This window comes from Tasmannia lanceolata, unplaced genomic scaffold (assembly GCF_043159265.1).
Source record: "Tasmannia lanceolata isolate RefF3 unplaced genomic scaffold, GAP_Taslan_0.1 ptg000018l, whole genome shotgun sequence".
In the NCBI taxonomy this organism is placed as follows: Eukaryota; Viridiplantae; Streptophyta; class Magnoliopsida; order Canellales; family Winteraceae; genus Tasmannia; species Tasmannia lanceolata.
In genome coordinates this window covers 6,553,312-6,625,400 of record NW_027518695.1, presented here as the reverse complement: position 1 = coordinate 6,625,400, position 72,089 = coordinate 6,553,312, and the positions used below count along the sequence as shown (strand labels likewise).

General features: G+C 42.2%; 1 protein-coding gene and 2 long non-coding RNA genes across 3 annotated transcripts; all 3 read left to right on the top strand.

Moving 5' to 3' along the window:
• The first annotated feature begins 21,626 nt into the window (after nt 1-21,626).
• LOC143851160 (WAT1-related protein At5g07050-like) lies at nt 21,627-25,742 on the top strand. The gene is made up of 6 exons (XM_077360501.1): nt 21,627-21,927; nt 22,018-22,080; nt 22,501-22,834; nt 23,596-23,757; nt 25,150-25,301; nt 25,454-25,742. The coding sequence occupies exons 1-6, from the start codon at nt 21,725-21,727 to the stop codon at nt 25,569-25,571; spliced, it is 1,032 nt and encodes a 343-aa protein (XP_077216616.1). The 5' UTR covers nt 21,627-21,724; the 3' UTR covers nt 25,572-25,742.
• Nucleotides 25,743-51,074: 25,332 nt separating this feature from the next.
• LOC143849801 (uncharacterized) lies at nt 51,075-51,532 on the top strand. The gene is made up of 3 exons (XR_013235877.1): nt 51,075-51,105; nt 51,189-51,326; nt 51,404-51,532. It is a non-coding gene; the product is annotated as an uncharacterized LOC143849801 (long non-coding RNA).
• A 14,004-nt stretch (nt 51,533-65,536) lies between these two features.
• On the top strand, nt 65,537-70,164 carry LOC143851195 (uncharacterized). Its single transcript, XR_013236251.1, has 2 exons — nt 65,537-65,780; nt 68,819-70,164. It is a non-coding gene; the product is annotated as an uncharacterized LOC143851195 (long non-coding RNA).
• Nucleotides 70,165-72,089: the final 1,925 nt, after the last annotated feature.

Here is a 72,089-nt window from a genome sequence, read left to right as displayed (position 1 = left end):
TCAAAAAGCTGTACGGCTCACACCATAGAATGATCCAATCCAAACCGTGCATTTGATGGGCCTCAACTTAAATGGGTTGTGCCCCAAAAATAATTCCCATAGGATTGATCCCAACCCGCCCATATAAAGAGGTTTCTATAATATGCAGTTCCTCTTTAGGAGAATTTTTATGATGGGTGGCCGTGAAAACAAGTGAAGTCTAAAAAAAGTAGGTGTGGCTCACTCCATATGATGATCGAAACCGTTCATCTTTCTGGGCACAACGTAAATGGGCTGTGCGCCATGGAGTGTTCTACAGATCGGAGGGTTAGGATCATCCTATGGAAATGATTTTGGGGCACAACCTATTTACATTGTGCCCAAACAGATGAACGGTTTGGATCATCATATGGAGTGGGCCGTACCTACTTTTTAAGACTTCACGTGTTTTCACGGCCACCCATCTTATAAATTCTCCTCCTTTAGATACGAGGACTAGGATCATCTTATGGAGTTGAGTTTTTGGGTTCGCCTTGCTGTAGGTGTTGCTTTTCTTGTTTTTTTTTGTTTTCTTCTTCTTTGGGCACTCTTTGTTCCCCCTTCTCATGTGATAGGGGTCGCTCTTGCTTTTCATGTTGTTCCTTTTCTCTATTTATATATATCTGGTGGGATCCACCTAACCGCACCTTAACCATAAAAAGAATAAAAATAAAAAAGAGAGTTGAGTTGTGGCCCATCTAATGGAGGGTACTGATCAACTTATGGTGTAAGCTATACAGTACATTTTGAAAATTACTGGGCAATACAGGCTTACACCAGATTTTATTTAAAAGAAATTATAACACTGGCAGGGCATTTGCCCTTGATATTTGATCCAACAGCATCCTCTTAAAAAGTTGAAAAGGTAGGCTGTTGTTGGATCAAATATCAAGGGTGGATGCGCCTCAAGAGTTTGTGCCTGATCGGGCACTGTAAAAAATCTCTTTATATGATACGTTGGACATCCCACAAAAAAGTGAAGTGGGGCCGACCAATATTGAATTCACTGCGAGAAATACACGTTCACCTATAGTTAGCAAAAACTCCAATGGCGTTTTTATTGGTGTGCCGTTTAATACTCCCCTAAAACTTTTACAATGAATAAAACTCCATTTTTTTAGGCAAACATTTTAAACATGTTTAAAACGCTTTTTAAACACTTATTTTTTGGCAAACTTTCCAAATTTACCCCACCATATTTTGCGAATGACAAAATTATAAACTCATTTTCTTGTGTTTCCGTTTTTTAACCACATTTTTTCTAATACCAATGCAGGATTAAACTCAAATTTTCCCGTCCCGTTTTTGCTAACTATGACTTTACCCAACGTATTGCTCAAATCATTGTTCAGTTACTAGATGTAGTTTTTCACCGGGCAAGATGCCTAATATTTACAATGCTTTTTTGTCTTCATGTCTTCATCTGATGGAGATTAATATTACTAAATGGGAACGTATGTTAAATTAATTGAATAATCGTAAGAAAAAAGGGCACTTAAAAAATGGAGTGGACATCTAGTTTGTCAAGCCTTGGTGTCCTTGTCGCATGCTTATTCACTGTTTAGGGTTGCTTTTGGATGTAAACTGTTAGGGGTAAAATCGGTACACCCTGTACCGATCCACACATCAACCCCAAACACAAAACCAGTCCGATATGAACTCATACAAGGGAACTATCGATACTGAGTTAATCCTGTGTCACACGGGCCCCCAAGACTAATCTCCTTAACATCGATACCGACTCTCAAAGAGAACCAGACGCGATTGCGGAAATCCTGCCATCAAGCGACCAATCCGTGTAACCGTTACGCCAAATGCACCCCGCACAAATTCAAAGATTCCCGCCAAGGCCATCACCCCCCATCTCCGCCCTAAATTCCAGGGAATCACGCCCCCACGATCGTAATTGCCCCCCATCATGCCCCACATGGACAAAATCAAGGGTACGATTGACGTCATGGATATCGTGGATCTCCTCCCCTATAAAAGGGCACCTACGCACTCAAGCAAAGGCATCGAATCCAATTCTTCTCCACCTGTCTGGTAACTTGTCTTTGCCCTCCCCCTATTCATCGTTCATTGTCTGTGTTGCCCATCTCTGACTTGAGTGTCGAAGTGGCTACCCGAGCCACAACTCCAGGCCCACTGATGCTTTTTTTGTGAGCGCAGGATCACAGGTTCGACCCAGCTAGTACGTGCAGTCGGATTTTGGGCACCATCATAAACTTTTACGTTGCATTGGGGCCTTCTTGTACAGTACAAATTGCAATTTAGTTGTGCACTTCAATGCACCCTTGAAGGGCAAAAGCTAAACTAGTGATCTGAAAGATTATGAGTAGTCGAGGATGATCAATTGGGGAGAGACTATGATCTGGGCGTAGTTCTCCCCTTCGTCATTAGCTTATAATAAGGGTCCCGAATCCATGCTTACCAACCAAATAACGAGGGAAACATCTTGTTGAATATTAATGCTTGAGTGACACTTGTAATTAGGAATTGATCCACCCATTGGTGTAGCCTTGGCAAGATCAATTGTTAAGATCTACCAGTTGATTGTCTTGGGAGAGATGATGGCCTCCTACATTGGGTATCACTTCTTCATACTGGGGCTAGGGTCTTGAGGTTAGGAATAGTAGTTATTCTTAAAAGAATAAAATTTATAATTCAAATTGGGAACTTGACAGTTATGACAGGTTTCCTAATAAAGGCCATGAGCAGTTACGAAGAGTTTCCATAAAAATCTATATAAGGAGATGGCTGTTAATATATAAAAGATTAAGTAACGCCTTCTCCAACAGCTTAAGCTTTTGGAGTAATTGGTAGTTTAACATGATCTCAAAGCAAAGGTCTTGAATTCAAACCTCCTTAATATTAAAAAATCCACAGGCAATGGCTAACTCAAAAGTGGGGCCACATGTGCCACGTATAGTCCAACCCTAAAAGGAGGGGCCACATGTGAGGGGGAGTATTAAAGTACAAAAGATTAAATAACGCCTTCTACAACATCTTAAGCTTTTGGAGTAATTGGTAGTTTCACCATGGCCACTTCCAAAAAAGGGTCTTAGATCCATTGCTCGACGTGTCATAATTTATCTTTATATTACATTAATATTTACTTTTCCCCATTGGCTTTTACTTTTTCTTAGTTGTAACTTTAAACAAGAACACGGAGTCTAGAAGAGATGGATTCATCCACACTAGAGAGCATTTCCTTTAATTTCGGCTCTATATCCACTGCATTGGCGGTTGTTCATGCATTTTGGTCTTAATTTTACTGATTCGTTGTCTGCTCAGCCACCCTCGTTTGCATTCCTGTGTGCATCGACATTTAAAACTTGTTTCGTGCTAGTTTTTCTAAAAGTCCTTTGTTCTAAAAGGCAATATGATCTCAAGAAAGAAGTGATGTTCCTGTCTTCTTCTCAATCGTCTGAAATTTTATCTCAAGGACGGAATTGATTACCCCTTGAATTGAATTTTTGAAATTCACACCACTCTATTGGCACGCCCGCACACACTTTACACACATGCAACATACAACTTAACCCACGCTTACTGCCTCGATCGTTTGGGTAGTCAAACAGGTGCTATGATCAATGTCAAGGGATGTGTGAAATAAAAAAAAGGGGTGTTGATTACACCCTGTGCAGAATGTTCAGGAGAAGATGGAAAGCATGGGTTGAGTCTCAACTCTCAAATTTCAATCCATAAGAAGTGCCTTTATCAATTTTAAGGAGTACACAACAGAAATGGGATGGAGTGTAGAGTTTTAAATTACTCCGTTTGTATTGCAGGAGAAACATTTCTCCTAAAAAAAAATTGTTCCACAATTTAGAGGGAAATGATATTGTTATGGCTTATTTAGAACAATATCATTATAAAATGAAAATAAATTGAACGCCCTCTAAATAAGACTTGAACTGTGGCAGTTCAAGTTACTTTTTTTCTCATTTGTAATAAAAAAAGGGAAAAATATAGTTACACCCCCTCAAGTTTCCGACACATTCAATGATTACACGTTCAACGCATTCAACGATAACCCTACAGTTCAAAGTTCAAACTCATCAACTACACCCCCTCACTTTTCAATGTTTATAAGTTAGACCACCTCTGTTGAAACACTATCAATGCTAATTAAAATCTCTGGTTCAACCCAGCTGCATATAAATCTGAATTGGAGGGGGTTTGCCATATACTTGAGTCATTCCGTCAGGTTAAAGAGACGGACCGTCAACTGAGGGGTCTACATTTTAAACATTGAAAAGTGAGGGGGTGTAGTTGATGAGTTTGAAACTATGGGGTTATCGTTGAATGTGTTAGAAAGTTGAGGGGGTGCAACTGTAATTTTCCCTAAACAAACAGAGAGACATGAATTTTTTTTTCTTTTTCAAGCTTTTCCATAAAATTCTTGCAATACGAACAGGGCCTTGTGGGGGTGAGCAACAAAGGTAAGGAAAAGTGGGAACACATGTTAATCATTCCTTATCACTAATATCATGTCTTTGAGGTGATCTCGATGGCTTTTCCATAATGAAGACAAAACCCACCATGGAGTTCAATATTCATGCCGTCGCCTCCATCAAACAGTCAAGCTTATCTCCAATGGATGGTCAAGATCATACGATCATCAAGAATCAAGGGAGTAACAACAAATATCTTCAGAAAAAAAAAATGTAATTCTAATTCTACAAAACCGATTCTGTAAGTTGCAAAGAATTCTAATTCAACGCAAGCTTTTAGTTTTGTATGTTTCGTTAATTCTAATTCAAGGAAGTCTTTAGTTCACTACAAAAAATACAGATTCTAACAGAGGTCAGTTACCCTCCATAATCAAATATTTAAAACAGCCCCTAAATATAGTCAATTACCCGCTATCATGAATAGCGGAAAAAAAAATTCATTTAAATGTTTTTTTTTTGTATAAGTATTTCCCGGACTTTAGGACTTTATCTTAAACGAACAGGGCATAAGGGCTTTATCTTAAATTTCGAACAGCGCGTTAGGGCTTTATCTTAAATTTGGACCGAAACCGAAACGTACCAATTTCGGTCTTAGAAATTTCAGCGAAATTTAAGATAAAATATTAAATTTTTATTCCTTTACAGGCTGAAATTTCGGCCCAAAAAAACGAATACATAGTAAAATAATTAATCCTCAGGATCGATCCTGCTTAGTGGGGCCCTTTAAAGAATTTTGTTATGCCCAACTTGATATGGCTGCTCAGCGCCTAAATTTGACTTTTGGAAAGGGTCCAAACAGCAGTCACAAAAGTCTCCATAGGATTTAAGAGATTTTCAATGATCTTTGTTAATTAGTGGCAGACCATGATGAACTCGTTAGTTTCATCGCGTTACTCCACTGAACATGTAATGGAGGTGCGCCATAGTAAAACAAAGGAAATGATATTTTCCCCTCTCTAACAGATAAAATCCACCCCCCCCCCCCCCCCCCCCCCCCCGCCCACACACACACACACCTGTTAACTTTTAAAGGCAAAGAAAAACGTTATAGGGGGTGAATTTATCTTCAAGCAATGAACCATTCTCACAGAAACCGTTAAAAGGGGGGGGGGGGATATCATTTCCCTAAAATAATCTGTAATTAATAATTCAACACAACCTGATGGGGTGTAAAAATTCCAGCCTCTCATAGGCTGCCACCTGTCCCAGAGTAGGTGAACTCCAGCCTCTCACAGGCCGCCACCTGTCCTGGGGGTAGGTGAACTCCAGCCTCTCACAGACCGCCACCTGTCCTGGGGGTAGGTGAACTCCAGCCTCTCACGGGCCGCCACCTGTCCCAGAGTAGGTGACCTCCAGCCTCTCACAGGTCACCACCTGTCCTCGCACAGGTCATCCTACGTCACCACGTTTCCCTCTATAAAAGGGGATTCAAAGCTCAAACCAATGGGTAATGCGAAAAACCCTCTCCACCCAAAACTCTTAAGACTAGCTTTGCACTCCTGCTCATACTGACTTGAGTGTCGAAGAGCCTGTCCGGAGTAAAACCCGGGTTGGTCTTCTGAGCTCGCTTGCCTTTGTGCAGGACTCAGCCCTCATAGCGGAACTCAGCCACTTCGCTCCCCTTCATTCCGGTCCCTCAGGACTCAGCTCCTCTGGTCATCCAGCTCCGCTCTTACGTCACTGTCGTACCTGTTACCGATTTTCGGCCTAACACAACCCTACTTATTTGATTATTTGATCATTTTGCTAATTACTCTGCATTTTAAGGGTTCTTAAAAGATCCTGGACCAAAGTTGTTTATGAGAGGACGACGAGACTTTCGTGTAGACAATAAATCTAGGAAGAAACCTAAAACAAAGCGAGATAGATAATTTATCACTTCTCAGGTTGTTTGATCGGGCTTAGATATTCCATCACGAACCCAATAAAAGGATTTAGATCACTAATCCAAATCACGTATTTTTGGTTGGAGCACTATTCAAATATTTTGGTGGGTGAAAAGGTTTATCTCCGCACGCAAAATTTAGGTTTTCATGGGCGCCACTCCTCCCTCGACTGATCGTTTTTCTTTTTCTTTTTCTTTTTTTAAATGATGATATAATATTATTTAGGATAAAAAAGAACCTACAACCGAGAAGGTCGAAGGAGCAAAGAGAATACAAAGGAGCTCAAGAAACAAAGTCAAGGAGGTAAAAAGTAAAAGATCTCAAGCCATTGGCCATCAGCTCGGCACTAGCAAGATGATCTCTCTCTCTCTCTCTCTCTCTCTCTCTCTCTCTCTCTCTCTCTCTCTCTCTCTTTTTGGAGGTGGAAGCTAGAAAGATAATGTCATTATTCGTTGCAGCGGGATTACACCAAAATCCAAAGAGTCCATTAGATCTTTAAAGAGAGAAGCAAGTCCATAGTAAGATAATAATGAAAATCAATCATAGGCAAAACAAAAAATTGTCATGAAATCACTTTCATAAAATATTTCCTTAAGTAATTGAAAAACTATCATATGGGAAAGGAGACACAGGCACAAACCTTAGCCATATTGGCAGTCTCCTTTCATAGACATGCTCAAACTTAACTCTAAAGCCAGCTCAAAAGTTAATCTCGGGCTAATTGGTATTTGGTGGAGTGTTAAGAAGTCATATGCAGGCAAGTTTATCAAATGTTACTCCTGTCGAATAGGCAAAACAAATTCAGAGGAGGTGTAAAGCATTACAAATGGGTAGTGTATTTTCCTTGAATCTCTTCGCAACAATCTAATAATAAATAATTGCATCCTGCACCGATCATCTTCGAGGTCATGGACCGTTCCACCATAATTAACTAACTCGATCCTAGCAGTCTTTATATTTGAACTTCTCATCCTCCCCCTTACTGTACTTTTTTTGTTTTTTCCTTCAAGAAATTTTATTGTTTATAAAAAGAAGAATGCTAAAGTGAAGGGCGGCATTGCAAAAATGAAAAACCAGACACAATGGTGCCCCAATCTCTTCACCAATGTGCATTTTTTAGGGAAATGATAAATGTGCCCCTTTTAGGGAAATGATAAACTGCACATCCAGCTGCAGTTTACCATGCCAATCAGGTCCGTTCATTCCTTCTCATGTGATGTACATCAGCTACTTTGCCGTCATAGACTGGGTGTCCCAAGTAATGGAAAGGGGCGCATTTATCATTTCCTTCTTTTCTTTTTCTTTTTTCCTTTATTTTCTCATTTTTTAAGTGACTATGGTTGGGAGACCCTTTCATTCAAAGAGATGACAGAAGCTAACTATTACATAATTAATGGACCTAGTAAGAAGGATTGGCTATGGGCTTGGCAAAATTAGCCCGCCCATTGATAGGCCTAAGAATTGGGCCTGATTTGGCCCAATGCGTTTTTCTGTTCAGCCCAATTCCACTCTAGTCTGTATTTGAGTTGACTGATCCGGGTAAGGCTAGCTGAGGTCTAAAAGTAGTAAGTTAGGTCCAAGCTCGCCTAAATACATTTCAGGCCCAAACACCAAACCTGGCCTGGCCCAAAGGCCCAAAACCAAGCCCCTTTGCAACCCACGCGTGGTGGATCTTGTACATTAAAAGTACGTTGATAGGACGACTTTCTCTTCAATGAGAGTTGAGTAGTTTTGATTGATTTGTCCTTGGAGTCTCTATCTTCTGATTGGCCCAATTTATTCTTGGGCATATTTCTTTGTCCTGTAAAAAGAAAAAAACAGTCTTCGCCCCCTATGAAACCTGAACGCCCAAGTATAAATGATTAAAACTTAAGCTTTCTGGTGTAATTGGTTGTTTCACTGGGCATCAGAGCTATTGCCCCGTATGATTTTTTCACCCCTCATAGGATAATGCACCCCCTGTTGATGTGAATTGTGGGGCAAACTTTAACGCTTTTTTACCTCAAATCATGCTAAAAGTGGGACGCATTATCATATGAGGGGCAAAAAATCATCCACCTTCAAAATTACATTTAATTTTTGGTACAATAATTTATCTGGGGCTCACAATCGGTTCTCACAATCTAAAATGAACAGGATCTTAATGTTGAAGTATAAAAAAAGGGCGCTTTGCAGAGAGGCTGTTTCCATGACCACCAGGTAACAATAGAGCAACCGTTGCACCAAAGTTCGCCCTCTTGTTGAAGTATATATGAATAAATAACCCCAACTCTAACCGCATAAGCTTTTGAAGTAATGGGTTGTTGCACATTGTTTTAGAGCTATTGCCTCACAACTGGTCCCAACAACTCCAAATTAGCCAACCCAAAAGAGGGGCCGCGTGTAAGACAAACCCAAAGAAAGAGAGACCACACGTGAAGGAGAGCAATGAATTATAAATGATTAAATAACACAAACTCTATCCGCTTAAGCTTTTGGAGTATTTGGTTGCTTTACAATTACCGGCACCATATGGGTTGCATCTACAATATCAAGAATCAAACGTTTTGGATTGTACATGCATGTCTGTGTGTGTGAGACCCAAAAATTGATCATTATGGATTGATCATGACCTAGTCGATAGGACTCATAAATACAAACGTAGCAAAGTAATTTCAATTTGATCACTCATACCGCTCTATTCGAGAGCAAATTCCCTGTTTGTTCCTAATTACTTGTCGATGGCCGGCAAAGAATTTTTTAAAATTAAAGAATGTGACGGAAATCGCACACCTTGTCCTCATTGAAAATAACAAGGAAATAAACCCTAGTTTATCAAACTTAAATTTACAAGAACATTGAGAAAAAGAATAATTATTGGTAATACAAATAACTTAACCATTTTGTTTTACAAATAATCCAACCCGGCCGACTGACCTTTTAATATTTTTTATTAGAAGAACACATGAAAACGGACCTCTAGGCAAGACCGTAGTTAGCGAAACTTCGTTTTCAATGGCATTTTTTTTCCAAAATAAAAAATAAAAAACACAACAACGCATTTTGTAGGTTTGCCGTTTAATACTTTGTTTAAAACTTTTCACGGCAAGAAGTCCATTTCTTAAGGGAAAAAACGTTTTAAACATGTTTTAAACTGCTAAATGTGTTTTTGACTAACTTTCTAATTTTTTTAGCTGTTTTACTACATTTTTTGAGCCAATACTGTTTTAAACTCAATTTTTTCCTCTCCCTTTTTTGTTTGTTTTTGCCATATCACGTTTTTTGCTAACTATGGGCATGACACACATCCTCAAGAAACATATGAGACAACTTGTGCACGGTCCCTCTGACGTGACATTTTACAGTCGCATGATCTTGACCATTCGTATCTCAAACCTGAAAATGAATGGTTAGGATCATCTGAGAAAGGTAGGACAGGCGGAACCAGATCAAAGTGTTAGGAAATAATCCTAACGGTGGATGTGGCTTTTGCAAGATCGACGGTCAAGATCATTTGGTTATCATTTGGTTAGTTAATTACTTTTGTGAAAAGTCATTAATGAAAAGACTTTATGTGAAAATGTATAAACGTAAAGAGACGTTTGGGGAGAGGGATCGGCGCGATGAGGAGTCGCATCTCTTCCCACAAACGCTTATAAAAAGTACTCTTGGGTCCTATTTGCACACAACGAATTTGTTTCCAAACTTTGAGAATCCATGCTTGAAGAGAAAGGAAACCGGTCTCCATCACCGACTATTGTGTAGCAAAGAGAAACCTTAAGAAAAAGAAAAATAAGATTCATGGCTTCCGGTATGTCTTTTTCTCATTTCAATTTATTCCATATTGTTACATGTGATTTTCTCAATGTTGAATCGCTAAGATCCGTTGCCGGTGTTCATATTGTATCGAACACTTACACAAAGGACCCAATTGACATGCATGGTGTATGAAGACTGTCATCCTTCACGATGGAGTTTCAACCCTTCTAGGCTTTTTTCTGCTTTGGGAAACCTTTTCTTTGATACGCGTAGCTGAGTTTCGATCACTTTCTTACGTTACATTTGGTAGATGGCTAAAAGCTCTCCAAATTGTCACACTTTCTTTAATTTCCATCATATATTGGTATTGGCATGTGACCGCAACGAGAATCAAAGAATCCATTCTGGTGGATCGCGGAACTTCTCCTCGTGACTTCTCTAGCACTTACAATCGAGGCAAAGTTTTTTTTTTTTTTTTTTTTTTTTTTGAATGGCAAATAATTATATTAATAATGAATAAAACCCGAAGAGCAACCCGGCGAAAGAACATAACAAAAACAAGACTAGCCAAAGAGAAAAGGAGCCAAAAAAAAAAAGGCAATCCAAGACCCATCAAGGAGTTAAGAAATCGAAGATTTTCAATGACGCCCTAGAAGCTCCCTCCGTGGCTAGTCTATCACCCCTATTAGCAAACCTTCTCACTTGATGAAAGGAGATAGAGGGTCTTGCCACTCAATCCAAAATCTTGTCAGTCCAGCATGCAAAATGACAAGGAAGAGATAGGCTCCCTTTTAACCATTTTATCAAGTTCACGGAGTCACTTTCCACTACAACCCAATCTAGCATGCTCGGCTCAATCAACCTAATTTCTTAAAGCACAACTCTGATCTCCGCCTCATTGGAGTCTTCAATTCGTATGGGACCTGAGAAAGCCCATATTGGTGTACCATCATGATCCTTCAAAAGTCCACCTACTCCAGCAGGCCTTTGGTTCCCAAGACTTGACCTATCAAAATTCAACTTGAAATGTCCACGGCTAGGACAATCCCATGCGTGAACAATGATCAGCCAACGCTCGTGGCTGTTGCATACCTCAGAGCATCCACATCATAAGTCATATGCTGAGTCAAATCTGAAGTTGGGTAAAGCCCTAACCCAAGAGATGGCCAAGGCTATCAACACAAAGTTATTAAAACCTACAAATAGGTCGAGCCCACTATGGAATAAACAGCGGGCTAGGATTGCATGACTGCTGATGATCTCGCCAATCATAGACATAACTTGTAAACCGCGGTGTTGGAGAGATCACCAATTTGAATGGTCCCGCGACTCACCATACATCACCTATGTACCTTATACCCTCAAGACAATTTCCTTTTAAACCAACAAAATAAAATAGAATAAACCAAAAAAGGCATTTTGTTACATGAGCATGTTACGGATATTTATGATTTGTGGTGGCAATCTCATAATTTATTGAGTCTATTGACCTCTTCTTGTTTTGCTAAGAAACAGCCCATATTTCCCTGATTATATGCCTTCTCTCTCTAACATAAATCACATGGAATTGGCTGTTACTTTCTGGGAAAGATTGTTGGATTGAATCTAATTCGCAGCTATTCTTAGCAATTCGCTTTTGCTTTCATTTTCTTTCCTTCCTTTGAATCAACCCAAAAAAATTCTCATAACAAACGAGAAGAAGAAAGGAAGAACATGTCAGAATTAATCCGGACAGTAAAAAACATCTTCCCTTCAATATTTCATTTCATAAGACAAAGCTATACACATTGATGTAACGTAGAATCACCCTTCTATATTTTCTAAAATGATCAATTCTGAAGAAAAAACAAAACATATGTCGTGGAATTAATATAAAACAAATTACTAAAAAAATAATAAAAATAATAATCAACCTGATTTGATTTTCTTGGAAGGGGTGCGAAGAGCGCGGAAAATGGAATTCAGATCGTAGGGGACAGGAAAATAACCTTCACGTGGAGGCCCAGATTTCCGCTTCGCCGGACGGCGTTTCACCGGCGCGGGAGGGCAAATAAGGAGTGGCTTTATCAATTGAGACTCGGATTTTGGGGTGAGACATTGTTCTTCAATGGGTTGGGATGGGTCTTTGGGACTTGTAGTTCGTATGGGTGTAATTGAAGGCAATTCTTTGAGGCCTTCGGAGCCCATGATTCCCCACCAGACTGAAATTCGCCAAAGAAACTTTGATTTATCTCCGAGAATGGAAGGACACCACGAGATGATGATGATGATTGTGAAAGGTTTTGGAATACACGGGAAAGGGTGAACAAAAATATAAGAGGTTGGCCTAACAAATGTGGAAAATGATAGCTTAGCGGTCCTTGGACTATCTAAATATAGCACTGTGATATCATGAACGTTGCTCTTGTAGAAAATCAGGATGCAATCCACGTGGTCTTCGTCCCATCCTGGAAATAATCCCCACTACAAAAAAATCAATGGTTTTGCTTTCTTGGTGGAACCCTATACAAGGCTTAATGGATGGAGCGTCTAGGATCATTTGATCAAGATGTTCTCAATGGAATTTGGCTGAAACAATGGTCTCCGTTCAGATCATTGAATCTGATCACTTAGTAGGGTAAATGTGGGGCTCAATAAGTTTCTTTTACCAAGGAGCATAAAAGTGACTTTCTTGCAAACATTTTATTTCCTTTTCAATTAGCGTTTCAACCTTGAGAGCATGTGTATACGCTACGCAAGCAGTCATTCAGTGGGACCTCCATGGTGGGTCATGGTCCATGGTCTAAGTCTAATCATATCATGATTGGACATCTCTTAAGCATCTAATCAATGGCCTACAAATAATACTCAACTCAACTTAACTAAGCCTTTGTCCTAGACTAGTTGGGGTCGGCAAATCGAACGGCTAATACAAAAGTACATAATCACAAATACCCATCTTGGAAAGCTAAGGAGAGGAAATTCACTACAAATGCAAATGAATATGAGGGATATTAGAAGGAATTGGAAAGTGCGGAAAGCATAGTAAGAAAAAAGATATTTGAGTTAAGACCGTCTTAATCAAGGCTAGATGTTCAAATGTCATACAAGGAATGAAATTCTATAATTTTAAGTAAGAAATTAAACAAAGAGATGGAATGCACTTCAATTTCTCACGGAATATATCCCCATGCTCAATATCCGTTACTTAAAATGCTATTAATAAAATGACCAGATTACCATCCATGCCATTATTTACTATCTAAAGCCAGATCTCTCGCCGTGGTGTGAGGCCAAAGCTGTTATGATAATCACATGGTTTTGTTGGGGGGTGGGGTTGATGGTCTCTGTCTAATGCTGTCTTACCCTTCCTTTTTAAAGAAGAAGAGAGAAGAACTATGTGACCGGAACCTTCTCCATCAAGACTAGCGTGAAGCAAAAACCAGAAATTAAAATTTTCCGGATATCTTACCTCATATTTTCAGCAACGATTAAGGAAAGGTTGATGTAATATTTCAACCATTTTTACAGTCGGTAATTAAGGTTGGAACCTTCACCATGAAGACTCAAACCCAGGAACTACAAATGTAAGTGGAAAAAAGAAAAGAGAATGGAGTTTTAGACTTTAGCCACGATCGGGACCGTGATTTAGCTAGTATGATTGGTGATTATAAGATAATATCAAGGGTAATTTGGTAATCTCCACATGAATGATATATACCTAAACTCCCTTAGGGGCCGTTTGGATACGCGGATTTTAAAAACCAGGTTTTAATTTGAAAATAGTCTAAAAGAGTGTTCATGATCAAGCTGTCGTATGCTGTCCTGACATCGTTTCTTGGATTTTAAGTAAGAAATCCAGGTTTTAGAAATCCCTCCCTCATTCTGAGATTTTGACTCGGGCGACTTCAAGGAGTTTTTAAACACTGGGACAGACTGCTCTTTTTATTTTATTAAGTCATTTTACATTAGAAATCCACATAAAAAAGAAAAAATATATATATAGTTTTTTCTTAATCTTTTCATGATAGGTGACAGGGGTGATGTAGGTTTTTTTTTTTTTTTTGGTTATTTTAGGTCTGAAAACGGTGAAACTAGGGGTGCAAACGAGCCGAGCTTGGCCAAGCTCGGGCTCGGCTCGTTAAGCTCAAAGGCTTGGCTCGGGCTCGGCTCGGGCTCGAACTAGGCTCGGCTCGGCTCGGTCAGGCTCGGCCAGGCTCGCAAGCCGCTCGCGAGCTTTATCGAGCTTGGGTTTATGGCGCTTGGGTTATAAAGTTTAGCACTTGGCAACTGTTGGTAGCAAAAGCAAATAAAAAAAACGTAATCATTACAAACAGAAAGTAAATAGCTGAATTTATAAAGTTTAAAATGAAAAATTATGAATAAAAGGTAGAAAGTTATTACAAAAAAATACCAAAAAAGGTTAAAAGTTATGACAACTACGAGAAAAAATTAATTTCGATTTTCCACAGCCGTTTGATATGCATCCTCAGTATGTTTTTGCAGACGCACCCTCGGTAGTTTTTGCAATGATGTTGACACTTTTTTGCAGATGATGTGAAATGACGAGCCTAAACGAGCAGAGCCGAGCCGAGCCTGGCCTAACTCGGGCTCAGCTCGTTAAGCTTAACGAGCCGGCTCGGCTCGGCTCGGTAAGGATTCGAGCCTAGCTCGAGCGAGCTTCCGAGCCCGAGCCAAAATTGACACCCTTAGGTGAAACACTCCACATGCTATCAGCTTCATCAAGCACATGGAATGAAGATTAAGAAATTCATTCCCATGATCCATCTTTCTGAAAAAAGACATTTATGCCCCATCCACCCCTTCAATCAAACTTCACCATAAACTTTTTTTTCTTAAAAAAAAACATTGCTGGGAAAGATGGAAAGGGATCAAATCTTTCTAGGGAAATGCTTAAAATGATTTGAAAAACTTCACCATCACATGAATACATCGTTTTGTAAATGGGAATTTCACGGATGGTCTGTTGCATATGAATACAAAGTTTTGCTAGCGTCCATCGCACAAGGCATTTCACGGATTGTCTGTTGCATTGTCTGTGAGCCTATGTGGCTGCTGTCATATGCAACAGACCATCCACGAACTGCCTTCTGCGATGGACCCTAGCAAATCCCTTTGTAAATAGTCTAGTTAACTTCTTATGCTGGAGAACAAAATTTCTCTCTCTTCCACAGATCCGAACGCAAATGAGATTCCTCTTTGGTTGTCATAATTGTGACTTTAACAATATGGTAAGAGATAGCTACTCTGCATCTAGAGAATCCCAGAACGAGATTCCTGTCTGCGGTGATGTTAATCAAAGGGAGAGAATCCAATGTTAGAAAACTTTTGTTTTGTATTGGATATTAAAGACTTTGATCCTTTCTTTCATTTAGAGGTGGTTTCATGGGTGAGCTACAACCCGAAAATCATGTTGATGGATGATTCTAACCATATAATTGATCGACTTTAAACTGGTTTGTGGTCAACTTTTTTTTAAATTCCCCAAAAGTCGTTAAGATTCTCTAAGGCTCTGTTCACTTGCGTTCCCGGGAAAGTAAATCCCTGGAAAAGAGCCTCTTTTTTCCTTGACAAGACAGAATTCTGGTGTTCACTTGCTTTCCTGAGAAAGTAACAAGCCTAGGTGGAAAATGTCAAATAATGACATGGAAATTGCCAAAAATGACATTGAAATGTCTCTTTTCTCACAAGTGTGGGAAACCAAATCCCACTATTTTGGTCGGATTTGCTTTCCAGGGAAAACTAGTGAAAAAGGTGGGCAAGCAGTTTCTCGGGAAACCTTTTCCTGCGCACGTGAATAGGCGTGGGAAACCTTTTCCTATACAGCTTCCCTGGATTTCTTTTCCTAATGCCACGTCAGATTCCCGGAAAACCTTTTCCTTTCCTTTCTCGGGAAAACAAGTGAACAGAGCCTAATTGATTTGATTGATGGGGTTATCCTCTATTCAAAATAGGCCCTACTAGATCAATGATTTAAATCACCTAGACATACGCCACATCTTTCATTTAGTGAAAATACCAAATTAATGTCTTAACATTGGATACGTCACTTATAGTAATTAAGGAGATGATGAGAAAGTATAAACCTCTTTGTTTTGAAAGATACACCGCAATTCTTCTATTCAAACTTGTTTCATGGCTATATTAGAACTCCCAAGGAGGTTTCATAACCAGTTAAAGGAGTTTAAAATTGCGGGGAGAGTCTAAATATCAGTCCCATAACAGTAGTAGTGTATGGGAGATGCATGCCACTCGCTTGCTTTGATAATGGCACTCCATTAGTTTATCCGGACAGCAAGTGCATGAGAGGCCGAACCCAGGTTCATCCACATGACTTGTTAGCATGATGGTAAACCCTTCATATGGTAAACATGCTAGTGGAGACTTCATGGCTCGAAAATCGCAAAGTGCGGGATAATCCCAACCATCCGACCAATTCCTTGTAAAATTGCAAATGTACAGATGAGAGAACATGTTCAATAGTCTGTATCTAAGTCACACCAATCATGTATTCGCAACCATAGTCGTTGAATGTTAATAGTTGCCTTTAAGTAATTTTTGGCTGTCCATGTTCAACAACAAAAATAAATAAACGGTATTAGATGATAAAATTTGATGATTGGCATGCTTTGTTGGCCATAGGAGATCTAAAACAAGGCCCATCAATTGTATGGCTCAGATCAAATGAGGGTGAGACCGACTATGCCTAAGTGAGCGCCTTACAACCCTACTGATTGCTGAAGAATTCATTCCCTCCTCGCAGGGGCGGAGGCACATATAGCATGGGGTGCCATCCCCCCCCCACCCCCCCCAAAAAAAAAAAAAAAAAAAAAAACCGCCAAAGAAAAAAAAAAAGGATTTGTGGAATCCCTTCTGTAGTGTAAATTAGTCCGATCCCCCCAAGTGTAAATTCCTGGCTCCGCCCCTGCCACCTCGTATAATAATACTAGCTTTCTTACCCCATGCTAAAATAAAATAGTAGGCCAACCCCATCAGGTGTAAAATAGTGGGTCCCACCACATTAGAATATTAGATGTAACCGGTGGGCCCATCATATGCTTTAGTTTGGTGGAGACTGTGTGCCCCACCTCACCGAAACATGAGGTGTCGCAAGTGAAGAAAAAGGAACGAATATATCGCCTCCCATGGGTTTTTTTTTGGGTTGGGAGTCAGCAGGCATTCGTTCTAATTGACTTGAATGTAGCACTTTGGAGATGAGCCGAGTTTTCTAGTTTTTCAACTATACATAGCATTATTGGAAGTATCTTTTCCTAAAGAAAGAGAGCAGCCACCTAGGTAAATTAAATGATAAATTCCAGCCCATTAGGAAAGGCTGGTATTTTCCTTTGTCTACCCAAAAATGGAAGATACCATCAAGTTTGGTTAAGATAGACTTGATGTTTATTGTGCCCATGTCTTGGAAATCTTTCTGTCTATAGAATCCTCTCAAATGGATCAGATGCTTCAGATTTGCCTAAACTCTGAAAGCAAAGTCTGTAACTCTGCATTCTCAAATAGTAAGTTTACGCAAAGCATCGGACTGTCCGACCATTGTCTAGAATTGTTTCTTACTTTTTTGGATATGTGTGTGTGTGTGTTTCTCTTTCAATTTAAAGGATACGAGTGCAGCTGCCGTATATAGTAAGGATTACTAGGGATTTGCTTTTCACGAAATTGCTTAGCAAATCCTTCTAATATAACATGGAACTTTTTTAAGTGCATTAATAAGCATTTTGCAAGAGAGTATGATACATCAATGGGTGAAATTTGTGCTTTCATGACCAAATTTTCTTATATACAAATAAAGCGGGGGCTTATGATTCTAAGGTATTTGATAGGTATAAAGAAATTTATGTCTGTAATTTGTATTCAATAGCTACCGAGAAATTAGCATTCAGAATATTTTATGGGTAGTGATATCCTCCCCTTTGGATTACTTGGGACACCAGCAGCAGTGTACGTGGCAATCAGCCCCATTGAATCCTTCTGACGTGAAGCACATCAGCCCCTTTGCAGTCATTAATACACTGCTGCTAGGTGTGCCTAGTAATCCAAAGGGGCGGATTTATCAGTTACCTATTTTTTAAAAGTTTAAAACAATATGAGTAGTGCCATTATAAAAATATGGTAGTGTGGATGTCAGTCCCCAATTTAATACTTATAAGGTATTTAATAGTTAACTTCGCCTTTGTTTTTCATAGCATGTCCCAACTCCCAAGCCAGGATAAACGAGGAGGGTAGGTGTCCGGTTAGCAGCCGGCTGTAAACTTTGTCACTTTTCTATGAAAAGGTTTTTAATAGTTAGAAGAAAGTTTTCATTTGTAAGGTTTTAAATGACTTCGACACACCCAAAGTTTTCACACCATGTTTAGTTTAGTATAGAGTAAGAGCCGGAGGGACGGGAGTGGCGTACAGTGCGCATGTAATTTTTGGGCCCCACATATGAGGCATGGACGTGAGATTAAGACCATTGATCTTAAAAGAACAGCATAATGCGACTCACATCACATGCTCCCGAATGTGAGGTAAATGACTACAAAAATCAACAGCTTGCCTTCTTTAAATGAGCCATGATGAAGAAACGGCTATGATCACTTACATGTAAGGGCATTAATGGACCATAGTGGTCCAGTGGATCCAAAGAGTCTGAACTTAATTGCCAAGACTTGGTCACAAATCCTTAACCCGGAAGGGTGTGGCTCTTTGGCGTAAAGTCATGGGTTTGCTCCCCAGTGACGAGCGTTCGAATCCCCCTTGCTTACCCGATGCGCGTGGTTTCCTTGTGATTGCGCTCATCCGTAGGGAAATAGTCCTAACCCCGAAGGGGGTTGGACATCCTTCGTTGCCAAAAAGAAAAAAGAAAAAAAAGACTTGGGCACAAATCCTTGACCGATAAAAGCAGGTTTACCCCCTTTCTCTTTCTCTTCATCTAGGCTCTTCTGTTTTGCTCTTTTTATTATTTGGGTGTTGTATTTTTATTATTTTTAGCTAGTAGATGTCTAATCATGGCCTAATCTTCACGGTTCTTCTCAAAGTTTTTGCATTGGGATTTCTTATGATCTTGGAATAATAGTGTTTTGGTCTGTTTTGCTTTTATTATTTAAACAACTGTCAAAGGTGATTACCGGGCCCAAAAAAGGTCATAGAAGTCAATTAAAAAAGAAAAGAAGGGCTGAGTTTGTGCAATTATTAAAACATGGTTGTGAGTCTTGTGACATTATCTGTCACCTAAGCTGCAAGTTTTCCGTAAACGTGTCTATAGGACAGATATACGTATTGGAAAGTCACGCAATCCACCAAGGGTTATCTTATCTCTTGCAAAAACAGGAAGGGGATCAATGCGAAATTGAATGACATTACGTTGAAGATCGATGCGTGTAAAGATTAAAGAAACTCTCCTCCCATTTAAGTCCCGGTGAATTACTCCTGTATGAAGAGAAGAAAATGCAAGGCGGACTTCGTTTCTCAGCATGATTGGGGTTTTAAGGGAGAATATATTCCTCTTCCAATCATCCCCTCTCTTCTGTAAATTGTATATTTGAGCAGTTGTGAGGCTCAATATACCCGTTTGTAACATTTAATTTTCTACATTATTGATCTGGTAGGTGTACACCTAACCCCAGCTTGCCTACCTAAAAAATCAATTAAAAAAGAAAAGAATAAGGTGAGTTCATCCCATTATCTAAACATGGTTGTGCCGATTGCCACCATTGTTTTAAATTTCGACCGAAATCCGAAATTTCAAACTTCGGATTTCGGTGGAGACCGACACCGAAACCACCAAAATCCGAAACTGACCAACCGAAATTTCGGTTTTTCCAAAATTTGACCCAAAAAATCTGTTTTTTTTTTTATTAATTTAATATTTCACCGAAATTACCAAAATTTCTGTAATTTCGGCCGAAATTTAATATTGAATAAAATATTAGTTTCGACCTAATTTCAAAATTTCGGTCGAAATTTCAAAATTTCAGGGTCCAAAACAGGTATCGAAACCAAAATTTTAAACCTTGATTGCCACTACCACTAACCTAGATTTATTAGGATTGTTATATCAATTTTTAGACGAGAAGAAATCATAGGAATGTTGCTATAAGAAGTCATTTAGCAAGCTTAGTAAACAAAGTGTATTATTCTAGACTGAAGGGAGCCCTTGCAAAAAAGAGGTGAAAGGGCTCTCCTATTGGCTACACATCACCATCATGCATTAATAATGGCTGAAAAGTCAAACATGATGGTGATGTGCAGCCAATGGGGAGCCCTTTCACCTCTTTTTTTGCAAGGGCTCCCTTCAGTTTAGACTTCCTCGTATTAAGAATAACAGATCAGCAGCGAAAAGCCTTTTGCGATAGAGCTTAGCAAATCCTTTTACTAAATTTGCTACCATCAATTTTGTTTTAAACCCAAATATTATTATTCTTAATACACTTTGCTTACTAAGCTTGCTAAATGACTTCTTATAGCAACATTCCTATGATTTCTTCTCGTTTAGCAGTGAAAAGCCTTTTGTTGGACGCTGGCAATTCCCGAAAAGTAAAATATCATTGGAGAAAGTTTGTTTTTATTTTTATTTAAGAGCTTTGTTAGGGAAGTGATACATTCAGCCCCTTTTCTTCCCCAGCCCACCCCTTCTAGGCCTCTAGCGCATCTACGACTGCTTTGTTACACTAGAAAGGCGGGGCACGTGTGAGCAGAGCCTCTTAGCATTTTGCTTTCCCACCATATTTACAAATGCGAATCCCAATAAAACCATCAACGTCTTATTTAGAAGTTTATATTTGTCACGTAAGAGATTAATTTGATGGAATAAATTGCATACATATTCATTAATAGTGGATGGCTTGTTTTAAAAACCAATTCTAACCCATGTAGGTTAGGACCAAGCACATTCTGATGGACGGTTTGATTTGAAATGGATCATGACCTAGACATTGAAAGCAAAATCGTTAGTAACACTCTGAGTGTTAAATGTTAGATGATTAGGTCTGCAGCTTGACTAAGCTTAGATGTTTGAACAAAAAAATGTTACTTTAGATGTTTGCGTCCGCCTTGATTGGTATAATTAATTGTCTTTTACATGAACTGAGTTGCGAATTCCGCCCAATGGAGCTTGAGTGCGACGTAGTTTAGATCACCGGTCTAGAGGTGTTCTAATTCTATTGCCATCGATGAAGCCAGTTAGGCCCTGTTCGTTTGAGATTACGATTCGGAATCACTTTTACTCTGGACGTGTTCTTGTCCGAGTTTGCATTTTACCTTACAAAATCAACCTAAATTCTTTTGAATTTCCTACTTGATCATGTCATCTGAAATAGTGGACTAAAATTTGCATTGGCCACATTTTGGCCACATCCGCATTTTGGAAATGGCTGTACTTTAGGGTTTCTCCAAGAACAGTTGAATGGCCTCTATTGTATATTCATCTCCCCAGTGTAGGACCCAAAAATTGGATGTTGCCATTGATGCCAACAGTCACCCTTAGCTTCAAAATTTCAACCCTATAAAACTAGTGAAGAAATCACGTGACCTGTTACCAACCCGTCAACCATCTCTAAGAAGTGGAGAAAGATAGAGCAAAAGCTCTGCTCCAGTCTTTCACTCAGTGGAAAGAAAGAAAGAAAGAAAATGGAGTTTTGGTTAAGGTTAAGGTCTGCATTCCACCATTACAAACCCCACCTGGTAATGATCTTAGTGAAGCTCTGCCTTGCAGGCTTCTTAATCCTCCTACAAACTGTCCTCTCAAATGAAATCAGCGCCCTCGTTTTGGTCGTCTACGAGCACATCATCTCCACTCTCCTCTTATCAGCCCTTGCATTCTTCCTAGAAAAGTAAGAACTGAAGAAACACATTCAACTACATCAAAAACAAGATCTTGTTCTTCTTACATTTTTTTTTTTTACTTTTTTACATCATTGCAGAGGAAAAAGGCCCCCACTCTCGTTTAAGATACTCTGTTACGCTTTCATCATGGGATTGCTTGAGTAAGCACTGTAACCTACAACATTCATTTCTTTACACTCTCTAAAATCTCTTCATTTTGGTACATCTTACTAACCGAATTTTTAGATGGTGTAAGCCCGTGTAGTCCATTGTTTTTTCAAAAAGTACTGTAGGGCCCACACCATAGGATGATCCAAACCGTCCATTTGATGGGCCACAACGTAAATAGTTTGTGCCCCAAAAATCATGTCCATACTATGATCCCAACTCTATAGATCAGAGAGTAAGGATCATAGTATGAAAATGATTTTTTGGGCACAACCTCTTTATGTTGTGGCCCATCAAATGGACCGTTTGGATAATCCTATGGTGTAGGTCGCACAGTGCATTTTGAAAAATAATGTGCTATGGAAACATCAGCTCCATGACTTATTTTATTTTGTTTTGGGTGTGGTTCTTAGGATAGTGATTTGCCAGTTGTTCTTCACGCTAAGCCTACAGTTCATAAGCGCAGTCTACGAAAGCATTGCGTTGAACATGTTAGCGGCTACGACGTTCGTGATGGCGGTGGTTTTCCGGCAGGAGAGCTTCCAGTTTAAAAAAATCTCAGGGCAGGCCAAAGCATTGGGGGTGGTGGTCTCCGTCGCCGGAGCGACCACTGTCGTGCTCTGGGATGGGCCGATCGTACTCAAATCATCATCTTCTAGTGGTTTTACGGCGACATGGGACGCGATTATTGGTGGTATTCTGCTCGTCATTGCTGTACTAGGTGGCTCCTCCTGGGATATTCTTGTGGTGAGAATAAATATGAGTTAAGGGCTTGAACAAATATACGTAGGGACCACTTGTTCAATGATCTGAGCCATTCATTTGTTAGTGTCTAGAGTGAATATGGCATGCCATAGAAAATTTCACTTTGGACGATTCTAGCCCTCGGACTTATCACTGAAGGCATGCCATAGAAAATTTCCCCAAATTGAGTTCTTAAGCAAAGTGCCTGCCTCCACTTTGCTTTTGTCAGCTCATGTCTTTTCTTGCGATCTGATCTGTTTACCTCGTATAGTAGTGGTGTAAACGCGAAGAAAAACATCTTTTAATGGTGTATTAACCACTTTTTTGGGCAAATTTCCAACATTATCCCTACTATAAATTACAAAATTTTAAACGCATTTTCTGTGTTTCCGTTTCTTAGCTACTTTTTTTTCTTTTTTTGAACCAAAACTGTATTGAACTCGAATTTTTGCCGTCCCGTTTTACTGCCGAATCAGATTTTGTGGGTGAAGTAGTCAACAGGGTGGAGATAAGCCGTGGTGTAAGTAGTCAACAAGTAGGAGATAAGCCTCACAGATGCATGAGACATCTCAAGGAGCCTTCTTGGATTTCAAAACTCTATAAGCAACCAAATATGGATTTTGGTAGGACCCAAAAAATCCAGTAAAACCCCTATTTGTCCCTGGCTTCTGTGCAACCTAGAAAATTTTTGGTTAATTTGTTTCGAGAAATTTGAGGGATGGGAGTGTCTTTAGGATTGCTGTAAATGGGTCTGTTTTATACAGGGCTATGTGACTCGCTATTATCCGGCGGATCTTTCATTGACGGCCATGATGCTTTTCTTCGGGACCATCCAAACAGCCATCATAACGGCATTTATAGAGAAGAGGTCATCTTGGGAACTAAAGTGGGAAGGAGGAATGGTGCTCTTAGTCATACTTTATGGGGTAATATTTCTCTCAGACGCTTAATTGACATGCTTTTATTTTAAAAAATATCCTAAATATGTTCAACAATGCGTCTTTTTTTTCAACTCATTTGCTTTTATCTATCTATTTTCCTTTTGTTTTTTTCTGGTTCAACTATGCAACCTAGCCGAATATGAGATTTTCAATCGTTCCAAGGGTGATTTATGTTAATGAATTTGAGGGTACTGTTAGTGAAAGAAAACAGAAACTGTTGCTTCAAGGTGTGATATCAGTTTTCTTAAGACAAGATTCGCCCCCACCAGTAGTGTGCAAAGGGGATCCGCGAATTGCCTCCAAGATACAATGAAGCCTAGTAGGGATAGCCCTACTAATGTTTGATGACGCCTCGCACTAGCGGAATCAAACCCAAAATGCCCTTCCGAAATTTCAAGCCTTAGAACAATAAAGAAAAGGAAAAACAGTATGTAGAAATACTTGGGGATCAGATAGGAGTGTAGAAGAGAGTTTAAAATCTGTCAGAATTGCCAATTCGTTTCTGTAATGAAATGACCGAATTCTGCACATTTTATAGACCACCTGGTGTCTTTTCTGTGTGAAAAACTAAGTGCAAAGTGCGCCTAAAAAAATGCTACTATGCGCCCTATAGCCCATTGCCCACGCCGCGCGTGCGCGTGTGCGAACGGTGCGTTGCACCATCCCGCGGGTCTAACCATGGGTTCAACCCAATGTGCAATCAAACAAGTAGTAGAGAAGTGTAATGCTTTATAAGCCATTCTCTTTCCTTTCTCTCATTCAGTCCGGGACTATCTTTCAACTACACTTCTACATCCTTTTGTAAAAAGAAAATCTTTCCAAGAAAATATTTTCTTTTTCCCAAACGCTATTAAAAAACTATTTTCCAAAAACACTAAAACATGACAAAATATAAGATTTTGAAAATCCAAAATCACTAACAATTTATATCCATATAATAATAATGAAAAAGAAGTGCATATCTTACCGGGCTCTTAGTTCATAATGATACAGAAATTAGTATCAGTAGAGTCTATACACAAATCACTTTAAATACAAGAAGCCCTGTATCACTTCAAATACAAGAATCCGTGTAGGTGGACTTGTCTCCATACAAGTTAAGAAATATCCCAATGTGGACACTGGACGGACACAAGCCAAAGGTCACACTAATCAAGCCTGTGTTTCATGACTCGATCTGGTGAAGAACTTGACCATGGTACATGATCAATGTTTTGTTAACTCGGGCGAATAAAAGAAAACTCGATGAGTTGACGATTGACACAGGAAGTTTTTAAACAGTGGATCAAACAATCCTAATCTTTTTCAGCCATTTTCTCTCTATGTAACCCACTTTGAAGCTAATTAAGTTTGTTTGTTATGCATGGAAATGTGTAGGGGATTTTGGTGACAGGCCTCTCATATTATGCACAGTTATGGTGCATCCGCGAGAAGGGGCCAGTTTTCATGGAGTCTTATTCCCCTCTAGTCATTGTCTTCTCTGTCCTTCTTGAGACACTTTTTCTCAAGACTTCTGTTTATCTTGGGAGGTTTGTCTAATCTTACACAGCTTAACCTAGCTTTTATCTTAAAACATGATGAACAATTTATTCGGAAAAGAAAATGACTTGTTGTATTGTTCTAACTTGAAACCCTGTTTCTTGCTTTTTTTCTTGTGGGTTTTGGTGCCTGTTTTTTGTAGCATTGTTGGAGCAGTGCTAGTAGTCGCGGGACTTTACCTCTTGTTGTGGGCCAAAGATAAGGACACTGCCAAGGAAAGTATGCAAGGGGATGAGTCCATAAATTCTCCCTTAATCTAAGAATCTGATTGCTATCTTACCAAGCAGTATCTGTACCACTGCTGTGGTTGGAAGAGGAACGAGTTTCTGAAGAGGAACGATATTCTGAATTAGTGAAATGAATTATGAAATGAAGGGTGCTGTTTCTATTATTCTTGAATAACATAAGATCGTCTTCTAAGCCTGCCTTCATTACATCTCTCTCCCTAAAATTATTTGCACATAATGCTATGCGTAAATGGTTTTGAAATCATTTACAAATAATGGTGAATACGACCAGTTTACTTCAAACCAGTTCTTTAGTGTGAATTTTTTGTTTATTCTGTATCACGTGTGTATTTGCTTGTAGACAAATGACAAACAAATGAGGGTAAATATTTAGCACGCCTGGTGGATCCTGTCAACACTTCATAATCGTAAATGTGTGCTCCTCTATGCGAGATGGCGACCTCATTGATATAGAGGGCTAACAGTGTGGGCACCACCACTGTCCGTCTGTCAGAACAATGCACATTCTCTTTCTTGCGTAAGTCTTCATTCGTAGAGATTAGAGAAAAGGGCTCTCTAAGCTCATGGAAGTTGACTAGACTCGCCACCTAAGGAAGAGCCTAGGACCCCAAAATGACTGGATGCCGCTAGTCTACGTTTTTTTAGGAGGTCCGAGGTCAGGTTATGGGACCGGAAGGTGTTTCAAAGAATCAGTTAAATTTAGGATCAGGAGTGCCCAATGGATTATCATGAAATACTTACGAAATTGACTAAGGTACAAGAGACTACACACCTGGAGATTGATCTGGACCAAAGGCTATATGCGATCACACTGTTATGTGATCACAAAATTGGATGTGATCGCAGGTTTCAGAATTATTTGCAACAGCATCATTGGATGTGATCAGGAAATTTCTAAAGCACAAATTTAAGTTGATTTGCACAAACGTGACTCCCAGGCTCTAGGATTTTGGGTGCAGAGATTTGGATCTACCAGTACCAAGCCATTGTGAAGTATCTGTCAATAATTAGAAGAAGAAATACTGTGGTTCGCAGAGGTGCTTGGGGACAAAGGCTTTGTTGAGTTGAGGAGAGTTGAGGAGAGTTGAGGAGAGGGGCTTGGGGAGCAGATTTCATAGATCGATCGATTTGGATCTGATCACTGCTTCCTCATATAAGAGATGAATTTGGAATCCATCAAATGCGGCTCAGCTACGCCCCCTCCGAAACAAACCCGTACATGGGTTAGTAGTGCTCGAGGTTTTAAATTTCGACCGAAATCCGAAATTTTGGGTTTCGGTCGAGTCCGAAATCGAAATGCGTAGAAATCGAAACGATACTTTATTTCGGTCGCTCATAAATTCTACACCGGAGGCTATCCGTGACCTTATCCGTCTCATCAATCCTCAGATTGGTCACAGAAGAAGGACGGCGAACTCTCGCACTGATGTACTGGCAAAGGAAGGGGTTGACATCTCTCCGACGCTTATTTTAAGATCGGATATGGGCAGTTCTTAGCCTTATTGATCGAAATGTACTGTGGGATCAATTATATCTGTGGGACATCTTGTCCCCGTTTTCTTTATGGAATAAAATTATCGTTACCTTTAAAAAAAAAGATACTTTATTTCAGTCGAAATTTTGCCTACCCGAAATTTCATCTGAACTTTAAGGGATTTCACCCAAAATTCTGGATTCTTGAAAATTATTTAATATTTTCAGCCGAAATTACCTAAATTTCAGAAATTCAGGGCAGAATTATGTACGAGATAAAATAGGCGTTAAGAGATTTCGTTAAATTTCATTCGAAATTTTGAAATTTCTGCTGAAATTTCGGTTCTGGTGAGTACCGAAACGGATTCCGAAACCAAAATTTAAAACCTTGGTTGTGCTCCCCTATTATTGGATGAGATCATGTGGCCATCATCCTAACAACTTGTCCAAACAGACGCATTTTGAACGGCCACCTTCAGGGGGTCGGTGCTGGATCAATATTTGCCACAAAACCGGCATGTGATTCAATAGTTGAAGCTCTGAAATCTACTCCAACTATAGATCCAATGGCCCAGTTTCCAGCCCCCGTTCCCCTGTTTTCCAGCCCATCACATGCTCTCCTCAATCCCCGCCCTCTAAAATCTCTTTCTAGGACTTCTTGGCCCTTTTCTCACAGTAGGTAAATCAGGATTCCATTATTTTTTTTATGGCCTGTAGTAATCCAACTTTTCCCAAAAATTCAACTTCACAAGTCTAATCTACACTACAGCCCTTAGCTTATTGAAAGGTTCCTTTAGCTAGAACCCCCTAACTATTGCATGAAAACTTTTAAAATGCCTTTTCTAGACCAAAATTTCCTAATAAATAACAATTTATTAGTCAAGCTATAGTGTGATTATAAGAGCGCAAAGATTTCCCAAAACACATATCCAGTCCAAGTCGAAGAAAACCTTCCCTGGATTTCCATTTGAATTGCCAGCCAACAAAGATGAGCTTAACTATATTGATAGATGGTCTTCCGATCTTGTATCATTTTGTCCACCATCAATCACCTCCTTCATACAGAAACACAAATCTGGTATTTAAATGCTCCAAACTCCATCATTGACAATTGAATGACCAAGCCTACCATGAGAGAGAGAGAGAGACACCAAGCCTTTTATCCTTCATCTCTTAAAAATTGTGCTGTTCCCCTCCACACATAAACCCCACAACACAATATAGAGGAATACCTTCCATAAGATGTGGCCCCTTACTCCAAAAGGGGCACCTGAGTACCTGACCACCCATTAAAGAGATCTACTAACCCTTCCAGGAATGCAACAGCACCCAAATATGGGAGGGCTATGGTCAACTAACAAATCTACTTCCAAACACATAAATTCATGTATGCTAGCTGGATATTTCAATTTTGGAGAAAAATGCATGTTAGGATCTTGTCTACCATCAGGGTCCAAAATCTCCACATTGGGAAGGACAATAGCAACCCGTACCTTTGCAAAGGGTGAGTATAAAATATATCTTTAAAGTCTAAAGATTGGAGAAAGTAGAGAAGAATTTCATGGCTTTGGGATGAAAAATTGGATTCAGCGACACCTTTACTGTACTTTGATAATCACAACGGAGAATGTCAGAATCAGATATCAGATGTAGTTCCTTCAGGAGAATGTCTTAACCAAGTGACCTCAACTATAGTGAGTGCTATAGCTCGATACTCCGCTACTCCCCTTCTATGCTATATCTAGCTATTGTTGTATGTTTCTTACTGCTCCAAGAAAGCTAAGCACTTGTTCCTTATGATTTAGTATCCTTCAATCGCCTGCTTGTGTCTGGATCTCCTCCCAATCAGCATCAAAATATCCTTGCACCCCAACTTTCTTGGCCCGATGTGCCTCGTAAAATAAGCCATAATCTAATGTGCATCTGTATACCTCAATCTATTTAGCTATCTCTGTGCTCGTCTTTTAGATCATGAAGGTATTGACAGAGCCGGTTCATTGCATAAGTGATATCCAGTCTAGTAAAGGTACCGAAGGATCGCTTTTCAAAAAAAAAACAAAAAAAAGGTAACGAAGGATCTCAGATGTACAATGCTACTATGCTAATAAAAACGGCAAAAGGTTAATCTTATCAACCACCATTTCCAGTGACACGGTTAGAATCACCAACATTGCCCTCTCCACAACTTCTCTAATTACAGCTCTTATTGCATCCCAGCATATTTCCTCTGAGTACTCATTTGTGAGAATATGATCAGACAATTGAGATGCAATGGCAACAGTGGTGTCGAAGGCACTCATTTGTTAGAGAGATGCCGGTGAGAAACCAGAAATCCCGTCGAGAGGATTGGAACGGGAGAGGCGATCGTGACCAGAGGGATGATCGGAACCAGCAGGAAGTCCGATACCAGAGAGAAGATCGCCACCAGAGAGGGGCTAGAAACCAGCGAGATGGTGATCCGCATCCTCGAGGGGCTAGAAACCAGCGAGATGGTGATCCGCATCCTCGAGGGATCCAGAGGGATGAAGCAGAAGGTGCTCGGAATCATGCTCAAGAGAAATACTCCAAGGAGAATCATAGAGAAGATGATTGTCATCCCAAGGACAGTGAAGATGAATGCAGGTTGGAAATCTTTTAAGGCAAAGCTGCTAGGAGGTATGAGAGGGCTGGAGAAGAAAGAAGGAAGAGAAATCTGGGGGTTTGGATCTGTGGAAAATGCAAGTTTTTGAACATTCGTAGAAGGTTGGCTTGTTGGCGTTGTGGGAAGCTTTTGTCGACCAAAAACCAAAACCTGGCTTGCAAGCAAGTAGTCAACGCGGTGGAGGAACTAGTGGAAGCTCCAAAAGGAGACTCGACTTGAGAAAACCTGGAAATATCTAAGAGAAATGGCTCATCTGTATTCTTCAGTTAATTATGATGGACTATCGACGAGCAAACCAAAAGGTAGAGGAAGGGGTAGATTGAGAGAAGCTAGATCTCCCACAGGAAATCTTCACACGAGTGTTGCCTTATGAAAGATTCTAAGTTGGAATGTTAAAGGGTTGGGTGACCAAGAAAAGAAAGTTCAGGTTAAAAATTGGGTCTCTTCTCTAAAACCCCAAGTTATTTGTATCCAGGAAATTAAGATGGAAAAGAGGGATAGGGCTATATTTAGAGCAGTTGGTTTCAGAGTTAGTTGGGACTATGCAGCTCTGAATGCTGTTGGATAAGCGGGAGGTATTTTGGTGATGTAGGACATTGCGACTTTCTATTTGGTCCAAGAGCATCGTGGTGCCTTTTCAGTCACTGTGATGTCAAAGAAAACTGATGAGGGATCTGTTTGGATCTTCACAAGTCTGTATGGTCCAAATGTGGTGCCGGATCGCCCTCGCATGTGAGCCAAGCTTGATGATATCAGGACTAGGTGGCATGACCCGTGGTGCATTGGAGGAGATTATAACGTCACGAGATTCATAGAAGAGAGAGCACGAAGCAGCCGGAGCGCATAAGATATGGAATCCTTTTCTGATTTCATCAATAGCCATGAACACATTGATCTCCCATTTAGCGGGGCGCAATTTACCAAGGCCAGAAACAATAGTATGAGAAGATTAGATAGGTTCTCAATATGTCCGAGATGAATACATCGTTTTGTAAATGGGAATTTCACGGATGGTCTGTTGCATATGAATACAAAGTTTTGCTAGCGTCCATCGCACAAGGCATTTCACGGATTGTCTGTTGCATTGTCTGTGAGCCTATGTGGCTGCTGTCATATGCAACAGACCATCCACGAACTGCCTTCTGCGATGGACCCTAGCAAATCCCTTTGTAAATAGTCTAGTTAACTTCTTATGCTGGAGAACAAAATTTCTCTCTCTTCCACAGATCCGAACGCAAATGAGATTCCTCTTTGGTTGTCATAATTGTGACTTTAACAATATGGTAAGAGATAGCTACTCTGCATCTAGAGAATCCCAGAACGAGATTCCTGTCTGTGGTGATGTTAATCAAAGGGAGAGAATCCAATGTTAGAAAACTTTTGTTTTGTATTGGATATTAAAGACTTTGATCCTTTCTTTCATTTAGAGGTGGTTTCATGGGTGAGCTACAACCCGAAAATCATGCTGATGGATGATTCTAACCATATAATTGATCGACTTTAAACTGGTTTGTGGTCAACTTTTTTTTAAATTCCCCAAAAGTCGTTAAGATTCTCTAAGGCTCTGTTCACTTGCGTTCCCGGGAAAGCAAATCCCTGGAAAAGAGCCTCTTTTTTCCTTGACAAGACAGAATTCTGGTGTTCACTTGCTTTCCTGAGAAAGTAACAAGCCTAGGTGGAAAATGTCAAATAATGACATGGAAATTGCCAAAAATGACATTGAAATGTCTCTTTTCTCACAAGTGTGGGAAACCAAATCCCACTATTTTGGTCGGATTTGCTTTCCAGGGAAAACTAGTGAAAAAGGTGGGCAAGCAGTTTCTCGGGAAACCTTTTCCTGCGCACGTGAATAGGCGTGGGAAACCTTTTCCTATACAGCTTCCCTGGATTTCTTTTCCTAATGCCACGTCAGATTCCCGGAAAACCTTTTCCTTTCCTTTCTCGGGAAAACAAGTGAACAGAGCCTAATTGATTTGATTGATGGGGTTATCCTCTATTCAAAATAGGCCCTACTAGATCAATGATTTAAATCACCTAGACATACGCCACATCTTTCATTTAGTGAAAATACCAAATTAATGTCTTAACATTGGATACGTCACTTATAGTAATTAAGGAGATGATGAGAAAGTATAAACCTCTTTGTTTTGAAAGATACACCGCAATTCTTCTATTCAAACTTGTTTCATGGCTATATTAGAACTCCCAAGGAGGTTTCATAACCAGTTAAAGGAGTTTAAAATTGCGGGGAGAGTCTAAATATCAGTCCCATAACAGTAGTAGTGTATGGGAGATGCATGCCACTCGCTTGCTTTGATAATGGCACTCCATTAGTTTATCCGGACAGCAAGTGCATGAGAGGCCGAACCCAGGTTCATCCACATGACTTGTTAGCATGATGGTAAACCCTTCATATGGTAAACATGCTAGTGGAGACTTCATGGCTCGAAAATCGCAAAGTGCGGGATAATCCCAACCATCCGACCAATTCCTTGTAAAATTGCAAATGTACAGATGAGAGAACATGTTCAATAGTCTGTATCTAAGTCACACCAATCATGTATTCGCAACCATAGTCGTTGAATGTTAATAGTTGCCTTTAAGTAATTTTTGGCTGTCCATGTTCAACAACAAAAATAAATAAACGGTATTAGATGATAAAATTTGATGATTGGCATGCTTTGTTGGCCATAGGAGATCTAAAACAAGGCCCATCAATTGTATGGCTCAGATCAAATGAGGGTGAGACCGACTATGCCTAAGTGAGCGCCTTACAACCCTACTGATTGCTGAAGAATTCATTCCCTCCTCGCAGGGGCGGAGGCACATATAGCATGGGGTGCCATCCCCCCCACCCCAAAAAAAAAAAAAAAACGCCAAAGAAAAAAAAAAAGGATTTGTGGAATATTGTAGTGTAAATTAGTCCGGTCCCCCCAAGTGTAAATTCCTGGCTCCGCCCCTGCCACCTCGTATAATAATACTAGCTTTCTTACCCCATGCTAAAATAAAATAGTAGGCCAACCCCATCAGGTGTAAAATAGTGGGTCCCACCACATTAGAATATTAGATGTAACGGTGGGCCCATCATATGCATTAGTTTGGTGGAGACTGTGTGCCCCACCTCACCGAAACATGAGGTGTCGCAAGTGAAGAAAAAGGAACGAATATATCACCTCCCATGGGAGTCAGCAGGCATTCGTTCTAATTGACTTGAATGTAGCACTTTGGAGATGAGCCGAGTTTTCTAGTTTTTCAACTATACATAGCATTATTGGAAGTATCTTTTCCTAAAGAAAGAGAGCAGCCACCTAGATAAATTAAATGATAAATTCCAGCCCATTAGGAAAGGCTGGTATTTTCCTTTGTCTACCCAAAAAATGGAAGATACCATCAAGTTTGGTTAAGATAGACTTGATGTTTAATGTGCCCATGTCTTGGAAATCTTTTTGTCTATAGAATCCTCTCAAATGGATCAGATGCTTCAGATTTGCCTAAATTCTGAAAGCAAAGTCTGTAACTCTGCATTCTCAAATAGTAAGTTTACGCAAAGCATCGGACTGTCCGACCATTGTCTAGAATTGTTTCTTACTTTTTTGGATATGTGTGTGTGTGTGTTTCTCTTTCAATTTAAAGGATATGAGTGCAGCTACCGTATATAGTAAGGATTACTAGGGATTTGCTTTTCACGAAATTGCTTAGCAAATCCTTCTAATATAACATGGAACTTTTTTAAGTGCATTAATAAGCATTTTGCAAGAGAGTACGATACATCAATGGGTGAAATTTGTGCTTTCATGACCAAATTTTCTTATATACAAATAAAGCGGGGGCTTATGATTCTAAGGTATTTGATAGGTATAAAGAAATTTATGTCTGTAATTTGTATTCAATAGCTACCGAGAAATTAGCATTCAGAATATTTTATGGGAAGTGATATCCTCCCCTTTGGATTACTTGGGACACCAGCAGCAGTGTACGTGGCAATCAGCCCCATTGAATCCTTCTGACGTGAAGTACATCAGCCCCTTTGCAGTCATTAATACACTGCTGCTAGGTGTCCCTAGTAATCCAAAGGGGCGGATTTATCAGTTACCTATTTTTAAAAAGTTTAAAACAAAATGAGTAGTGCCATTATAAAAATATGGCAGTGCGGATGTCAGTCCCCAATTTAATACTTATAAGGTATTTAATAGTTAACTTCGCCTTTGTTTTTCATAGCATGTCCCAACTCCCAAGCCAGGATAAACGAGGAGGGTAGGCGTCCGGTTAGCAGCCGGCTGTAAACTTTGTCACTTTTCTATGAAAAGGTTTTTAATAGTTAGAAGAAAGTTTTCATTTATAAGGTTTTAAATGACTTCGACACACCCAAAGTTTTCACACCATGTTTAGTTTAGTATAGAGTAAGAGCCGGAGGGACGGGAGTGGCGCACAGTGCGCATGTAATTTTTGGGCCCCACATATGAGGCATGGACGTGAGATTAAGACCATTGATCTTAAAAGAACAGCATAATGCGACTCACATCACATGCTCCCGAATGTGAGGTAAATGACTACAAAAATCAACAGCTTGCCTTCTTTAAATGAGCCATGATGAAGAAACGGCTATGATCACTTACATGTAAGGGCATTAATGGACCATAGTGGTCCAGTGGATCCAAAGAGTCTGAACTTAATTGCCAAGACTTGGTCACAAATCCTTAACCCGGAAGGGTGTGGCTCTTTGGCGTAAAGTCATGGGTTTGCTCCCCAGTGACGAGCGTTCGAATCCCCCTTGCTTACCCGATGCGCGTGGTTTCCTTGTGATTGCGCGCATCCGTAGGGAAATAGTCCTACCCCCGAAGGGGTTGGGACATCCTTCGTTACCAAAAAGAAAAAAAAAAGACTTGGGCACAAATCCTTGACCGATAAAAGCAGGTTTACCCCCTTTCTCTTTCTCTTCATCTAGGCTCTTCTGTTTTGCTGTTTTTATTATTTGGGTGTTGTATTTTTATTATTTTTAGCTAGTAGATGTCTAATCATGGCCTAATCTTCACGGTTCTTCTCAAAGTTTTTGCCTTGGGATTTCTTATGATCTTGGAATAATAGGGTTTTGGTCTGTTTTGCTTTTATTATTTAAACAACTGTCAAAGGTGATTACCGGCCCAAAAAAGGTCATAGAAGTCAATTAAAAAAGAAAAGAAGGGCTGAGTTTGTGCAATTATTAAAACATGGTTGTGAGTCTTGTGACATTATCTGTCACCTAAGCTGCAAGTTTTCCGTAAACGTGTCTATAGGAGATGATAGGGTCCGGACTCAGCGCCGAGGGAATCCGGACTCAGCACTGAGGGAATCCGGACTCAGCACTGAGGGAATCCGAACTCAGCATCCAATTAGCTGCTGCCACGTGGCCCTCACATGGACCGCTGGAAGGCCAACACCTGTCTCCACTAGGTGTGGCACCTGGACCAATCAGGGACCTCCACCTGCCCTCCTTAGGTATGAAACCTGGTCCATACAGAGGCCACCACCTGGCTCAGAACTACCACCTGTCCTAGACAGGTGGCTCAGAATCACTATAAATAGCCTTCACTTGTGCTAAGGTGAGGGTCCGGAAAAACTGAGAACCAAAACTCTAAGCTTTTTGCTCTGACATTGCTCTGCACTCCTGCTCATACTGACTTGAGTGTCGAAGCGCCCGTCCGGAGTATCACTCCGGGTTGGTCCTCTGACCCTTTTCTTTCTTGTCTGTACTCTGTGCAGCGCAGGACTCAACCAGCCATTCAGTCGTGGCTCGTTAGCTCGGACCACCCAGCCCTACCATAACCTGTTACCGATTTTAGGCCTAACAGATTTGGCGCCATCCGTGGGACTGCGCAACAAAAAGCTGTTCGAAATCTCACCCAGATAAAAATGGTAGGACAGACCGGCAAGCGAGCACCTCCAACTTCTCGGGCTACCCGGGCTACGGCCCCCCGTGAAGGACGAAGTGAGCGGCTGGCCTCACAGGTGGAGGTCGGGGCGGCCGTGGAGCGGACTTCGCCCCACTCGGACCGTTCAGACCCCACCCCGACCCCGAGGGAGATGAGGGCCCTTTTTCAGGAAATGACTGCTGTAGTTGCGCAGTTCAGGAATGCGGCTCCCGCACTCCAGCAACACCCCGTCGAGGTTTCTCGACCCGTTCAGAGGGGAGAAAGCTCCCGCAGAGAACGCGCGTCTCCACCCCGGGACCAAACTCGTCACTCCACAAGGCTAGAGATCATGGCCGCCCTGCTTCAAGGATCTTCAGTAGCAATCCCCCTTTCACAGACAGGGTACTCGGTGCGGCAGTCCCCTTGGGCTTCAAGATGCCGCAGATCCCGCAGTACGATGGGACCACCGATCTCGTGGATCATCTGCAGACCTTCAGGACCACGATGCTTCTCCACGGGGCGTCGGACGGGTTCCTTTGCAGGGCACTCCCCACCACATTAACTGGAGCCGCGAGAGACTGGTACTCACGGCTGAAGCCCAAGTCTGTTGACAATTTCGACGACTTCGGGGACGACCTGGCCCGGCATTTCATGAGCAGCAGAAGGCCCCGAAAGGCGACGGCTTCACTGATGGCCCTGAGGCAGGAAGACGGTGAGGCCTTAAAAGCGTTCATTGGCCGGTTCAACAGGGAGGCCCTTCAGGTACCCAACCTGGATCCCTCCGCGGCAACGAATGCTCTTCTGGCCGGAGCCCGGTCCACCGACTTCCGAAGAGCAGTCGCCCGGCGCAATCCACAGTCCTTGGCAGATCTGATGACCGGGACGGAAGAGTACATTTCCGTCGAGGAAACTCTCGCTGCCCTGGATTCCGTCAGCAAGAGAAGACCAGAGGAGAAGAACCCCGCCAAGCAGCGTAGGGATGACAGGCCCCAGAGGAAGGAGAGCAGTCCGTCAAGGAAGGAAAGGAGCTCCCCCCGGCCTCGGAAGGAGAGGAGCCCCCCGACGAGGGAGCGCTACACGCCGCTCACCGCTTCCAGGGCTCAAATTTTGGCAGCCATTCGGAAAGAAGACTTCATCCGATGGCCGAAGAAGCAGACACCGGAGGCGGGCAAGCAAGATATGCCCAGGTATTGCCGGTTCCATAAGAGCCACGGCCACGACACCAACGCCTGCATTCATCTCAAGGAGGAGATCGAGCAGCTGATAAGCAGAGGGTACCTTGGGAGGTACCTAAAAAATAACGACAACAGAAGAGAGCGCCAGGACAACCCGAGGCCCAGAGACAGAAGTCCTCGAGACGCCCAACCCCTGGGCGACCGCATCCAGGCTCCTGCCCCGGCCGTTCTCCCTCCTCAGGTACCTCAACCTCAACTTTAACCTCATGGTGTTATTGGTACCATTTCAGGAGGGCCGACCGCGGGAGGGACCTCTTCATCGGCCCGCAGGACCTATGCCCGGCAGGTCAACGCCGTCCATGCCTGCAGCAAGAGGGCCGAGCCGGAAAATGAGATATCCTTTTCGGAGGCAGATCTTGACGGTCTGATCCTCCCGCACGATGATGCCCTGGTCGTCACAATGCTAGTGGCGAACTGGGAAATGAAGAAGATCCTGGTCGACAACGGGAGCTCCGCCGACATCCTCTACTATCACGCCTTCGAACAGATGATGATCGGAGCTGACCGTCTGAAGCCGGCCAACTCAGATCTGTTCGGGTTCTCGGGAGAAGTTGTTAAGGTCGAAGGGCAGATTGAGCTTCCAGTTCTTATCGGGGAGCCGCCCCGCCAGTCCTTTGCTATGGTGACCTTCCTGGTGGTTAAGGCCAAGTCGGCCTATAATGCCATTCTAGGACGCCCTGGCCAGAACCTCCTCCGAGCTATTCCCTCCGCTTATCATCAGAAGATGAAGTTCATTACGCCAGGAGGCGTAGGTGAAGTCAGAGGGGATCAACCCCAATCAAGACAATGCTATGCGGCAGCACTGAGAGGGAAGAATGCGTCTGAGTCTCTTCCAATCGAGCTGTACGATCTCAGAGACGAAGCGCAGGTCACAGTCAACGAGCCCGCAGAGGACCTCATCTCTATTCAATTGAGCATCGATGACGAACAGAGGGTTGTCCAGATCGGCTCTGCCCTGCCAGAGGCCGCGCAGCAGAATCTCGCTCAGTTCCTCAGAGCCAATGCAGATGTCTTTGCCTGGACTCCTTCAGACATGCCCGGCATTGACCCGTCGATTAGCACCCACGAGCTCGGTGTCGATCAGACATGCAAGCCCGTGAAGCAGAAGCGGAGACACTTTGCGGCAGAAAGGCGGAGAGCCATCAGAGAAGAGGTGGAGAGGCTTTTGAAGGCCGATTTCATCCGTGAGATCCAGTATCCGGACTGGCTCGCGAATGTGGTGATGGTGAAAAAGTCCAATGGGAAGTGGAGGACCTGTATAGACTTCACAGACCTGAACAAGGCCTGCCCAAAGGACAGCTACCCACTCCCCAAAATAGACCAGCTCATTGACGCTACAGCAGGTCACGAGCTGCTCAGTTTCATGGATGCTTTCTCAGGATACAATCAAATCAGAATGTACGAGTCAGACATCCCGAAGACATCATTCGTTACCGACCAGGGGACTTATTGCTATCGGGTGATGCCTTTCGGACTGAAGAATGCAGGAGCCACTTACCAGCGTCTCGTCAACAAGCTGTTCAGAAATCAGATCGGTCGGAACATGGAGGTCTACGTTGATGATATGCTAGTGAAGAGCAGAAGTGCTTCCAACCACGTCTCCGACCTCGAAGAGGCCTTCCAAGTCTTGAGGGAACATAACATGAAGCTTAATCCGACCAAATGTACGTTTGGCGTCGGAGCAGGCAAATTCCTGGGCTTCATGGTAAGCCAGAGAGGAATAGAGGCGAATCCGGAGAAGATCAAGGCGGTAATGGAGCTGACTCCTCCCAGCACTATCAGAGAAGTACAGCGGCTGACCGGGCTGGTGGCAGCTCTGGGGCGGTTTATTTCAAAATCCGCCGAGAGATGCCTCCCGTTCTTCAATGCGATCAAAGGTATAAAAACCGCGCCCTGGACTCCAGAATGTCAAGCAGCGTTCGAGGAGCTGAAGCAGTACTTATCCTCCCCCCCCTTGTTGTCCACGCCGGAGCCAGGAGAAGAGCTGATTCTGTACCTCTCAGCAGGACCCTTGGCAGTCGCAGCAGTACTGATCAGAGAAGAGTCTAACCAGCAAAAGCCGATCTACTATGTCAGCAAGGTCCTCCATGATGCAGAGACCAGATATCAGCGAGTAGAAAAGCTCGTGTGTGCCCTTATTATGGCGGCCCGGAAGCTAAGGCCATACTTCCAGGCGCACACAATCAAGGTCTTGACAGGGCAGCCTCTCAGACAGATCCTCCACCGACCAGATACTTCGGGCCGACTTGTCAAGTGGGCCGTGGAGCTCAGTGAGTTTGATCTCAAGTATCTGCCCAGGCCGGCGATCAAAGCTCAGATTCTCGCTGACTTCATAGCCGAGTGCACAGTTCCGGACCCAGACCCCGGACTGGTAGCAGTTCCATCTCCAGAAGCAGAGCTGGCTGTACCGGAGCCTCGAATCGTTTCCAGAGCATCACCGCCCCCCGGGACTGAGTCCGTCATCGCGCACCCAGTTTTTGATGAAGAGCCGCTCTGGGAAGTTTATGTGGACGGGTCATCGAACAAAACAGGGTGTGGTGCAGGACTAGTTCTCACTGGACCAGAGGACTTCGTCCTGAACTACGCCCTGAGGTTTGGTTTCCGTGCGTCCAACAATGAAGCAGAATATGAAGCGCTCATAGCCGGGATGAATCTCGCTGTACAGACCCGTGCTCAGAGGTTAAGGGCGTACTGCGATTCACAGCTGGTCGTCTGTCAGATCCAGGGAGTATACGAAGCCCGTGAAGAGCGAATGATCAAGTACTTGGGAAGGGTTCGCAGTCTGGCCGTTCATTTCAAGAGCTTTGAGGTCGTCAGAATCCCCAGAGCAGAGAATGTTAAGGCAGATGTGCTATCAAAGCTTGCAGCCTCAGGTTACACCGCCCTCAGAGAAATTCGCATGGAGTTTCTGAAGAGGTCCAGTATCGATGCCCAGTCCGTCGTGGTGATGCAGATTGACGATGAGCCGTGCTGGATGGATGAGATAATCAGGTATCTGCGCAGCGGAGAGCTCCCTGGAGAGAGAAAGGAGGCCCGTAAGGTCACGTAGAGGGCAGCGAGGTTTTCACTGGATGGCGAGACTCTATACAAGAGGTCGTATACCCTCCCGTATTTGAGGTGTCTTCGCCCCAGTGATGCCTTGTTAGCCCTGCAGGAAACCCATGAAGGAATCTGCGGAGAGCACCTCGGGGGCAAGGCCCTCGCCATTAAAATCCTCCTGAGAGTTCTGTACTGGCCTACATTGAGGAAGGACGCGCTGAGCCTTGTGAAAAAGTGTGAGAAGTGCCAGAAGTTCTCTCCGACTGTCCACCAGCCACCCGTTCCGATGGCCCCGATCATCAGTCCTCTTCCCTTCGCAGTATGGGGAATGGATATTCTGGGCCCCTTTCCGCCGGCCTCGGGAGGCCGTGAGTTCGTCGTTGTCGCTATTGATTATTTCACCAAATGGGTAGAAGCAGAGCCTCTGGCCAAGATCACAGAGCAGAATGTACAGAATTTCTTCTGGAAATCAGTGGTGTGTAGGTTCGGAATCCCCCGGGTCCTCATAACGGACAATGGCAAGCAGTTCGACTCGAGGAACTTCCGAAAGTTTTGTTCTGACCTGCACATAGAGCAGAGATTCACATCTGTGGCACATCCTCAGACTAATGGGCAAACAGAGGTGACGAACAGGACCCTCTTGCAGGGGATAAAGAAGAGACTGGATGGCAAGGCCGGGCGTTGGGCAGACGAGCTGTACCATGTGCTCTGGGCGTATCGGACTACTCCGCGTACGGCCACAGGCGAGTCGCCCTTCAATCTCTCATTCGGAACAGAAGCAGTGATCCCGGTTGACATCGGCGTCCCCTCCCCAAGGATCGTCCATTTCGATGTACAAGGGCGTCCTCCCACGCGACCGGTTAGAAGTCGAAAAGGAGGTGCCGGAGACCTGCGAAGCGGCAATCAGCTCCGCCCTCTATCAACTCCAGGTCTACTCAAGGGATATGGCCAACAAGCGATATCTCTTCTCTGAGACGATCACAAGGATCGAGTCCGAAAAGGCCCAGCTCCAGAAGGAGAACGGCGAGCTCACTGAAGCCGTCCAGATCAAAGAAGCCGAACTCAACAGCTTACAGGACGAACTGCAGAGGGTCAAAAACCAGGCCGTGCAGGATCTCCTAAGTTCGGCAGAGAGGGCCGGAAGGAAGGAGAAGGCGGCCGTGGAGAAGGCCGTGAAGGAAACTGAGGAGAGGAAGGAGGCCCAGCACTTCGACTTAGGCCTCCAGGCTTACAGGGCGGGTTTCCTTCTCTGCTCCGAGCAGGTGAAGAAGCTTCACCCCGACATCTCCTTGGACGGGCTAACCGTCCCGTATGCACCTCCAGAGGATGAGGAAGATGAGGAGGAAGACGAACCGGACTCCTCCCGGCCTATTGAGGTAGATGCGGAGGTGACTGTGGCCGCCGTCTCCTCTGCGGAGGGCGGCGAGCTTGCAACCCTCACTCCCACAGAGGTCGTCACCGAGGTGGTGGCAGACGAGGAGGCCTGAGTAGCCACCTTCTTTCTTTTTGGTGATATGTTTTTTTGCACAGTTTGTAATGCCCATTCTTTGTAAGCCAGCTCGGCGAGGAGAGCAATTTTGTAATATGAATACTGAATACAAATACATTTTTGTTCAACTGTCTGTACAGCATTCTTATTTTTTGTACGTATTATTTATGTGCTGCATCGAGAACTGAGCTGGAAATATTTGAAGGTGGTTTCCACTGCGGGCGTCCTGGCTGGAACTGATCTCCAAGCCGCTAGGATGAGCCGGAGTGCACCACTACTGCTCGTCCTAAGTCTGCGAGAACCGAGCTAGAAGCTTGGTACTCAAACACTTAGGAAATATTTGAAGGTGGTTTCCACTGTGGGCGTCCTGGCTGGAACTGATCTCCAAGCCGCTAGGATGAGCCGGAGTGCACCACTACTGCTCGTCCTAAGTCTGCGAGAACCGAGCTGGAAGCTTGGTACTCAAACACTTAGGAAATATTTGAAGGTGGTTTCCACTCCGGGCGTCCTGGCTGGAACTGATCTCCAAGCCACTAGGATGAGCCGGAGTGCACCACTACTGCTCGTCCTAAGTCTGCGAGAACCGAGCTGGAAGCTTGGTACTCAAACACTTAGGAAATATTTGAAGGTGGTTTCCACTGCGGGCGTCCTGGCTGGAACTGATCTCCAAGCCGCTAGGATGAGCCGGAGTGCACCACTACTGCTATATGCTGATGTCTAGATAAGTTACTCAAAGAGGGACAATTGTTCGGGAAACTTATTTTATTCATTCCAGAACTTGGATGATTACAGCAGTTCTTTACAAGCCTATAAAGGCAAACAAAATTACTGATAGTAGATCCGAAGATTTCTAGAATTCCAGGCGTGTGGTAGCATCTGTTCGTCGAGGGACTCTAACCGATAGCTTCCTGGGCGGATGACTTCTTTGATTCGGTACGGTCCTTCCCAGGTCGGAGAGAGCTTGCCCACGCTTCTTGGCTGGGAAACGGAGGCTTTCCTCAGGACTAGGTGGCCGGCACGGAATTCTCTTGATCGGATCTTAACGTCGTGATATCTGGATACTTTCTGCTTATAGGCCGCCGACCTGATCTGAGATTCCTCACGGACTTCTTCAAGCAAGTCAAGGTTGGCACGGAGTCCGTCCCCGTTGAGCTGCTCACTGAAATGGACGATCCTTGGGGAGGGGACGCCGATGTCAACCGGGATCACTGCTTCTGTTCCGAAGGAGAGATTGAAGGGCGACTCGCCTGTGGCCGTACGCGGAGTAGTCCGATACGCCCAGAGCACATGGTACAGCTCGTCTGCCCGCCGCTTCGCAGGTCTCCGGCACCTCCTTTTCGACTTCTAACCGGTCGCGTGGGAGGACGCCCTTGTACATCAACTCTGTGGCCACCCAGGTATCCCCCAGGCCGGTGTCCGTTTTCTGCACGGCCCAGTTCGGGCGGAAGACGTTGTCGCCTCCAACCGATGCGGTGGCCGGGATACCAAGTACTGCCCCGCCGTGTTTTGGCCCTGTCGCCGCTCCGGACTTGGAGCTCTGACCCGTGGTTTCTGCCCGGCTCGATAGGGCAAGCTTATGCGTCGCCCGGCTGCTTTTCAGAGGCTTAGCCAGCGCGACCATCGGCGGAGTCGACTCCGGCACCTTCCTCTTCTTGCCCTTTGTTTGGGGCTGCTCCTGCGCTGGGGACGCGCCCGAGGACTGCTTGATTCTGTCCAAAAGGGACATCTGCTTCACCATTTCTGCAAAAGAGAACGGAGCGCAGTCAGAAATATGAAAATTGAAGAACACTTCAGAAAAACAAAATGTTATCCTAAAGGATCTACGTACGTGCCGGCGTCGCACGACTGACCCCGAGTGCGACCAGCTCGGCCTCTTCTTCGAACTCTGAGCAGTGTATTGGACCTCGCTTGAGCTCTTCTTTGATCAGAGCGAAGGTCATATGGTCATAGTCCTCGAGGGCTGGTTTCTTACTAAGGCGGCGAGTGTCCGGCGTTCTCCATTGTAATGAGAACGGCCAGTGCGAGCCCGGCGCGGTGTCCTTTACATAGAAGAACCTGTTCTTCCATGTGTGAATGGAAGAAGGTATCCCAGTGATCATTTTCATTTCAGGCCTCTGGCTAATGTAGATCCAGCCGCCGTCCTTATGCCTCTTCAGGTGCGCACACATCCTGAAGACGGGCACGGTGGGGTTCCTACGGAGCCGGACTTCAAGAAGGTACAAGAAGCCGATCAGCGTTCTCCAAGAGTTTGGGACGACCTGTGTAACTGCCAGCCCGTAATAATTCAGTGCGTCCGCAAAAAAGGGGTGGAAGGGGAGCCTAAGCCCGGCCCGTAAGGCCTCTTCATATACGCAGAGGTCTGCGCTATCGTTGCTGGCCCGATCCCCTTCGACAGCCGCCCTCAGAATGTACCGGCTAGGAATACAGTATTTGTCCCTGACGATCTGAAGCCTGTTCGGCCACAGATGGTTCACCTCGTATAGGGCCCCGATGTTATACTGCGGGTTGGCTTCCATCTGTGCCTCCGCTATCACCTCGACTGGCATGCGCGACGATTGAGGGACTGCCGCTTCGACATCCTCATCATCGTCGCTGGTTTCTACCCGGTCCGGTCCGTCCCCACAGGCCGGGATTGTGTCTAAGTCCACACTCATTTCCTCACCGCTCTCCTCGTCTATTACGATCACTAGCTCTTCGCCCTCAACACCGGCCTCCACTATAGGTGAGGCCGGAACCGCCCTCTCCGACGCCCCGGACCCCGATGCGGTACTGGTCGAACCGGACTCCTTTGAACTGGAGTCCGTCTCCGAACTAGTGCTAGACATAAAAAAGGAAGAAAAGAAAAGCTAAAAGCTAAAAAAGATTACCGAACTGAAGTGTTGGACGAGGACCTCCGGGCTCACTGATCCGAAGCGGGCAGAGAACTTGAGTAGCCGAACAGAAGAGGAGGAGAGTAAAAGATGAAAAGTAAGAAATGAAGAGTAAACTTCAGTATTTATAGAGAAGCTGGGAAGAGCGGGAAAAATCCCGCCCCTTTCCGCCAGCCGGAGTGCGTCACGTCGCCTTCCGCATTAAATGCGCCGCTCGCATTAAATGCGTCGTCCGCATTAAATGCGCCGCCTGCATTAAATACAAGGCACAGGTCCCAAAGCGCTAGAGGACAAAAGACCTGTCCGGCTGTCCGGACAGGATATGGCGCATTCAAAAGACAAAAGACCTGTCCGGCTGTCCGGACAGGATAATGTGCATTCAGAAGACAAAAGACCTGTCCGGCTGTCCGGACAGGATATGGCGCGTTCGCTAGACGACAAAAGCGCTAGAAGACAAAAGACATGTCCGGCTGTCCGGACAGGATATGGCGCGTTCGCTAGACGACAAAAGCGCTAGGCGACAAAAGACCTGTCCGGCTGTCCGGACAGGATAATTTAAAAGACAAAAGACCTGTCCGGCTGTCCGGACAGGATATGGCGCGTTCGCTAGACGACAAAAGCGCTAGAAGACAAAAGACCTGTCCGGCTGTCCGGACAGGATATGGCGCGTTCGCTAGACGACAAAAGCGCTAGAAGACAAAAGACCTGTCCGGCTGTCCGGACAGGATATGGCGCGTTCGCTAGACGACAAAAGCGCTAGGCGACAAAAGACCTGTCCGGCTGTCCGGCTGTCCGGACAGGATAATTCAAAAGACAAAAGACCTGTCCGGCTGTCCGGACAGGATATGGCGCGTTCGCTAGACGACAAAAGCGCTAGGCGACAAAAAGCTTTACCAGCAAAGACTTGCCCGGCTGGCCGTTCACAGCCTTAGCCGAACAGGACCACATGACTTCCTGAACCAAGGACGTCCAGGACCCCTGGCCGCCCAGACCTCTGGTCAAAAATTTAGCCGTACTGGATTGCCGAATGCCTTCTGCCCGGCCGTACTCCTTCAGGCCAAACGCCAAGGCCAGGCCAGGGCGCCCGGAGTCTCCTGTCCGGCCACTATTTCTCCTAGCTGAGTCTGAGCCCGGCCTAAGCTGCCTGGAGGTCTTAAGGCCGGCCCGACGCTGTCTTTACCTCCTCTTTGCTTCTTCTAGCCACTTTCATGGCTTGAAGAACTAGGGGGCAACTGATAGGGTCCGGACTCAGCGCCGAGGGAATCCGGACTCAGCACTGAGGGAATCCGAACTCAGCATCCAATTAGCTGCTGCCACGTGGCCCTCACATGGACCGCTGGAAGGCCAACACCTGTCTCCACTAGGTGTGGCACCTGGACCAATCAGGGACCTCCACCTGCCCTCCTTAGGTATGAAACCTGGTCCATACAGAGGCCACCACCTGGCTCAGAACTACCACCTGTCCTAGACAGGTGGCTCAGAATCACTATAAATAGCCTTCACTTGTGCTAAGGTGAGGGTCCGGAAAAACTGAGAACCAAAACTCTAAGCTTTTTGCTCTGACATTGCTCTGCACTCCTGCTCATACTGACTTGAGTGTCGAAGCGCCCGTCCGGAGTATCACTCCGGGTTGGTCCTCTGACCCTTTTCTTTCTTGTCTGTACTCTGTGCAGCGCATGACTCAACCAGCCATTCAGTCGTGGCTCGTTAGCTCGGACCACCCAGCCCTACCATAACCTGTTACCGATTTTAGGCCTAACAGGAGAGATATACGCATTGGAAAGTCACGCAATCCACCAAGGGTTATCTTATCTCTTGCAAAAACAGGAAGGAGATCAATGAGAAATGGAATGACATTACGTTGAAGATCGATGCGTGTAAAGATTAAAGAAACTCTCCTCTCATTTAAGTCCCGGTGAATTACTCCTGTATGAAGAGAAGAAAATGCAAGGCGGACTTCGTTTCTCAGCATGATTGGGGTTTTAAGGGAGAATATATTCCTCTTCCAATCATCCCCTCTCTTCTGTAAATTGTATATTTGAGCAGTTGTGAGGCTCAATATACCCGTTTGTAACATTTAATTTTCTACATTATTGATCTGGTGGGTGTACACCTAACTCCAGCTTGCCTACCTAAAAAATCAATTAAAAAAGAAAAGAATAATGTGAGTTCATCCCATCATCTAAACATGGTTGTGCCGATTGCCACCATGGTTTTAAATTTCGACCGAAATCCGAAATTTCAAACTTCGGATTTCGGTGGAGACCGACACCGAAACCACCAAAATCCGAAACTGACCGGCTGAAATTTCGGTTTTTCCAAAATTTGACCCAAAAAATCTGTTTTTTTTTTTTTTTATTAATTTAATATTTCACCGAAATTACCAAAATTTCTGTAATTTCGGCCGAAATTTAATATTGAATAAAATATTAGTTTCGACCTAATTTCAAAATTTTGGTCGAAATTTTGAAATTTCAGGGTCCAAAACAGGTATCGAAACCAAAATTTTAAACCTTGATTGCCACTACCACTAACCTAGATTTATTAGGATTGTTATATCAATTTTTAGACGAGAAGAAATCATAGGAATGTTCCTATAAGAAGTCATTTAGCAAGCTTAGTAAACAAAGTGTATTATTCTAGACTGAAGGGAGCCCTTGCAAAAAAGAAGTGAAAGGGCTCTCCTATTGGCTACACATCACCATCATGCATTAATAATGGCTGAAAAGTCAAACATGATGGTGATGTGCAGCCAATGGGGGAGCCCTTTCACCTCTTTTTTGCAAGGGCTCCCTTCAGTTTAGACTTCCTCGTATTAAGAATAACAGACCCGCAGCGAAAAGCCTTTTGCGATAGAGCTTAGCAAATCCCTTTTACTAAATTTGCTACCATAAATTTTCTTTTAAACCCAAATATTATTATTCTTAATACACTTTGTTTACTAAGCTTGCTAAATGACTTCTTATAGCAACATTCCTATGATTTCTTCTCGTTTAGCACTGAAAAGCCTTTTGGGCTGGACGCTGGCAATTCCCGTAAAGTAAAATATCATTGGAGAAAGTTTATTTTTATTTTTATTTAAGAGCTTTGTTAGGGAAGTGATACATTCAGCTCCTTTTCTTCCCCAGCCCACCCCCTCTAGGCCTCTAGCGCATCTACGACTGCTTTGTTACACTAGAAAGGCGGGGCACGTGTGAGCAGAGCCTTTTAGCATTTTGCTTTCCCACCATATATACAAATGCGAATCCCAATAAAACCATCAACGTGACAGTGGTCTAGCAGATTTGTCGCATCTCAGTCCTCCTTTTCTCTCCTGCATTGTGTAGTGGTTGCAGATAAAATCTAGCTCTGTACTTAAGTACATAAGTTAGAGGGGTAAGTGATGTTAAATTTTCTTCCCTTGGCCAGCCTTTTCTTCTCTCTCGTCCAACCGCATCTGGTGTATAAAATCTAGTGTTGAACACGGTTCATTCCGGTTCGATTTAGGGAGGTTTTTTAACCGAACCGATCTCATCGGTTTGGAGAAAATCCAAAACGTAACTGAACCAAAGGGGGCATATCCGAACCGATTTTTACGAGTTCTGTTTAGTTTGGTTCATGGTTTATCCGGTTTTTTTTGTTCAAAGTCAATACAGATCCAAATCAAGTAGTTAAATAAGTTTATCTATAAAAATAAAGATTTGTCTGTTCAAATCATTCATCAAAAGGTTTATCTATTCAAATCTCTCCTTTATTTCTTGAAAGTTAAAACCCTAACCTTCAACCCTCTCAAATACTCAAATGATAATGAACAGTCTTTTCTTATTTTTCATTTATATACTTACTTAGTGAGAGTTTGCCATTGGTTCAGTCTCGGATTAAAACTCCGAAACCGTCAACTGAACCATTCAGTAAAAGTCTTAATCGTGACCGTAGTAATGCCTAAGAAAATTGAATTGAACCAAACCGATAGGCTCGGTTCGGTTAGGTTTATTAGTTTGGCCGGTTTTTTTTTTTGCAGCCCTGTTAAAATCTTGACTAGACTAGTCTTTTATCCCACGGGGTCTCCCAAGGAAGAAAAAGGGGCAAATATATCATTTCCCACATTAGGGCAAAAAAAATCTTGGGCCTAAACCAATATAGACCGTCTGACTAATGGGCCTTATTTGGTACTGACTTGGTTCAAACTTTTATCTCCATCGAATAAACTTGCGAAGGTCTACTCGACGCGGTGAGTCGATCTCGCATTGAAATAAGGAAAAATTGTCAACTGGTGACAGAAAAATAGGAAAATAGTGAATGGGTGACACCCTTTTGAAAGTTGGTGAACGGAGGTCGAAATACGTTTTCTGACATGCCCTTTTACGTAAATACCCTTAAGAACGAAAAACCCATTGTACAGAGGGTTTTTTTTTTAACTGTAGAGAGGCTTTTTGTCTCTTCGTTTTTAACTGTAGAGAGGGTTTTTTTTTTTACTTTTACTCCACCTGAAACCCATCTTCTCCGGCGTGAGGTGTGACCGGCGTGAAGATCTCTCATTTTTCTCTGGAGTGGTGCGGTTTCCTGCATTATTCCGAACCTCTCTCCTCCGTTATCAAGTTTAATCCGGCGAGGGGTTCATTTTTCTCCGGCGAGGGCTTCATTTTTCCGGCGAGGGATTGATTTTTCTCCGGCGAGGGCTTCATTTTTCTGACGAGAGATCCATTTTTTCCGGCGTGGGCTTCATTTTTCCCCCATCCCCATCGTGCAGGTATGTTAGGGTGTCGTATTTCATATTTTTTTACATTTTTTTTTCGTTCTATTAAGTTACCTTTGTGCTTTGTGGTGTAACATTATCAGTATTTGGAAGTCTTTACATGTTTAGGGTTTAAATTTTTTTTTTGTTCCCTATTTTGTTTGATTTTGACTGTGGAGAACCCCCTTTTGATAATCTCTCATTCTCGGTGTTGAGAATCCCCTTTTGAGATTCATAATATCCCTTTTTCAGTGTTGAGAACCCATTTCCAGTGTTGGTACCCCCCTTTTCCAGTATTGAGATGCTTTATATCCAGTGTTGGGACCCCCTTTTGAGGTTCATAATCCCTCAATTTAAGTGTTGAGGACCCCCTCCAGGTAGATTGATAATCCCCTCATTTCCAGTGTTAGTAACCCTCTCTAGGATGTTGATAATTCCTCTAGGTAGTTCATAATGTCCCATTTGCAGTGTTGGGAACCCCTTTTCAGGCTGATAATCCCCCACTTTCAGTGTTGAGAATCCTTTCTAGGTACATTGATAATCCCCCTTCTCCACTATTAAAAACCCCCTATTGAGGTTGATAATCCCTCATCTCCAGTGTTGAAAACCCCTGAAGGGAGGTTGATAATCCCTATTGCCAGTGTTGGGAACCCCCTGTTGAGGTTGATAATCTCCATTCTCGTGTGTTGAGAACCCCCTGTGGTTGATAATCCCCCTTCTCTTCTGTTGAGAACCCCCTGTTGAGGTTGATAATCCTCATTGTCCAGTGTTGAGAACCCCCTCCTGAGGTTGATAATCCCCCTTCTCCAGTGTTGAAAACCCCCTCAAGGGAGGTTGATAATCCCCATTTCCTGTATTGAGAACCCCCTGTTGAGGTTGATAATCCCCTACGTGTTAAAACTCTCTATTGAGGTTGATAATCCCCCTTCTCTAGCGTTGAAAACCCCCTCAGGGAGTTTATAATACCCATTTTCAGATTGTTGCCAATCCTCTTTTAAATCATTGTTCATATAGTAATTTTTGGTATGGTTTGTACACTTGAGAATCACATATTTGAGTTGCGAACCCCATTTTAAGAAACATGAACTTACATTACAATTAATTATGTTCTTTTTTGTGACAGTTATATAGTTGGATTGGGAGAAGGCAAAGTCTACAATGAAGACGCGTGTAAGTGTAGTCCTTTTTGTTCTCGTTTTAGATTGTTACTCAATAGAATGCTCTTTTATTCTCTAATTGTGTTAATAGGCAAATGAGAGCCGGAGTCGAAAGTGTAATAGAAAGCCCGGAATGGGTTTAAAGAATGAGGAGATTAAAATGAAAGGTGGTAAGGGGAAAATAAAATTGAAGGGTGGGAAGGCAAAAATGAAAAATAGAGGCGAGAAGAAGAAAGTTGAAGTGAAAGGTCAGAAGATGAAAAGCAACGTGAAAGGTTAGAAGAGTGAAGTGAAGGCGAAACATGTAAGTGTATTTGATTTTTACAGTTTTAATCTAAGTTTACTTGATAAAAGTTGAAGCTCTGATTATGTATGTTGTTTTACAGGATCCATATGTCCCTGCACGATGTTCTCCATCGTGCTTTATTAAGGAGATGCGGAGTACACAGTTCCGGCAGTCCCACTATGATGCTATAGGCAAGACCCCTTTCAAGGACTTCATCCGCCTAGAACAGAATCCACTAGAAGAGGCTGTCATGCATAAGCCTCTAATTAGAGCACTACACAGTAAGTGGGATCCGGCGACGAAGACATTCATGCTAGGAGGTATCGCAGTTCCATTTAGGGCTAGAGATGTTGCATTGGCTTTAGGCCTTCCCCTTAGAGGGAAAAAAATTAATTTGGCGAGGGTTCCGTGGACGGACAAGAGTAAACCCACTCCTTTACTGCCTGGGTGGCCATTTCGTAGAGGATCTGTTCTGGCATCTGACCTTTCTGTGCAAATCAAGGCCTTAGTTGGTCTAGAGGACCAACCCTCCATAGAGACTTGTGTGAAATATGTCATGCTACACCTGTTCGCTACTGTGTTATTCACTCAGGCTGCACATCGGGCCGACCAGCTGTTTTGGCCCTATATCGATGATTTAGAGAAGATGTGCGACTATAACTGGGGGGAAGCAATATACAATTGGTTACTCGAGTATTTAAACGCATCCGTCACAGGGGGGAAATATCTTGGAGGTTGCTCCCTCACATTGCAGGTATCATGGCCTCTGCAATAGTTTGCATTTTTATTTATCTTCCTATTAATAAAATATTAACAAAGTCTGTCTTGTGTGTGCAGGTGTGGCTTTTCGAGCACACGAAGTTGTGGATACCTAAAAATCCAGATGCCTGTCCACGTATTCTGAAGTGGAAGTCGAAAGGAAATGAAGCGAATAAGTACTATATGATTGAGCAGGGGAAGATAGAGAAATCTGAGGTGAGACCCTATCTACTAGATACCATTTTAGATAGTCTGTAATATTTTCTGATCTAACAACTTTCTCAAATCGTTAGGTAGTGGTGACATTGACGCCACGAGAGGACGAACTGCAGTACATTCCTGAGCAGGTATCGCAATGGACCTCTTTTTATATTATGTTTTATTTAACCTGGTAATGTTTACAAATTTTGTGTGTTGTATCCCTTATTTGTATATTACGAAGCCGAGGAAGAAGGAATCATTGGGCAGGGAGAACCATTAGGGCAGTCACCTACTGTCCCAGCATTGATCGGCACACCTGCGTTTGAAGGAAGGGATACTGTAGTTGACGAGGGTGGTCAGGAGGGTGCTGAGGAGGCCAGTGAGGATAGGAGGATAAAAAGAGAGTGGGAGAAGATAGGAGAGGCATGGGACAATATAAAAAAAAAGAGGGGACAGAATGAAGAGGAGAAGGAGAGGTTAAGAAGAGTCAGGGTGGAGATGGAGGCGGAGAAAGAGAATTTACGAATACAGATTGCAGCTGAGAGGGAAATTATACAGAAGGAGTGGGAAGCGATGAGAAGACAGGAGGGAGACAAAGCTGAAATGGAGAAGGAAGAATTGAGAAAAGATGGGGAAAAAAGAAGAGAGGAGGAAGATATGGAGGTCATAAATGTGATGAGTCAGGCTGAAGATGTTGGCTTCGTAAATGAAGCAGTTGTAACAGGAGCGTCAGATGTTGTTAACATTCTCGATAGCCCTGAGGGTAAAGCGAAGAGGAAGAGGACGGAAAAATTAGGGAGCATTGAGAGGAGAGTGAAAAATCAGAGAAGGGATAGGAAAGCAAGCTACGCCAAGAGTAGCCCCTATACAGTACCCCCAGTGACAAAGAAAAAAAGTGAGAGGGCAACGAAGAAAGTAACACGAAGGCGAACTGATCTCATTGAGAAGTTGAAAAAACAAGACCAAAGGCAAGTACACTTGTTTTCAATTAACCATTATTCAAAGTTAGATACTTGCTTCCTCTAACCTTTGTATATTTTTGCAGTCGTATTCTCATGACCGTTGACGGGGTAAAAGTCTTGGCCGAGGATCTCAAAACGTTGTGGAACCTTAAAGGAGTCCTCAGTGGCCAAGTAAGTGTCATTTTTTAAATTAAGTGTTGTCTTCAGTACCCATTGTTGAGGTAATTAAGAAATTTTTTTGAGTTGTAGGTGTTGGATGTATATGGGAAGTATTTGTGCGCCTCCAGCAATGCCTTGACTGGACGGATTGTATATATTCCTTCGTCAGTACATGTAAGAGGCTTTTTTGTAGCTATACATGTTACTTTACAACTTATCCATGATTTAGTGTTCCCACAAAATTCATTTCATTGTACAGGGATATAAGACTTCAGGGCGTGATTTAATGGATGACAAACATAAGTTGGAGTCCGATCGGTTGGCGAACGAGCTATTGCATCGTACAGTTGACCATATCCCGTCAGAAGATATTGGGATGATTTTAATCCCATGCTGTCAAGACTTTCATTGGGCTCTTGTGCTTGTTGATATGGTGAATAAAAAGATGGTCGAGTTCAACTCAATGGAAGGGGACTCATTTCAGGAGCGAGCATCTCCCACTGTAAGTAAATTAACATCTTCCGTAACATTTAAAGTTACTTCCATATGTATGACACTCAATATTCCTTCGTTGTCTTAAATTCAGGTAGCATTAATGAAGGAATATTTGAAGGGCCGGGGTTGCAACATCGATGACTTTCCATATTCACAGATGGATGGCTTCCGAAAGCAGAACAATGGGTGGGTTCAAACTTAAAACTTTTGAATTTTTGTTAGTATTCCTATCTCATTCGTAATTAGCTTAAAAGTAACTCTATTCAATGCATGCTTTTATACATGGTTGATTGCGGTGCTTTTGTCCTAAAAGCGATTGAGCATCTCTACCATGGTCAACCACTGAACTTTGGGCCGACAGACATTCCTGAATTTCGGCTACAACTCTGTGAGAGATTTTTACGAGGAGAGTTTGGGGACTGCACACTTATATAGGAACACCTTCTAATGTTGATGGATGTTTATTTTTTCTGATGATCAAACTTTATTTTTTAATGGAGATTGGCAGGGGATTTGTTAAATGGCAAGGGAAGTTGGCAGGGGGTCTGTGTTTTTCTTTGTGAATGGGTGGAGAGGTTGTAAATTGAAATAGGTTTAATGGAAGTGTGTTTGTGTTTGTGAATAGGTGGAGAACTTGGTTGGTGAAACAGGAAATTGTGAACTTGTTTATGAATGTGGATAAGTTGTAAATGTAAGCAGGTTTTATGGAAGTGTATTTGTGTTTGTGTTTCAATTTCAATGTTGGAACTTGTAAATTTAAACAGGTTTTAGACATGTGTGTTTCTGTTTCTGAATGAGTAGGGAAGTTATAAATTAAAACATAATATGATGTGTGTTTGTGTTTGTGAACAGAATATTAAGTGTGTTTGTGTTTGTGTTTATACAGGTTTTAGACATTTTCAATTCCAGCAGCTTTACTCGGCTGGAAAAATGGTTGCTGACCCATTTTCTGGGTTGGTAACCCACATTCCAAGGTTAATAACCCAAATTTTTCTGGGTTGGTAACCTTAAGTTCCAAGTCCAGCAGCTTCACTCGGCTGGAAAAAGGTTGGTGACCCAGTTTCTGGGTTGATAACCCACATTCGAAGGTTGATAACCCAAAAAAAGGGAGGTTGGTAACCTTAAGTTCCAAGTCCAGCAGCTTCACTCGGCTGGAAAAAGGTTAATAACCCACATTCCAAGGTTGATAACCCACATTCGAAGGTTGATAACCCAAAAAAAGGGAGGTTGGTAACCTTAAGAACCAAGTCCAGCAGCTTCAGTCTGCTGGAAAAAAGGTTGGTGACCCATTTTCTGGGTTGATAACCCACATTCGAAGGTTGATAACCCAAAAAAAGGGAGGTTGGTAACCTTCAGTTCCAAGTCCAGCAGCTTCAGTCTGCTGGAAAAAAGGTTGGTCACCCTCTTTCTGGGTTGATAACCCACATTCGAAGGTTGATAACCCAAAAATAGGGAGGTTGGTAACCTTCAGTTCCAAGTCCAGCAGCTTCAGTCTGCTGGAAAAAAGGTTGGTCACCCTCTTTCTGGGTTGATAACCCACATTCGAAGGTTGATAACTGTGGACCCCGATCCGAGAGAGAGGCGGGGAACGGGCCCCACACTAAGTCTCAGGATCATCCACGTGAATGGAGAGCTCTACCAAGGAACTCTCGAAAGAAGTGCCCCTCACAGCATGAGTGGCGATACAAAAGGTGAGATACCTCTCGATTCGGGGACTAGCCCAGATTCGAGGCGTACCTTAAACAAAGAAGAGTCGCCATCCAAGGAAAAAGGCAAATGGGCCTTGGATCCCATACTATGCTCTGTTGCAACGGATAACCAGAGATATAAAATAAGGTTCGTGCCTGGTTACGAATTCGGAAGGTCTAAAGAGCACCTCATCCGCCCAAGTGCAAACACCTGGTCTCTTATGCCATTTACTTAATAATTTTGAAGAGCTTTGGGGGAAAATCATATGAAATGGGAATGAATATCTCCGAGAAGACGTCTATCTAATCATGCATGTCTCGGAGATGAAATCAAAGGCACACAAGATAAAATAAAAGAAACATGTATCACCTAAGCATAGCTAGGTTATAAGTGACATGCCTAATGGGTGTCTAAGTTCTGATGAACGAACACATGCATGACACACCAAAAAAGTATAAGGTCTGCGCAATAAAGTAAGAAAACACTGCAAAACATAGAAAATGACTCGATACCATACAACCCTAAAACTCTAATCTATACCTAGGCCCGAGTCTTTAGATGATCTGATGTTCATCCAAAGAAGCCTACGTATCCCCGCCTCCACGAGAATCAAGGCAACGTAGTTCTTCGTACCTATTCTAAGCTATGATGCCTAAGACATCTAGACCTCTATCCTAGACTCGATCTAAAAGACCGGACTAGTTCTTAAAGCTTCTTGTGTGATTATTTAAATTCCAATGGATTGTAGATTTTAGGACACCCTATATGCCCTAACTAAATGCAGGTGATTCCTATAATCTAAGTGTAGCTAGGCTGTACGCCCTAAGGGAAACAATGGGATCACTAGCGTATCCAAGACTTAATCATCAGTCGGCGATATGAATCGCCAACTGACTAGACGGAGGCGCTCCCATAACTCTAGGACAAACTCCTAACTCTAACACAAACACAAACAAACCACACAACACATCAAAGACAAACTCAAAACTCTAAAACTCTTTATCTAGGACAAACTCCTAACTCTAGAGGAAAATCTTGTTGAAAAACAAGGTTTTGAAGATTTTTGGTATTTTTTCTAAAAAGGGTAAATGATTTATTTACAAAGGTTTGGCTGGACCTGAGATAAGAATCTCAAGCTGCACTACGTACCTCGTGGAAGAGGATCAAACCAACGTAGTTCGAAACAGAATTCCTAACTACTCTCCTAATGACTCAAGATTTTTGAGATTTTTGGTTTTTCAGATGTTTTTGTTGTTTTTAAGTGTTTTTGACTCGAGGGGAATAAATCCTATCATCATAAGGGGAGGACAGACTCCCGATATCCCGCAAAGGTTGGACAGCATCCTATGCTTTGCGGGGGAAAAGAACAGAAACACAGCTCTACAAGGGTTGGACAGCATCCTATACCTTGCAAGAGCGGATAGAAAAACACAAGATTTGATGAGAGGTTGGATAAATCCTAACCCCTATGATAATAGGATTGACTCCTGAAAGAAAAACAGACTCTCTAGCTAAGGACAGACTCCTATGCTAAGGACTGACTCTGAAAACAGGATTCTAAGAAGGAGGCGCTAATGAGACAAAGCCTGTCTCCTAAAAGAAAAAGAGATAAAGAAGGGTGCTAGTGAGACTATCAAGCTAAGATAAAGCTCGCAAGTAATAAGGGAAGACCTTGTGCATATTTAGCAAAGGTAAAACATCCAGCCGGGCCGGACAGCTACCTAGCCCTAGGGTGCAACAAATGTGCAACCAGATACCCATATAGGATAGGGGTATGAAGCCAAGCCGAGTAGGGTGTTCTCCCAAAACCAAATGATACACAAAGAGGAGGTTTAACAAGAAAATGAGACTAGGTAAGTCTCTTAGACACAGAGGTAGGATAGAGAAAAATATTAACAAGAAAAAAAAAAGACTTTGTGCATATTTGGCAAAGGTAAAACACCCAGCCGGGCCGGACAGCTACCTAGCCCTAGGGTGCAACAAATGTGCAACCAGATACCCATATAGGATAGGGGTATGAAGCCAAGCCGAGTAGGGTGTTCTCCCAAAACCAAATGATACACAAAGAGGAGGTTTAGCAAGAAAATGAGACTAGGTAAGTCTCTTAGACACAGAGGTAGGATAGAGAAAAATATTAACAAGGAAAAAAAAAGACTTTGTGCATATTTTGGCAAAGGTAAAACACCCAGCCGGGCCGGACAGCTACCTAGCCCTAGGGTGCAACAAATGTGCAACCAGATACCCATATAGGATAGGGGTATGAAGCCAAGCCGAGTAGGGTGTTCTCCCAAAACCAAATGATACACAAAGAGGAGGTTTAGCAAGAAAATGAGACTAGGTAAGTCTCTTAGACACAGAGGTAGGATAGAGAAAAATATTAACAAGAAAAAAAAAAGACTTTGTGCATATTTGGCAAAGGTAAAACACCCAGCCGGGCCGGACAGCTACCTAGCCCTAGGGTGCAACAAATGTGCAACCAGATACCCATATAGGATAGGGGTATGAAGCCAAGCCGAGTAGGGTGTTCTCCCAAAACCAAACGACGCACAAAGAGGAGGGTTAGTAAGAGAATGAGACTAGGCAAGTCTCCTATATACAAAGGAGAGGTATGCAACTTGGACTGAGCAAGTCCCCTAAGGATGGGCTTGGGCTAGCGCCTTCATCGCCCTTTCAGCGAGAGGGAATTCTAATATCTAAAGAATTTAACAAAAATCTAAAAGACTGTGTTAGTCTATCAAAGAGAGAAGAAAAGTCTAACAGATAAACACAAATTCCATTCTATTCTTATAAAAATAAATCAAATACCAAACAAAGAGAAATTTTCAATAGAACAATAAACGATCTATAGCAATTATAAAATGATAACAACATTAATTAGTCCAGACCAGCCGCTGGATAGCCTAATAAAGTAAAAACAATATCAAACACTTCAAAACCAATCACAAACCCCAATACGGGGACTCCAATGAAATCAGATGATGCCAAAGTAATCATCTGATATCAAATACACATGATAATATTTCTAATCCCGCCGTGAGATCAGACAGTACTCATGTCGATAATATCGAATAGAGTAGTCATCTGATCTCCTTCTTCTTATTAAACAATTTATTTAAATAAAATAAGGCAGCAAGTAGTAAACTAATCAGTGGACAGCAATTATGTGCTAGTGAAATAACCAATGGGCAGCAATTTATGCAAAATAAGAGGTAGCAAGTAATGAACCATTAATAGACAGCAGCTATATGCTAGTGAAAAAGATCAAAGGGCAGCAGTTTATGCAAAATAAGAGGCAGCCAGTAATGAACCATTAATGGACAGCAGTTATATGCTAGTGAAAAAGATCAAAGGGCAGCAGTTTATGCAAAATAAGAGGTAGCAAGTAATGAAACATTAATAGACAGCAGCTATATGCTAGTGAAAAAGATCAAAGGGCAGCAGTTTATGTATAGAATAATGGGCTTGGGCTATCGCCTTCATCGCCCACTCAAACACACATTTAAAACATCACAATTTAAATAAAAGCGGCAAAATCACATTCTCTTGCATGCTCTTATATTAATATCAAATTTTCTAGTATTTCAAATTTTCATCTTAATACATATCAAAACTCACTAAAAAGAAAAACTAGTAAAATAAATGAGCAACTCAGGTCATGAACAAATGAAAAGGAGCTAACCTGCATATCTCAATACTAAGGACTGAGTTAGGGAATGAAAATAAAGAGCTTTATTAAGGAACTTAACTCATTTTACCAGCACAGTTATCATTTCAAAATAAGGGGAATTATCTATGTGAAGACAAACCTAAAAAAAAAAAAAAAAGACTTCACAAGAACTAAGCAGGGGTTATGTTCATTTTTTTTTTTATGACAAAATCAACAAATGTCGGCATCAAAACCCATCAAAAGAATGCATACAGATGAGGTTATTCCAAATTGTCTAGCACATTTATTTCAGGCCACTTGACAAAAATTCACAAAATCATAATTCCTTGACAAAGGAAATATCACTAGAGGTTACACAAATGTCAACCTAATAGGTCTCGGATAGAATTTCAGCTTTATTTTATGTGTCCCAAACAAATTAACAGAAGCACATTGACCATACAATATCAAGTTAATGCCTTAATCTCAATAACCAGCATTTTTTTTATACGATTGAGAAACAGGGAACATAAAGTCCAATTAGACAGATAACTCCTTAAGAGGGCATTAATAACTTACTGTTTCAAACATGATAACACCATTGCTAACAGCTATTCGATTTCTTTAAACCCAAGAGGATTACAAATAATATAATTGTCAATGCTACTATTTTAGATAATCATTGAACTCGTTAACAAAGGCCATAGACATACTCATTACAGATCATATTCTTCACATCAAAATACAAATACATGACTATCTTTTGAGGATAACCAACAGTCACACTATTGACTCTCAAATAGTACTCAATTTTATCATATACTAGCATAATAATCAGACCAATTTAGAGCTTTATATTATCCTTTAACCCATGTAAAAAAATATTCTGTGCATGCAAAAATTATCTGTGCAAAACTCATCCATCAACTCCTACAGTGATAACCTGTACATAGCATGCTAATGTAAAAAGATGGTCAAAACACATGAACATGTTATACAACAAGTTATACAGATATCATGTTTTAAAAGTAAAGGTCTATAAACCTATCAACATTAAAATAAAATAAAAAATGATAGATCAAGAGACCTGTGATGGCTATGATATCCAATTAAAAGGGATTTGGGGTGGATCCGAAACTAAAGACAATATAGAGGAAATTGGGGCTGGAACTTGCAACAATTTTCAGTACAACAAGAGAAATATATACAATCACACAGGCTAAGGCTAAAGAGCTTAATCATCAAATTTCTAGAAGTTTTATCCTGGCCTTATCCATAGGGGTTCTATAGAGTTACATCATTAGCAAAATAAAAATAAAAATAGAAATAAATAAATAATATGAAAACATTGCAACTAAAAAAAAATCAATAGCATAAACTCTCTCTCGTACATAAATACTCAGAAATTCAAATCAAATGAACATGAGAGAAATTAAAACCTAGAGAACCAAAACCAGTGCTTTTAAAAAAACATAGATCTATAAAGAATCATATTTACAAAAAACATTTCAAATTATAAAATCCAAAGGACTCAGATAATCACGATTTTTTTTTTATTTTTTTTTTATAAAGTGCAAATACCTCTTCAAACAGGAAATTAGTAAATAATAAATTTTCATCTCTTCGCATACAGAACCTAATATAAAATTAGTTCTTAGATAAATTGAAAAATCATTTTAATAATAAAAATCTTAACAATCTAGCTATTTAACATAATTCGAGGCAAGTAATTTTCATTCAAATAGTAGAACAATCGAACGTACTAAAACAAATTTTCATCATTCAAACATCTATTCCTTCTGCAAATTAAAAATAGAAGATTACCTGATGGAGATTATAATCAAAATTTGCTGTAATTTCTTCCTTGAATATTTCTTAAAATTTCGCTTTCATCCTCAATCCAGATCGGAGCTCACCGAAGCTAGCAGATCTGCTCGGAGAAGAAGGCTTTTGGCAGAGCCTTGTCAGATCCACCGGAGGAGAGGATTGGGAAAAGAAAATCACGAAGGTTAGGCGCTTCAATACTCTGATCTACTCTCTCTCTCTATGATGCTCTAATTTTCTTTTCTCCCTTTTTTTTTTTTACAAATATGAGGCTTTGTATGAACAGATCTACGGTTCTGATGAGCAGATCTGAGGTTTTGAATATGAGAAATCAACGAATTTGGAGCAGAAGTCAATCGAAGAAGAAGAAGTGCCAAAAAGTAAGGATCTAACAGAGGATAAAAGAGATGAGATTGCTGTTAACGATGACTAGTTAGAATCTAGCCGGAATCAGGTAAGAACTTAGTCAGAGAAGATGAAACAACGATCGAAGGAAGAAGAAAATAGGATTTAGGGTTTGGATCAGACGAGATCCAGTTCTCTAGGTTTTGAAATCAAGAGGAGAAAGAAATAGAAAAAACGAAGAAAAAGAAGCCTTGGCTGAAGCTTCGACCGGAATATTGAACGGAGAAGATGATCGGAATCGGAAAAAACAAGAAAAACCTCTCGTTCTCTCTCTCTCTTTCAGTCGAGATTTTTTCTTTTTTTTCGAAAATTAGCCTGGTTTTTTATATATATAGGCAAAAGAGGGAAACGATATTGGCACACCCACTTGATGAAGCGCGCGGACCTTTGATAGGCGCGCGAAATTGCGCGTCTTTTTCGGCCCAAAGCTGTATTTTCCAAAATAAATTCGCCCCCCTCTCGGATAAATTCGCCCCCTTTTCTGATTTACACAACAGTCTTCTCGCGGCTCGTTCGCTAAGCAAACGCACTCCGATTTTGACGAGATTTTGCAGGGACCTTGCCGGGACCCTAACCTAGCTAAGGGTGGAATTTGGGACCTTAGCTCAAAGATTTGATGGGGGTTTTGCACAAAATTGGATGGCTCAGGGTATGGTCAAAATGGGGTGTCTACAGATGCCCCTCTTTGGCAGAGCGCTTGTCGCGCGTATGTCAAAGTTGAACAGACAACACATTTTGGCCGACCCGAAAAAAGAAAGCAAATCAAATTTTGATTTTTGTTTTTTTTTTGAAAATAATATTTACAAAGATAACACGGTGAAATAGCCTTTCACCGGACTCTGACTCTGCAAATGCTGGTGAGATAGCCTCTCTCCAACTCGTAACTCAACAATTGATATATGGGCGAGATAGCTTCTCTTGCAAAACATTAAATGATAGATTTGATTGTAAATGATCTTGAAGTTTGGAGAAAAAATGGATTCGAATGCCGTGTAGAAATAGACTTGAATGCCATGTGAAAATGGACTTGAATGTGACTGGAATGCCGTGTGAAAACGGACTTGAATACCTTGAATGCCGTGTGAAAACGGACTTAAGTACCTTGAATGCCGTGTGAAAACGGACTTAGAATGCCATGCGAAAATGGACTTAAATGCCATGTGAAAATGGACTTGAAATGACTTTGAATGCCGTGTGAAAACGGACTTTGAGTGCCATGTGAAAATGGACTTGAATGCCATGTGAAAATGGACTTGAAATGCCATGTGAAAATGGACTTTGAATGCCTTGAAATAAAATCTTTCAAATGGTGAGAGAATTGACCAAACTCCAAATCGCGGAGTCATTGGCAAAAACATCTTTTAAAATCTTTCAAATGGTGAAAGAAATGACTGAACTCCAAATCGCGGAGTTATTGGCGAAAACAACTTTTAAAATCTTTCAAATGGTGAAAGAAAAGACCAAACTCCAAATCGCGGAGCCATTGGCGAAAACAGCTTTTAAAATCTTTCAAATGGTGAAAGAAAAGACCAAACTCCAAATCGCGGAGCCATTGGCGAAAACAGCTTTTAAAATCTTTCAAATGGTGAAAGAAAAGACCAAACTCCAAATCGCGGAGCCATTGGCGAAAACAACTTTTAAAATCTTTCAAATGGTGAAAGAAATGACCGAACTCCAAATCGCGGAGCCATTGGCGAAAACAGCTTTTAAAATCTTTCAAATGGTGAAAGAAAAGACTAAACTCCAAATCGCGGAGCCATTGGCGAAAACAGCTTTTAAAATCTTTCAAATGGTGAAAGAAAAGACTAAACTCCAAATCGCGGAGCCATTGGCGAAAACAACTTTTAAAATCTTTCAAATAGTGAAAGAAATGACCGAACTCCAAATCGCGGAGCTATTGGCGAAAACAACTTTTAAAATCTTTCAAATGGTGAAAGAAATGACCAAACTCCAAATCGCGGAGCCATTGGCGAAAACAGCTTTTAAAATCTTTCAGATGGTGAAAGAAAAAACTAAACTCCAAATCACGGAGCCATTGGCGGACATATTTTTTAAATGAAAGGAAAATTCATTGAAACGATTGAAGAGATGACCAACTTTGATCAATTTCACAAGGTGAATAAGTCATTCTTTGCCAAGAATGATTGAAAATGCATGATCTTCGCCGAAGATAAAACTCAAGAAACTTGAAGAAAATTTCAGGTATTGACCCTTTTAGAATGAGTGAAAAACATTTTGCTGAGGATTTGACGATTGCAGGAGCAAATTCTAGACTCCGCTAGGGATAAAATTTTCTGAAAACTTGACTTTAAAAGAAAACAATTTGATTGAAGAGACCGGCTCAAAGATTGTACTCAAGCTTCTCTGGTTTTCATTTGCTGAGAATAGCTATCCTAGTTATCATCACGCTTGATATCTTTTATGACGTAAGTCATAAAAGATGCCCCTAGTATGAAATACTTCCATAACAGATTCGTAAGAGAGCAAAACATAGGAAATGGTTAAAAAAAATTTCATTTCATTGAATATCTAAGGTTACAAAGCTTTCAGGTTTACAACAGGCTGTATCTGCCCGACAATTGCCTTTCAATTCTGACGATCTCTGCCATTTCATATGGGCTTGAAAGCCTGCCATATGGACTTGAGAATCAATCATCTTCGGAACTTCACTCTGCTGCGCATCACCCTTGAGGGGATACAAATTCATCATTTTTTTTTATCACCCCAGCCTTGGGAGGAATATTAACTACACAGAACTCTGGAATTTGACCTTGACTCAACATAGAAAACGACTTGGACAACCAGCAAATGAGAACTTCGACGGGCACAATGACTTAAACTCTAAGAGAGACTGAATCTGCTTCTTAGTCTGATAAGTATTTTTAAAATGGTACAGTCTACCACTCTTAAAATCTTTTGAAAACCGTATTTAAAGGTGTTTCATTCCTTTTTCCAGTATTTCCATCATGGTTATTATTCCCTTGGATTGCTTAGTCTTAACCCCTTAGCCTTGAGAGTGTCAGAAGAATTTCTGTCGGTGCTTACTCAGACTTTTGAAGTAGTGCTGCCGAAGAAATGAAAGTCTTGCTGGCTTTCAGAGGTTCTGTCCTTTATGAAGTCATTGCCATGACCAAATTGCCTTTTCAGGTTTTCGATTTGGCGGACCGCATGCCTTAATTTTTGCCTAAGCCGCCCTTTCAGGTTTTCAGCTTAGCGGGCGAATGACCCTAACTTTTGCCTAGACCACCCTTGCGGGTTTTCAGTCTAGCGGGTCTAAGACTCCATTATTTTTTTTATTTTCTTTCTGTTTCTCTACAAACCTGGGCCTAAGTACACCAGAAGGACTTTTAGGTAGGCTTGGGTTCAAACAGGTTAACATTTGGTAAGTTTTCATGTATTTGACCGAATCTGGCCCTCCAGACTGCCTACGTATCCCCAAAGAAATGAGAATCAGGTCCGCGTAGTTCGCCCATTTGGGTTTCAAAAATTGTTTATTTTGTTCTTTCTTTCCTTCTCTTTTTTTTTTTAAGGATTTGAAAGGTTTGAAGGATTTGACCGAACCCGAATTAATCAGGCTACCTACGTACCCTGTAGAGAGGGATCAGGTCATGACGTAGTTCAGGTTATTATCTTTTATGACGCAAGTCATAAAAGATGCCCCTGGTTTGAGTTTATCAAAAGAATGAAAGTGTTTTTTTTTTTTTTATTTAGACCCAAAGTGTTTGCAAATGGTTTTTTGACTTTGAGGTTGTTGGCTTTTGAGCTCTGATCGATCAAAGATGGCCTCCTGGTGTATCTAAGCATAGTACTTTTTTAGTTGGTCCAGGTTTGTGGGTTCTGTTAATTTTTCTCCATTTTCATTGAGGAGTCTTACGGCTTTTCCAGGCAGGACTTCATCAACAATATAAGGACCAGACCAATTTGGTCTGAACTTCCCTCTGGGATCAAACACCGGTGCCCTGTAAGACTTCAAGACGAGATCTCCTGGCTTCAACTCTCGGACCTTGACTTTCTTATTGAAGGCTCTTTCGATTCTTCTCTGATACCCTTGGATGTGATACAAGGCTCTCAACCTCTTTTCATCAATCATCTGTAATTCCTGATGTCTGGCTTTGGCCCACTCAGACTCTGGCAGATTCGCTTCCATCATAACTCTTAGAGACGGGATTCTCACTTCAACAGGGAGGACTGCTTCCATTCCATACACCAGAGAGTATGGAGTTACACCTGTAGAAGATCTGATCGATGTCCTGTAAGCCCATAAAGCAAAAGGGAGCTTGTTCGACCAGTCTTTATAAGTCTCGGTCATCTTACTGATTATGACCTTGATATTCTTATTTGCTGCCTCTACAGCCCCGTTTGTTTGCGGTCTGTAAGGAGATGACTTGTGATGCTTGATTTTAAATTCTTCGCACAGGTGCACTACCTCTTTCTTGAAATGAGATCCATTATCAGAGATCAATTCATGAGGTACTCCATATCTGCAAATGATATTCGCACGGATGAACTTCGCAACTGTATTGGAAGTTATGGAAGCATATGAAGCAGCTTCTATCCATTTCGTGAAATAATCAATGGCCACCAAGATGTACTCGTGCCCACTTGACGATTTAGGATAGACTTTTCCGATGATATCAATTCCCCATACTGAGAATGGCCATGGCGAGGTCATAGAATGCAGCTGTAGACACCCACATTTTGCTTTACTTTAACCAACAATAACCTAATATATGTTTTAGGTCATTAATATCTTGATCTGACTTTACGGATCATCAATCGGGACAAAATAAGATAGGGTCACTTCATAGCCCGAACCCTGATTCCATTCCGAGACCCGATTTCCGTAAATCGTTAGATCAATGGCAGATCTTGACCTGGGTCTAACCATCCAAAACCACCTAACCTCTCCTCTCATCCTAACCATCCAAACCTCACCTAACCTCACCTAACCTCTCCTCTCATCCTAACCATCCAAACCTCACCTAACCTCACCTAACCTCACCTAACCACCTAACCTCACCTAACCTTACCTAACCTCACCTAACCTCACCTAACCTCCTATCCCATTCTCCTATAAATACCCTCTCATCCCACCATCCAACAAAAAGAAGAAAAAGAACCCCTCTCTTAGAAAATTCATCCCTCTCCCTCATCTCTTCAAGGGTTCGGCCATCCTTGCCGGATCGGGTGATTTTATACGTTGGGTGATATATATCAAAAGCAGTCAGGAATCATCTTCAAGGAATTACCATCAAAGAAAAATCAAACACAAAGTGGGTTTCCAAAGAGGTAGGCATTTATTTCAATTCTATGTAGGGTCTGTTTTCATGCATATCTTTTACTTTAAAAGAAAAACCATGTTAGGAAGCATGTAGGGTCTGTTTTCCCCCTGGTTAGCCTCTGGTTAGACCCTGGTTGCACCCAGGTTCGCTGCTGGTTGCACCCAGGTTCGATGCTGGTTGCACCCTGGTTCCCTACTGATTCGCACCCTGGTTCCCTGCTGGTTGCACCCTGGTTCCCTACTGGTTCGCACCCTGGTTCCCTACTGGTTCGCACCCTGCTTCCCTGCTGGTTGCACCCTGGTTCCCTACTGGTTCGCACCCTGGTTCGATATTGGTTCGCACCCTGGTTCCCTGCTGGTTCGCACTCTGGTTAGACCCTGGTTGCACCCAGGTTCGCTGCTGGTTGCACCCAGGTTCCCTGCTGGTTGCACCCTGGTTCCCCTGCTGGTTCGCACCCTGGTTCCCTGCTGGTTCGCACCCTGGTTCCCTGCTGGTTCGCACCCTGGTGCACCCTGGTCCGCACCCTGGTTTGTACCCTGCTTCCTCCTAGTTAGACCATGGCTAGTCTCGGGTTTGCTCCTAACTTAGACCCGACTCACTTGACCCTAACCATTAACCCAATCCAACCAAGTCATATCCCAACACAATCCGAGTCGCATGTCTGAATCCATTTGGCCGAATCTCATAAGCCCGCCCACTTTGAATTCCGAAAATTCAAACCCTTGATGATTCCAATATGCTCAATTCTTTGATGCAAATTCCCAATTCCAAAATCCCATTGCTATATCAATGTTTTTGAATCTCAAGTCCAATGCTCAAATACAAACCCGATTCCTGATCCAAATACCAAACCTGTTTTCCAAAATCCAAGCAACCTCCCCAGCGGAACTACGTGTGGCTTGATCCCCATCGCGGGGTACGTAGGCAATTTGGCACTCCCAAGTTCAGTCGCACCTTTCTCTATCTTTCTCATTCCCTCACACTATTTCATCATCTCTTCCATCCCTTTTTTCACTAACCTCGAGAATTTAAATCGATTTGTCTTGTGTCTTTCAGAACCGTTGGATCACGGTTTCCGTCGTAAGGACCCTTAGAGCCCAATTTAGGAACACCGGTGTCGTGTCGTGTCCTAAGTTTTAGGGAGTCTCAGGTTTTAGGGAGTCCTAGAGTTAGGAGTCCAGCCTCATCACGGACGTTTGCTATGTATAGCAACCGTGCCATAGGTCTAGTTACACTAGTCACCCAATCTTTCCCTAGGACAAGCCTAGTAAACTAGGATGTAGGCAAACCTGCATTAGTCTAAGGGACCATTTGCATTTAGATGAGAATCATATAGCATCTTAGATGAAATCCTAAGATAATAAAATCCTCAACTTGAATTAAATAACTTCTCCTAAAACTGTTGAAACAGTCAATCCCGTCTAGGTCGGTGTCCTAGTTGAGTTAGGCATAAGTAGCTTAGCTTAGGTGCACCGAACTACGTCGACTCTGATCCCAGTGAGGCTTGGGTACGTAGGCAGCTTGGATGTCTGATGGCATACCACCCGCGAGTCGGCACCACAACAAATTGTGGTGTTTTGTATATTAATTTTCTTGTAAATACTTAATCAAATCACTTAGGACTTTCCATGAAATTAGAATTCTAGGAGAACTTTCACTTAGATTGAATCCAGACAAATTAATAAATCAAGATACACATTTAGGATTCTCATTGAAATTAGATCATAGGATGCATGTCACTTAGTTCGCACATTAACATAGAGTTGAATGAGCCATTTAAAATAAATTTAAAAGAGTTAGCTTTTGGAATCGAAGACCGATTATCGGGCAGGAATGGTGCATGTGGTGGATAACTCCCCATACCTTCCATTCTCGTAACCAGGTAGCGAGTCTAGATTTCTGGTTAATTTCGGGTCCTAGATCCCACATCTAGGTGGCGACTCTGTCATTCTCTTTCGTGTGGAGTTCGGATTGCCTTAGTGATCCCAAGTTCACATGAAAGATGAATTCAAATCAATATTAAAATGCACACGCCAATCGCGTGGACACGAGAGACCAAGAGAGAGAGCGCGGCGGCTCGCGCCCCACCCCTCTCGCGGGACCAGGGTACCACAGTCTGGCGACTCTGCTGGGGATCACCTAACTTCATTAAAACTTCAAAAGATAATTCATTTGAATTTAATTTTAAATGGCTCATAAAAACTCTATACTTGTTAGATTAGTTTGTCTTGTTTTATTTTCTCATCACATTTTACTCAAACTTAATTTAACAAAACCTGAAGGCATCATAGATTGCGCAAACATATTGCACACACTTACATCACTTGCATCTAAACCATGCATCTCACGTGCACACACATCCTATTTTAGGAACCCGGAGTGTTATCTAACATGGTTGACTGGGATTTCATCACCTGGTGCCTCTGTGCTAGAGAAGCATTCCACCCTTAGCCTAGTACCTTTATGGTACGTAAACGGATCCCTTGTTCACGTACTGATACGCCGGACACTGGTACAGTATATCGAACATGGATTCGCGCTAAGGGAACTCTTGGCCTTACCCCTAGATTAACCCACACATGCATGTAATATACGAACACATGTGCATCACGTGTGTGAGCCTAGTTTAGGATATTCTACCTATTTGTGTCTAGATTAGGCCGTAGTCCATCTTCCAATGGCTACGATCGGTCCTTAGATACACGAACAAAGGCATGAGTCGAGATTCTCTCTCCACTCCGATAGATTAGGATTAGGGTTGATGCCTTCAGGTAACACTGATAAAATGTGAAAAAAAAAAAAAAAAATTTCCCTTTGGGTTAGGATATAAATCCCATCATTTCCAAAAATCTCATAGGATTAGTCATTCATGATCTATCCGTTGAAAGCAATCTTATGCTATCTCATCTAATCTTTTGATCGTGCGTCTTTCGTTCTTCTGTCATACGATTCGATCGTATCTTCATGCCATCCCCTAACTGGCAGATGCAGAATCTCACAATCTTTCTATTATGCATTCTCATGATCTGATCATGCCTGGTCCAGATAATCCAATCTTGCTTGTACCCCTGGTCTCTTCCTCCTCTAGGGGCTACCTTTTCAAGATCATTTTGCTAAGTCCTTCAGAGTTCACTCTCAGAATCCTTGAGCTAGGGGCATTCCCCTATGCGAATCAGTCATCATTGTCCAAAATTGAAAGTATCAGCCATGATGATGTTCAGAACGAACCAGCCTTCGCCGAGCCTTCAACGCCAAACAGTTGCAGCAGTTAAAGTTTTAGTCACTTACTACTTTATGTTGAGTCAGTCATCATGGTCAGTATAATTGTTGAGTCCGGTCTTACAGTTAAAGGTCAATGCCTAGTCCAGGCAAGTTATCTTCTGTTTCCCTTTCTTATTTAGAGTTGTGAATCCTGAGCATGTTCAGGATAGGTCGTCTGATGTAATAGCTTTTCTTTAAATAAAATTTCAGTCAGTTCCAAAAAGTTCACTTGTGTCTGTTTCTTAAGTGTGCTTCTGATCTTAAAATAAGACTCCCTCCTCAAATGAGGACAAAATTGACGAAACTCCACTTGAGTCACAGCAATTACTTGAACGAGAGGAGGAGCGCCAATCCCAACCTTTCAAAGATGAAATTGAAATGATAAACACTGGCACTGAAACTTTGATTCAGTGAATGCCGATTGAAAATACATTACCCTCTAAAGAGTGTGAAGAATTGATAAAATTATTTCAAGAATAAGAAGATTGTCTAGAAAAGATACAACCGATACCAGGGGCAAGACATAGATGGAAAGCTCAAAGAAAATGAAGAAAGTGAGAAGATATATGCTATACAAGGGGCATAGAGTGGAAACAACTTTCATATTTCCAATCAATGACCTTGGTTCTCAAATTCATAAAGCCAACAAATTCAAGATGAAAAGTTCAAGAGCAAACAATGAAAAGTGATCATCAGATATCGAGAGTATGAATCCATAGATGGAGGATGTCAAAGAACAAGTTTCGCTCTATGAAAGTCAAAAGCACGTATTAGAATCTTGAAAGAAGAAGATCCATTATCTCTTACCTGGAAATGCCGTCAAACTCCGCGAAAAAAAAACAAAAGAGAAAAAAAAAAAATAATCAGTACCAGAGGGACTCTAGTAACCTAGATCGATTCCCAATCTGAACATCGAAAGGCCTCCTTTGGCCGATTAAATCCCAAAATCAAAACCCAATGTCAAAAGAATACCGATTTGCAAACCCTTCGAGCCTAAATCAAATTTTCTTGAAAACCCATCAAACTTGGGGCATTCCCCCGAACTACGCGAGACCTGATCCCTACACTGGGGTACGTAGGCAGCTCGGTTAAACCGAGTTCGGTCGATTCAAAAAAAAAGAAAAAGAAAAATCAATCGTTCCAAAAAAAAAAGAGGGACAAGTTCCAAAAGAAGAGAAGTTAATTGTTCCAGAAAGAAAAGAAAAAAGGAAAAAAATCAATTAACCTTCAAACAATTGATCTTCAAACTAGGGGCATTCGCCTTGACCTACACACGACCTGATTCCTACCTTGGGATATGTAGGCAACCTGTTCACAGGTTCGGTCGAAATCTTTGTTGAACCTTAAGCCATTCTTTGAAAAGCCCTATCCTACCTATAAAGTCCTTCTGGTGTTCAGAACTAATGAGCTAGGTCCCGAGACACAATAAAAAAAAATGATGAATAAGAAAACGAACGGAGTTTGAAGATCTGCTAGACTGAAAACCTGAAAGGGCGGTCTAGGCAAAATTTAAGATCATTCCCCTGCTAAGTTGAAAACTCGAAAGGGCGGCTTAGGCAAAAGCTAAGGGGATAGCCTGCTGGATCGAAAACCTAGAATGGTGGTTCAGGCAAAAGTTAAGGCTAGCGCGGTCCGCCAAGTTAAAAACCCCGAAGAGGTGACTTGGTCACGGTAAGAGAATCATTATAAGAAGGCTACAGCTGGTATCAAGACTGAAGATCAACTGAAGTTCAAGCAAATTCAAGTGATATCCTCAAAACTGGGGGCATTGAAGCTAAGCAATCTTAGGGGGCGTAATTAAATCCTTGAGGCATTACTGTTTTAAGGAAAAAGTCCAGTGTTTACCAATTGAAAAACTATTCCTCGAAAGGATAGACTTACCAAACAAAATATTAACTAAGTCAGAAGCATCACTGTGTTTGTCAGTATAGTCAGTCAATCTTTGTTATTCTAAGTTCACTCCTTCAGGGCTGCTCAATCCTTTGAGTAGTGCCTTTCATCTAAGTTTTCTCTTTAGAAAGAGTCAATCGTCGTTCCTATGTCCAAATGATGTAACTGTCTTGGTGAAGGAGGCCCGGCCTAGGCAGCTCCCTGCAATTATACCTGAAAGGGTTCGAGAATCTAGTCAAACAGCTACATTTCAAAGAAGATCAACTCGGAAGAGTTCAGAAGTAGAAACATCAGAAAGCCCAGCTTCCGTAAAAAGATCATACCCCAGGAAGGCACCTTAAGCTTGGAAGAGCCCCAGATGCAATGGTGGTTGAGCCAATTTCTCAGAAAGATGAACCATTAAAATTCAGAATTTCCTTCCGGTTAGTTAAATACTATCCTGGTCAAGAAATGTTCATCTAAGCACCTGTCAAAAAACAGATCCCGCTTTTCCATGTTAGAGAGCCGTTGTTCTAAATTACCAATTTCAAGTATCTTGTTCAAGGTTTCAGTTATCAAAATCCCCAGAAGACAAGACCAACAGTCTCATTGAGAAAAATCTTGTTGAAGTTTCATAAAAGTGTTCCTAATCCATTCTTGTTACTAATGGTTCTTCGTTCATAAGGTTGGTCGTCTCATCATTCGTCAAAGTCTTGGTTTCCAATATCTTTACTGGGCACGATCTATAATGTCCCCGATTTCATTGAGTTCAAAAAAAAAAAATAAAAAAAAAATCCAAAATTCATCAAATCCAATCCCCGATTCAAACAAATCCAATCTTACGTCAAATTCAAGTTCATGAAAAATCTCATGTCCTCTTTGAGCCCTTTTGTGAAAGGTGCCTCATTTCTCGAGTCCATTTGTGAATGGTCTCGTCTTCTCCTTGAACCCGTTTGTGAACAGGTTTCTCATTCTCTGAGTCCATTTGTGAATGCTCTAATGTCCTCTTTGAGCCCGTTTGTGAACGGTGCCTCTGTTCTCGAGGCCATTTGTGAATGGTCTCATCTTCTCCTTGAGCCCGTTTGCGGACGGTACCTCATTTTCCAAAAATAAAAAAATTTATCAAATCCAAATCCTTAATTAAAAAAAAAAAATAAAAAAAATCCAATCCTACGTCAAATTCAAG

What these genes read in the sequence shown, in the direction of transcription:
- LOC143851160 (XM_077360501.1), top strand. Translation starts at nt 21,725, where the DNA reads ATGGAGTTTTGGTTAAGGTTAAGGTCTGCATTCCACCATTACAAACCC. An exon ending in CTTGCATTCTTCCTAGAAAA is followed by an intron (nt 21,928 to 22,017) that starts GTAAGAACTGAA and finishes ACATCATTGCAG; the next exon opens with AGGAAAAAGGCCCCCACTCT. An exon ending in CCTCCTGGGATATTCTTGTG is followed by an intron (nt 22,835 to 23,595) that starts GTGAGAATAAAT and finishes TGTTTTATACAG; the next exon opens with GGCTATGTGACTCGCTATTA.